Source organism: Chiloscyllium plagiosum, chromosome 33 (genome assembly GCF_004010195.1).
Source record: "Chiloscyllium plagiosum isolate BGI_BamShark_2017 chromosome 33, ASM401019v2, whole genome shotgun sequence".
NCBI classification, from domain to species: domain Eukaryota; kingdom Metazoa; phylum Chordata; class Chondrichthyes; order Orectolobiformes; family Hemiscylliidae; genus Chiloscyllium; species Chiloscyllium plagiosum.
In genome coordinates, this window is record NC_057742.1 from 16,043,878 (window position 1) to 16,115,966 (window position 72,089).

The 72,089-nt window shown below is 39.5% G+C and overlaps 1 protein-coding gene across 2 annotated transcripts; it reads left to right on the forward strand.

Annotated features, from left to right (window-relative positions):
- Nucleotides 1–6,817: 6,817 nt before the first annotated feature.
- On the forward strand, nucleotides 6,818–59,343 carry dhx8 (DEAH (Asp-Glu-Ala-His) box polypeptide 8). Of its 2 annotated transcripts, XM_043675030.1 has the most exons (24): nucleotides 6,818–7,043; nucleotides 9,922–10,007; nucleotides 11,224–11,299; nucleotides 11,930–12,015; nucleotides 14,690–14,793; nucleotides 19,875–20,216; nucleotides 21,347–21,364; nucleotides 21,531–21,675; nucleotides 24,899–25,102; nucleotides 25,546–25,633; nucleotides 26,668–26,765; nucleotides 27,875–28,022; nucleotides 28,697–28,878; nucleotides 30,934–31,128; nucleotides 32,389–32,574; nucleotides 33,138–33,348; nucleotides 34,084–34,265; nucleotides 36,709–36,849; nucleotides 39,255–39,410; nucleotides 41,566–41,703; nucleotides 42,596–42,724; nucleotides 43,317–43,513; nucleotides 49,058–49,237; nucleotides 58,011–59,343. In XM_043675030.1, the coding sequence occupies exons 1-24, from the start codon at nucleotides 6,935–6,937 to the stop codon at nucleotides 58,228–58,230; spliced, it is 3,621 nt and encodes a 1,206-aa protein (XP_043530965.1). In that variant the 5' UTR covers nucleotides 6,818–6,934; the 3' UTR covers nucleotides 58,231–59,343. The 2 variants fall into 2 exon arrangements, with proteins under 2 accessions (XP_043530965.1, XP_043530966.1); XM_043675031.1 differs by lacking the exon at nucleotides 21,347–21,364.
- Nucleotides 59,344–72,089: the final 12,746 nt, after the last annotated feature.

A 72,089-nucleotide genomic window follows, 5' to 3' on the forward strand; every position in this document is an offset into this window, starting at 1 on the left:
TCACGTCCAAATGTCACTGGCAAGAGTATTTTGTTCGGATAATCAAATGTTTGGATAATTGAATGCTGGATAACACAGTTTAAACAAGCATCGGGACTTTGTAATCTTGTCTGGATAATCAGAAATTCGGATAATTGAATGCTGGATAATAGAGGCTCCTCTGGATATGAATAAACAGAGTCGAAAAGTGTGGCATTGGAAAGGCACAACAGATCAGGCAGCATCTGAGGAGCAGGACAGTCGACACCTTGGGCATAACCCCTTCATCAGGTGTATGAATAGTTAGTATTGTCACAATGAGGGACAGCAATCCATGTTTACTATACGTTCAGGAGGCTTCCTTTCTTGGAGAGGAGCAAGCAAAGTGAGAATCCTGTGCCAGACAATCAGCAGACAAGAGTGTGCAAGCCGCTTTTAAATGCCTAGATGAAGACAGGTGGGAAGGAAGGATTTGTGACAGGGAAATCATTTATTACATACACGTGAGAGTTTCTTGAGGTTTTTTAACTAGTAGAATAGAGGAGTGGGATACATAGGATTTTGCAAATTTGGACTTTCAGAAAGCTTTTGATAAGGTGCCATAAAAGAGATTATGTGTGCAAAATCAAAGCAGATAACATTTGTGGTTATATATTGTATAGTCTGAGAACTGACTTGCAGTCAGGAAATAGAGAGCAGTTTTTGTTTCAGATCTCCAGCATCCGCAGTTCTTTGTTCTGTTGTATAAAAGTAGGAAAGCTTTGCAAAATATATGCAAGGCACTAGTCAGATCACAGCTGGCATTTGTGAACACTTTAGAGCCCTGTACCGATGGAAAGATATACTGACATTGGAGGCGGTCCAGAGAAGATTCCCAGGTATGGAGGGGATGTCTTATGAGGAGAGGTCAGGGAGATTGGGCTGATGCTTGTTTGAAGTTAGAAGAATAAGAGACAACCTTATTAAAACATAAAAGATTCTTAGGGGACTTGACAAGGTAGAAGAGGAAGTTGTTTCCCCTTGTGAGAGAGTCCAAGACCAGAGGGCATAATCTCAGAGTAAGAACTCACACATTTAAGATAAAGATGAGAAAACATATTTTCTCTGAGAGCTGAGGATTTGTGAAATTCATTACCACAGAGGGCTACTGAAACTGAATCATTAAGTATTTTAACCCATTTTCCTAATCAGAGATGTTGTTACATCACAAGATGCACCGCAAAGGGCCCATTCAGTATTTTTAAGACTGAAATAGACAGATTCCTAATTGTTGAGGAAAGTGGAGTTGAGAATTATCAAATCAGCCATGATCTCAATGAATAGCAAAGTGGGCAGAGTGGCCTACTTCTGTTTCTACATCGTTACAATCACAACTCCCCTCACAGCAAACACAAAACGTTTCCACTTTATAACAGAGCATTGAACCGCTCCCATTTATACTACTGTGACTGAGCTCACTCTCCTAACATGTGATTACAAAATCAGTTAAACCTGTGCAATACCTGATCTCACCTGCTCTCTCGCATTGCCTTGATTACCCTGCTGCCAAGTTTCTAAGACACTTTAAACCAGATCTTGTTCAAGATTAACCCTTAAGATTTAAAATTCTTACTTCCCTTCTCACCAATTCTCAGTCTTTACCCTCTGCACCAAAGCACCAGCGACTGTGCACTTAACCTCTCTTGTTTATACTACTGGGATTTAGGTCACTTTCCTAACAGGCAATTACAGGTAAACAGTAAGAATAGTTATTGCCACCACAGTCCTGTGTTGTAGAGAGACCTGAACTGTGTATCAGTGACACGTGACAACCCTAGAGGAGTTCCACTTGCAATGCCTTTGCTGCATTCTCCAGGATCAATGAGAGAAATACTGGTGTCTTTCTTAAATGCAATGCTACAAACATTCAGGCTAAACTCCTGCAAAGTCACTGTAGCTGGATGACTGAAGAGTGTTGCCTCGCTAATTCCTGCTTTCTCAACTCAAATGGCCAGTGTTCCAGAGGAGAAAACACCAGCAGGACATTCCGAAATGCATTGGCATTGATAGAGATAAGATTGCACCGATCATTCAAAGAATGGACTACTTGTCCATTTAGCTGCATCACACTTTGACTCCCACCACCTTAATGATGTGGTACAACAGTGGCACAGAAGGAAAGAAGATTCTAGTACATTGTGCAACTTCCTGTCTCATGTGTCTGAAGTCTGAGAGCTGAGAAATCGGGCTGTTCATTCTCAGAAGGCAGAAACTCATGATTTTATGTTGATATCTTCCTCAAATTGAGGGACAACTGACAATTAATCATACTATGTCTATCATTTTGTGGTACGGGTAATAAAACTTTGAACCAGCATTGCTTAACTACATAAATTCAGTTGCTACACTTTTGTTCATGCTCCAATGCTTCTGTGTGGAAAATCTGCTATTATTTTTAAAAGATGTCAATGCACCAACCTAACAATGTCTAGGGCTCAGCTGTTCTTTTAGTTTAATTACAATTATCTATTAATTTAATGCTTGGTTCTTTTTGGCTGGAGATTGGGTAGTGGCTGCTCACCAGCTGAGGTTCTCATCTTTGGGTTAGTTTAACTCAAAACCTTTGCAGTATCAAAGCAGCATCAACCCTGGACACTTGAGTATTAAAGTGATTACATTGAATGTGGGGGAGCTGTAATATGTCTGTCTCTGAATTTCTAACTGAAATTTACTCCTTTCTATTTTCTACACCCCTATTTGCTATTTTATCTTTCAGTTTTCAGATTGACAAACAGTCTCTGCCCTAAACTTTAACCTGTTGTTTCCTCTTAACTACTGAAAAGTGGCAACACTTCCAATTCTGGCTTGGATTTCCAGCCTTCATATTTTTGGTCGGGCTGTTGAAAGGATACATTCACAGACGCTTCAGAGAAAGGTTTGGATTTTTTTTTCAGTTGTATCAATCTGTGAATGGTTTATCCACTGAACTCATGCAAGAATCAATTGGAAGTTACACCTTATTCTTCAAAACATCAAGATTTGTTGAAAAAAGGATATTCATGAGTAGGAAGGCCTGTGGATCAAAGTACTGTAATGGGGAAAGCTACTCCAAAAGGATTTGTCAAGGTGAACAGTGAGGAAATGTTTTGGGCACAGTCCCAAATGAGGAGCCTTTAATATTAATTGGTCAATAATACATGCAATAAGGAATTTGGTAAGAATTTCTTAACGGAGAGTGGTTAGAATTGGGCACTCGATACCACAAGCAGCAATTGAGATGGATAGCAACGATGCATTTAAGGGGAAGGTGAAAAAGTGCTTGAGGGAAGAAAAAAACAGAGATTATATTAATAAGGTGAGATAAGGATGGCTTAGAAGGAACTTGTCTGGAGCATGGACACTATCAAAGATCAGTTGGGCCATTGGTATGTGTCTGAGCTGTAAATACTATTGGCAGGAGGTTGCGTCTGAGTCACGAATACTGCAATCTGAGCAAGAGTGCGCGACTCATGCATGGGTTTGACTCTGCTCTTGATCTTGAGAGCCTGTGAGTTGCTGTTTAGTTTCTTGACAATTCTGTAAATTAAAAAGCTGTTAATCATGTTAATACAAAGTTTAAAACAGCCCTGGGATATGCATGACAAAACCAGAATCTGCTGGAAATCCATGTCCGTGTCAGAATATGTTACTATCCCAACAGAAGATTCTCCAACAGCTGAAATTTGATACAGCCCAGAGGGGGAAAAAACCAGATGTACTGGACCAGAACAAAACCAGTCTACTGTAGTATTTGGAACTGATCCCAGGAGCGCAGGACTCCACACCTGTGCTCCAGGGAGCACACCAGGTTGGAGAAAGTGAGCACTGCAGATGCTGGAGATCAGAGTCAAAAGTGTGGTGCTAGAAAAGCACAGCAGGTCAGGCAGCATCCGAGGAGCAAGAGAATAGATGTTTCGAGCATAAGCCCTTCATCAGGAAGCACCAGGTTATAGCACCAGGTTCACTGGTTATAGTGCAGTTACAGGACGGAAAAAAAGATTGGTGCACCCTCATGGAACAAGGAATACAAACTTTGTTCCAGTGACAGTTCTCCATATATTTATGAATAATTAATATAATCACCATCTGTGCAACAAAATAGTATAATTGCAACAATCTGAGGAAGGTACACTGCTACTGGAAAGAAAAGAAAAACTTGCATTTACATTGCACTTTTCCTGGGCACTGTATGTCTGAAAACCCTTCAATGAAATACTTTTGTTGAATAGTAACAGTAGCCAAACTCCACCCCAGCAGACAGTTATTGGCTTTGGTTACACATCTCATCCAAAAGACAACATCTCTGACTGTGTAACACTCCCTCAGCACAATAGTAGAATGTCAGTTTTGATTTTTCTTTGGACACAAATCCTGGATTGGAGTTTGTACCTGGAGCCTTGTAATTCATAGTGAGAGAGGTACCTATTGACTTGACCATTAATAGTGTTTAAAGCGCCAATTAACTTGCACATCAATAATTCTGAAGAGGTTGTATTTGACTCAAAGTATCAAATATTTCTCACTCTAAAGGTGTATTTTGCGACGATTAATATGGCAAGGGAGTACATGACGCAAGGTAGGATGTGAGGAAATACAGAGGATTAGAGGTCTCTAGGCTTGCTTATCCAAAGATCCTTGAAGGTAACAGGATATCTGGATACAGTGATTAGGAAGTAAATCAAACAATTGGAATACATAGTTAAATGCAAGAACAGGATGGAGTTTTAAAGGTCATTAGTTAGGCCACAACTGGAGTACTGTATGTCGTACTGGTCGCTACACTATAGGAAGGATATGATAGCAGTAGAAGGAGCAAAGGAAATTCACCAGGATGTTCCTGGGCGAGGACATTTCATGGGGGCTGGAGTTGGTTTCCTTTGGGCAGAGAAGGCTATGCAGAGGGAACCTGACTGAGGTGTGCAAAATCAAGGAGCTCCTTGGATGCTGTCTGACTGGCTGTGCTTTTCCAGCACCACACTTTTCAACTCGCACAAAATCAATCATCATAGATAGGGGATATAGGCAAAACCTTTTTCACTAAGTAGAGGGATTAACAACTGGGAACATAGATTTAAGACAAAGGGCATGACATTTAGAGGGGGTTTAAGAAATAATTTTTTCACCCAGACGGGTGGATATCTAGAGATATCACAAACTCACTGTCTGAAAGGGTAGTAGAAGTGGAAATCATCACAATATTTAAGAAGTATTTTGAGTGATAGAGTCACCCAGATGTGCAGCACGGAAACAGACCCTTCGGTTCAACTCCTCCATGCCGACCAAATATCCTAAATTAGTCTTGTCTCATTTGCCAGCATTTGGATCTTATCCCTCTAAACCTTTCCTGTTCATGTACTCATCCAGATGCCTTTTAAATTGATTCATTGAGTCATAGAGATGTACAGCACGGAAACAGACCATTCGGTCCAACTTGTCCATGCCAACCAGATATCCCAACCCAATCTAGTCCCACCTGCCAGTACCCGTCCCATATCCCTCCAAACCCTTCCTATTCATATACCCATCCAAATATCTTGTAAATGTTGCAATTGTACCAGCCTCCAACACTTCCTCTGGCAGATCTTTCCATACACGTACCACCCTCTGCGTGAAAAAGTTGCCCCTTAGGTCTCTCATCCTAAACCAATGCCCTCTAGTTCTGAACTCCCCCACCTTATGGAAAAGACCTTGTCTACACAGGCACCACCCTCTGCCCCTTACATCCCTTTTAAATCTTTCCCCTCTCACCTTAAACCTATCCTGTCTGGATTTGGACTCTCTTACCCTGGGAATACACCCCTGACTATTCACCATATCCATGTCCCCAAGATTTAATAAACCTCTCTGAGGTCACCCTCAGCCTCCAATGCTCCAGGGAGAAAAGCCCCAGCCTATTCAGCCTCTTTCTATAGCTCAAACCCTTTTAAATGTTGCAATTGCACCAGTCTTCAACGCTTCCTCTGGCAGCTCATTCCATACACGCATCACCCTCTGCACGAAAAAGTTGCCTCTTAGATCCCTTTTAAATCTTCCCCCTCTCACCCTAAATCTATGCCCTTTAGTCTGGACTCCCTCACCCCATGGAAAAGACCTTGTCTATTTACTCTATCCATGCCCATCATTTTATAAACCTCTATAAGGTCACCCCTCAGCCCCTGATGCTCCAGGGAAAATAGCCCCAGCTTATTCATCCTGTCCCTATAACTCAAACCCTCCAACCCTGGCAACATCCTTGTAAATATTTTCTGAACCCTTTCAAGTTTCACAACATCCTTCCTATAGGAGGGAGACCAGAATTGCACACAGTACTCCAAAATACATATTGAAGGGCCTTAGCATAGAGGCTATGGGCCAATTGCTAGCAAGTGAGATTAGAACAGATTAGCTGTTTGATTATGGGTGAGGACATGATGAGCTGAATGGCCTCTTTTTCTGTGCTGTAAAACTCACTTTATGCTGCCAAACTTGCTGTTTCCAACATTTTTTAAAGTTCTCATTTCAGTCTCTCAAACCCACACTACTTTTTCTTTTGCTTTGCATTTCAACAGGTTCTGACTTGTCTATTTCAGATGTCTCTGCATTTGTGGTTTTGCACAGGATGTGTACGTTTTGGAAGCCCACTGTTGGCAGGGGCTCCTCGGCTTCAGAACTTGCTCTTGGGAATCATCTCGGGCTCTGGGTTGGAGCGGCCCCTGGTGGTCGGGCGGCGGAGGTTCCCTCTCGAGGGTGTGTGTGTGTGTGTGTGTGTCTCCGGAAATTGCCGAGGAAGGTTCGGGGAGACGCGCTGACATCGACAAAAGGGGGCGGGGTGTGTGGAAGGTCAAGCGGCGTGCGTAAAGATGGCGGCGGTGGTGGAGATGGTGGTGGAGTGATTGTTTTCTTGCAGTGTTGTTGAGAGGCTCTTCTCCTGATTATAACGATAGCTGGGTGTTGCGGGATGGCGGACGTGGCGTTAGACGAGCTCAGTAAGCTCGAGTATCTGTCCCTGGTGTCCAAGGTCTGCACTGAACTGGACAACCATCTGGGCATCAACGACAAGGATCTGGGTAAGAAGCCGGACCAGGCCCTGCCAGGCCACTGCCTCAATGCTGTTTGTTTCTAATCCATCCCATTGAAGTGTAAAATAAACATAGAGTCAGCACGGAGACAGACTCTTCCGTCTAACTCGTCCAGATATCACAAGCTGATGGAGGAGCAGCGCTCCGAAAGCTAGTCTACCCAAAATAAATCTGTTGGACTATAACCTGGTGTTGCGTGATTTTTAAGTTAATCCACTCCCATTTGCCAGCACTTGGCACATATTAGTGAGTGTTGAGAAGATTTGTAGCTCAGGTTGAGGTTCTGGATGTAGGTTTGCTCGCCGAGCTGGAAAGTTCATTTTCAAACGTCTGAAAGTGAACCTTCCAGCTTAGTGAGGAAACCTACATCCAGAACTTGGCACATATCCCTCTAAACCCTTTCTATTCATATATCCATCCAGATGCGTTTTAAATGTTGCAATTGTACTAGTCTCCACTTCCTCTGGCAGCTCATTCCATACACATACCACCCTCTGCGTGAAAAGGTTGCCCCTTAGGTCCTTTTAAATCTTTCCCCTCTCACCCTATGCCCTCTTGCTCTGGACTTCCCCATACCAGGGAAAAGACCTGTAACTATGCATTAAAGATCACAACTAACTCCAGTCCAACCCATGCTAAAACACAATAGGTTCTGGGTGAACCGTGTCCATGACTCCCTGCTGCCACTTTGTAACCACAACCATCTCGAAAGACAAGGTCAGCAGATACATCGAAACATCACCACCTGCACGTTCCTCACCTGTCTGCACACCATTGTGTCTGGGAACAGTGTTGTTGGGTCATTATTGTGGAACTCTCTCCCTAATAGCACCATGGGTGTTATTCTCCTTTCATGTCTTCCCCACCCTCAATGGATTACAGTGGTTAAAAATAGCAAATCTCCACCATCACCTCCTTGGTGTAGTTATGAATAGGCAAAAGCTGCTGACTTTGCCAGTGATGCTTATATACTTACATATTTAATATCTTAGGTAGTTGTTCTTTTGTCAGAATAATTTGTGTTCACTTATTCTCTCTTGATCAAAAGCCTGCCATTTCTCACTTTGCAGTTTTGGTTATGCAATTGGCACTTCAGTTCAGGACAAAATCAGGAAAGAGTACAATTAACTCAATTGATTCCTGAATAGCTTTTGAAGACAAGTTTTATTTAGAAGTAATGGGAAAGACTCTTGACGCTTTCTGTTACAACATCTTGTGGACCGAGCTGGAGGAAAATGTAGCAAAAGTCATGACACAGCATAGGAAGAAAACCATAAATTACCTGTGTTGCTATTGGGAGCACTGAATGCTGACTCATAAAGTGAAAGAAGTATATTGCTGTTTTGCCTCGAAAGTGTGTTTTGGATCACTGGTTGATGGAAATGATGGGTGGAGGGGTGAGAGAGTAAGTGTGAACATTAAATACTGTTTTTAGACATTACAGTGGTTCCCCCCATACCCGCAGAGGAAACGTTCCTGAACCCACTGCAGTAGCCCAAAATCGCAGATAGGAGCGAACCCATTCATTTAAATGGGAAATTTACCTTCCTGGCAGCCCCGTGGTCCCTGGTTCCGGAATGTTCCCTCTAATATGCTGGAGCAGCAGTAAACCATGGGTAACTGAAACCATGGAAAACCATTCTGTGGATATTTGGATCACCCTGTATTTTTGTATGTGTTCGAGGGCTACATTATTTGAATTATTTGTATTGATTTTTATAATTTATTATAAAAAAAAATTGGGCGTTTTGGAAATTTAGAAATTGGTAACAATCTTTAAACTATTTGGGTAGCATGAAGGTTGCATATATTTTGTAAAATGTTGTTTTATTTCATAACAACTGAACTCTGTCAATTTAATTTTTGGGGACTTCTGTTTGGGCTAGCATGTTGATGTTTGATGAATTAGTGTTATGCGTAATTTTGATCCAAGTGAATATCACTAGGTTGCATTTCTTAACCAGTTGTCTGTGAAAGTATACTTGCCTTTGAGCCAAAACATTATGGTTCAAGTTCCATTCGTGGACTTGAGCATGCAATTTTGATTGACATTCCAGGGTAGTGCCAAGCAAATGCTCCACTGCTGTAGGTGTCACCTTTGGGGTGAGGCATCAAACTAATGCCATGTCTATCCCCTCAGATTGATGTAAAAAATCTCATTGCACTATTTTGGAGAAGAAGGGAATTAACTCGGCTATCCTTGCTGACACTTAGCACTCAGACAGCATTGTTTAAAAACAGATTAACTGGGCATTGTATCATTTCTGGTTGTGTAAATTATACATGCCACATTTCCTACGTAACAGTAGTGATTACTTGTAAAGAAAGGTGCTTAATTGAATACAATGTGCTTTGGAACATCGGAAAGCCCTGAAACTTGCAAACCAAATGTATATTTTCCCTTTCATTCTGGCCAATATTTTGATTGCATCATTATGAAACAAAAATAAATTAGATTAGATTCCCTACAATATGGACACAGGCCATTTGACGCAACAAGTCCACCCTGACCCTCCAAAGAGTAACCCACCCAGACCTATTTCCCTCTGACTAATGTACCTAACACTATGGCCAGTTCACCTGACCCGCACATCTTTAGACTGGGAGGAAACTAGAGCACCCGTAGCAAACACGCAGACATGGGGAGATAGTCTGTCAACGGCTAGGTTCAAACCTGAGTCCCTGGCGCTGTGAGGCAGCAATACTAACCACTGAGCCACCATGCCACCCTTTATTTGATTTTCAATTATTCAGTTGGTGTTTTCTGACAAAAGAATGTCTTTGATTTTATGTGCAGGGCATTGTGCAAAATTAAAATGCTGCTTTCCTTCCAACCCATAATGTGCCATTGTTTTTCTATTTTCAGCTGAATTTATCATCAATCTGGCTGAAAAGAATATTACTTTTGAGACTTTCAAAGGAGCACTGGTGAAAAATGGAGCTGAGTTTACGGTAAGGTCCCATACAGGGAGATTCCAAAATATCCAATAACAGAATATTCAGTAAATACTCAGATCTGACAGCATCCATCGAGAGAAAAACATCGATCATGTTTCAAGTCTGTGTTCTTCCATCAGAATTACGCAGTATATTTTACCAAAGTGATCAGAGGTATTGCCTAAAACCTAAAATAAATTTCCAGTTGTAGAATTTGCTGGTTATCCTGTATCGACAATATCCTTCCCTAATTAAACTGCATAAACACAAAAGCAAATTGAAACAGAATACTTCTATAGAGTTGAATGGAGGATGACATTCTTAAATGATTGCACCTTAACAGTGCCATTTCTATTATTAGATGTCTTCACTGCTGTTGACTATGTTGTCCAAATTGTTCTTTGTTCATGTGTGTAATTTTTGCTCTACTTTTCCAAATGAGGGTTATCATGATAGAAGGTGGACTGAAGTGTTTCACTATTTTGCTCAGATTCCCACCATCTGATGTTGATGTGAGGGTAGATTTACAACATAGGCTGCTTTGCTGAATTTTATGTGCAATGGCGATATGTGATTTGGGACATAAACATGGAGGGCAGATTCCAAGATTTGCAATGCCTAAAATTTTCAGTTGGTGCTTGGCAAATCAGGGGAGTTTGTTGGCCTCTTGTCCAAATCCCTGATGTGTGTATTCATTGCATGAAGCTCTGCAGCAAGGCTGCTTAAGGACCATAGGCCTAGATGTTTGGCCATTCAGCATCCTTTTTTTTGGTGCACTAAGTCTCCAACCTGGTGGGCAGGCAGTGCATGCCAATTGCTCAGAAAATTGGCATACAGTTCTTGTGACTGAAATGAGTGTTACTTATTTTGCGTACGCAAACCAGCGGCTTAATGTCTACTTGAGAACTTTACTATGAGGATTTGCTGTGTTTACACATACTACTTGTCAATGTTTTTGTGAAAAACAAGTTGGTATTCAAATCAGAGTTGTTTAATCAATTTACTGGGTTAATTCCTTTTCACTCAAAATAAATTACACATGATCAGAAGTAGACCATAATGTTTCTCCCATCTCCACACTTCAGATACGCTTATAATAATGTCATGCAAATTGAGTTTACAGGAATAAATGTTGTAGGTTTGTTGCCATGTATGATTTCTTTGAGTACTTCATTTTACTTTGCTCTCTATACTTTTTGTCCTGCATTAATATGTGTTTTGCCACTCTTAGGACTCACTCATCAGCAATTTGTTACGTCTAATACAGACCATGCGACCTCCAGCCAAGCCATCGACATCTGGCAAAGGTTAGAAATATGTGATCTTCTATTCTATTCACGGAAGTGATTGAGGTTTCCTTGTATCATAGAATTTCAGGGCATGTCAAGTGATTCAGGCCATCCTAGCTGAACCATCCTGCTTACTGAAGCCTATGCACTGTTTTGTTTAAAAAAAACCCTTCCAAAATTTAGCACATTTGTTGAACAACAGATTAGTAATGAGGCCAGTCAGTCTCACCAGCTGGTTGCTGGTAATCCCTCTGTGTTGAACGTTTAAGTTTTTAGAATGTCCATAACACTTACACCAGTAAGCATTAAAAATGTCTACAGCATAACCCAGTTAGTGCCTTTTGGAATTTTTGGAGCTGTATTAACAGTTTTAAACATTTATCCATCCAGTGAGAGACCTGTACCACATCATACTGTGTTATACAACTTAAAATGTTTTGTAGAGCAACAACTGAAGCTTGGAAAGATGAAATCTGTAGCTGGGGTTAGGTGTTATAGTGGTTCAAATGGCTTTGGATGATCAGTGTTTGTTCACTGTTACATGAAAAAGCTGTCTGAAAGAGTTATCACGTTAGAGTTAGTTCCATCTTCATCTTATTTATGTACTGATGTGAAGCCTCATTACTTTCTCTTAATATTTTTCTTCAGTTGAAACAGTCAAACCAAAATCAGAAAGGGAGAAAATGAAGGAGCTGTTCCCTGCTCTCTGCCTGCCTGATACCCTGCCTACAAAGGTACGTTCTGTATTTACTCCACTTCTAGTTTACTTAATAAGAAATGTGATTGTTCTTGTGGCTAGCCTTTCTAATTCCAACTGTCCTTTGACTCTTGGTTGATGATAACTTTGTTCACTTCCATTCTTGCATTGATGGTAGAACAAAAAAATTGATGTGAACAAGTCATTACCTGAAAGCAAAAAGACAGATGAACTTTTCAGGTGTGGCCTTTTATCAGAACCGAGGTTTGATTTGGGATATTCGGTATTCTTACCTCTGCCCCTTATACGCTTCTGATCCTACTTCACAGAAGTCACATAATGTGGATGCCTATACATCTTTTAGTTCATTCATGGTTTGGGAGTGTCACTGGCTGAGCCAGCACTCTTTACCCATCCCTAGTTGCCCTTGAGACGGTGATATTAAGCTGCTGTCTTGAACTGTTGTGGTCCACTTACCGTTGGTAAGCTCACAATTCTGTCAGGTATTTTGACCCAGCAGCTCTGAAGGAACAGCAATATATTTCAGGGTCAGGATGGTGAGCAGTTTGACGAGGAACTTGCAGGTGCTTTTCCCATGTATCTGCAGCTCTTGTCTTACTAGATGGCAGTGGTCATGTTGTTTGGAAGGTGGTGTCTAAAGAGCTTCATTGAGTTTCTGCAGTGCATTATGTAGGTGGTACATACAGCTACTGAATGTTAGTGAAGCAGGGAGTGAATGTTTGTCAATCTGGTGCCAACCAAGCACGTTGCTTTGTCCTGGATGGTGTCAAACTTTTTGAGTACTGTTAGAGTGCACTCATCTGGGCAAGTGAGGAGTATTATATCGCACTTGATGGTGGACAGGCTTTGAGTAGTCAGGAGGCAAATTACTGGCTGGTGGATTCCTAGCCTTTGGTCTGCTCTTGTTGCCACAGTACTTACATGGCTAGTCCAGTTCAGCTTCTGGCCAATTGGAAGCTCCCGGACATTGAATGTTAAGGGGTGAAGATTAGATTTTCTCCTTTTGGAAATGATCATTGTCTGGCACTTGTGTGGCATGAATGTTATTTGACATTGACTTGACTAAACCTGAATATTGTCTAGGTATTACTATATTTGGACACAGATTCTTTAAGCTTCTGAGGAGTCACAAGTGGTACTGAAATTTGTGCAAAGATCAGCAGACATCATCACTTCTGCCTTTATGATAGAGGAGGGTCATTGCTAAAGTTGCTGAGTATGGATAGATTGAGGTTGCTACTTTAGGAAACTCCTGCAAAAGTTTTTTTGTAGCTGAGATGACTGATCTTGGATAATCTTCCTTTGTGCTAGGTATGACTCCAATGAGTGGAGAGTTTTCCTCCCATTTACTCCAGTTTTGCGCTGGCTCCTTGACTCCTCTCACAATTGGTCAAATACAGCCTTGATGTCAAGAGCAGTCACTCTTGCCTTGCGTCTTGATTTCAGCTCTTTTGACAATGTTTGAACTATGTAGTGTGATCAGGAGCTGAGTGGCCCTGACTGAACCCAAACTGAGCAACTCATTAGGAAGAATGTGCTGCTTGATAGCACTATTGATGAGACGTTCCATCATTTGTCTGATGATCTCATGAGAATAGACCAATGGGGTGGTAATTAGTTAAGTTGGATTTGACCTGCTGTTTGTGTACAGGATATGCCCAGGCAATGTTTTGCATTGTCAAATGGATGTCAGTGTTATAGCTATACCAGAACTGCTTGGCTGGGTGGTGGTTGTGGGAGCATTTCTGGGGCACAAGTCTTCAGTTGCTGGAATGTTGTCAGGGCTCAAAGACTTTACAGTATCAAGTTCCTCCAGCAGTTTCTTGATATTGTGTATAGTGAATCAAATTGTTTGAGCCAATCCTCTGTAATGTGTGGACTTCTGGTGGAGGCCAAAAGACTTCTCAACATCACCTTCCTACTTTGTCCACAAGTCTCATAATTCTTTCACAATCAAGAATCCATTGATCTGGGTTAGGAATATAATCGACAACTGACTATCCCTCAGCTTTCTGGGGTAGAAAATTCCAAAGATCTTCAAAACTTCAATTAAAGAAATTTTCTTTGGTCCAGTATCAAACAGGTGATTCCTTATCCTGTGCCTGTGTCCACTAATTCTAGCCTTCCCCATCAGCGGAAACAACCTCAGAACACATATTGTGTCAATCCCTTTAAGAATTTGATGTATTTCACTGAGAACACCTCTTCTCCTTCAAACATCTGGGGAATATATTTGGTTGAGCTATCAGATTAGGTGAATAGCTGTAGTAACCCATGATTCCCTTAGAGGTACTAAGGCCCTGAATGCCCACCCGAAATATCTCAAAGTCTTTGTTGCTTCTCCCTGTTTTCATTGCCAAATGAAATAAATTTCCATTATCTTAAGCTAGGTTTATTCAGTTTTACTGGAGAGACACTAGAGTTGTCTTGTTGGATGCAGAAAGCTGTTGAGTATCAAATGTAGCCTTCATGATAATCAGAGTTCTCTATCATTTAACCTGTGACAATGCACTAATAATGTACAGGCAGCGAACCATTCTCTCATCATTTTGAACAGACTTGATTTCATGTTGAAATCTCTCATTTTTCATGAAGTCGTTTGAGTTATTCTGTGGACATACCTCCGTATTGGCTGTTGCTACTTCTACTTGTTTTTATTCTGTTATCCCAACCTGGTGTTTGCTTTGCAGAGTCTGTTGGATGAAGATGATATGAAAGTAGCGGCAGATGCATTGAAGGAGCTTGAAGCCTTGATGCCATCAAAGACGGATCATAAAAAGAGCAGCAAACGCAGGTATTCAATTGGCAATTTCTTTCTAGAGTGTATCAGTAACGCTCCTTGAGGAGATGAGTGGGAAAAAGCCACCAACTGATCTGATAACAAGCCACATACAGATTATATGTGCTATCTCACTACCTATAATCAATAGATATTGTGTTGAAAGTGGTATGGTGTTTCGTTCCCTGTAGTATGTATTCCAATTAAATCATTCAGCAAGTTTTTGTGTTAAAAGTCATGTCAAGTTAAATCCTTAAGTTTAAAAGGAGGTTGTTTATTCTTGCAGGCTTACCCTGAATTAATGCTGTGTTATACACTCAGTGTCATGCATGCTGAAATATACAAAGATAAAACACAATAATAGAGCACTTATACAGATTATGGTTAATCCAGTCTCTGATTTACAGTTTGCATTTCTGAAGTGGCGGACTATGGAGTCTGGAATGGATTTAATGTTTGAAAGTTTGAGTGAGGGTCTTGTAAAGAGAATGGATGACAACAGGTTGTGAGATATTGTTGTAATCAAGCATCAGGAGATTGGTGAACTTTGAAACTGGATCAGTTTCAATATTTTGACTGCTTGATGACTTGCAGCTCACTCCTGAATGTGATTCTAGGCTGGCTGCTGAATTTTCTGGGTCCTGGGGTAATCACATGGCAACTGGGTATCACGTTTGAGGTCCAGTCAGTCTGGTTTGAATGGGATTACCATTGGGAAGGTGACAGTGATGTTTGAGTTTAAATCTTCCCATTTGTCCAGTATGAAACTGTTGACAGGCAGGCTGCAAACTACATGTAACTCCTGAAACAGTGAGATGTGAATTTCACAGATGGCTGTGAATAACTCTCGTTAATGTTGATATTTAGTTAAAGTGACTAGTTTGGGAGATAGAGGCCTCATGGTACTCTCACTGGGCGAGTGATCTAGAAGCACAGGCTAATGGTCTAAGGATGCTTTAAAATCCCACCTTGACAAATAATTGAATTTAATTTCAATGAATAAATCTGGAATATAAAGCTAGTTACATTAAATGACAATTATGTTGTAAAAGCTCATCTACATCACTAAATGCCCTTTACGTAAGGTAATCAGCCATTCTTGCCTTGACAGCCTTACAGAACTCCAGAGCAATGCGTTTGAGTCTTCTGCACTTTGTCATGGCTTAGCAAGCTGCTCAGCTTTAGGGCATGTGTGGATGAGCAACAAATGTTAGTGTTACCAATGGGCACATCTCATGAAAGAATATAGAAGGCATTTACCAGAGGTGTGACATGCAATCTAAATGCCAAATATTACATAATTGATGGGAGACAGTTTTTAAAGTATTGACTGAAAGTACATGTCACATTATGAACAGTGCTTGTACAGGCCAGAAAGTCCTAGGTTTGGGCCCTGGTTTATGGTGAGCTGCCTGATCTTATCTGGGCAGCACTGGGGCTTATACCATTGGTCTTTTTATCCTGAGTCAAAGAAGGGGCAGAATCACCAGGGGTTCCCACTTTGGATTCCTATCAGTGACTACAACTGAAAAGTCTTCACTAAGTGAAAGACAGACTGGCCCTCGATGTTAGAATAACAACAGAACTACACCTCAAACAGGTCAACTACGTAACATCTATAATGCTGGATGTCATCCAGTGAGAACAATGTGACAGTAGGTTTAATTTGTGACTCAGAGGGTTATAATTGTATTGAATTTTATATTTTCCTTTCAGCCTTAAGGTTGGATTTTGATTCCCAGTAGGGTCGGGAAAGCTGGCTGGAAAGGGTCCTGTTGTCCAAGTGGGTCTCGTCTGTCTGTAAATGCTTTTTCTCTGGCCAGAGACCCGGGTTCAATTCCCGCCTCAGGCAACTCTCTGTGTGGAGTTTGCACATTCTCCCCGTGTCTGCGTGGGTTTCCTCCGGGTGCTCCGGTTTCCTCCCACAATCCAAAAATGTGCAGGTCAGGTGAATTGGCCATGCTAAATTGCCCATAGTGTTAGGTGAAGGGGTAAATATAGGAGTATGGGTCTGGGTGGTATACGCTTCGGCAGGTCGGTGTGGACTTGTTGGGCCGAAGGGCCTGTTTCCACACTGTAAGTAATCTAATCTAATCTAATTCAGGAGGTACTTTTCTTGCCTTCATCTTCCTGACAAGATTCATCTGTGTTAATAAAGCAGTATTTTGTTGAGAGGGTTCTGAAATCTAAATATGAGAATAGTTTAAAGGATGTCACAAAACCTAGAATCACAGTCTGAGCCAATGTGAATTTTTGCTATGTAAATTAGGCAGGATAGAATTGGAGAGTATTTTTACAGTTAATGCAAAGTAGATCATTTAAAATTTTAAACATTCATTTAATGTCTAGTAGAATTGGAAAAATTGAGCTTTTTTAGGGTTATTATTTTAATTGGATCTTAAAGTTTTATAAATTGTTATTAAATTGTGCAGTTAATTTGACAAAGGATAATTGACTCAATTATTTGAAAAATCTGCTTAACTTACTAATAATTCATTCGTATAGTTATTTTGAAAACAGAAACGACCATGTAATGTTTTTGTTGTAATGTTAAAAAATGGTCGTCAATGGTTCTGACTTTGAGTTTAACTGGACTGTTAATGGACCAAGTCTAGTATTGAACGGATTGACATTACATATTTTAATGGAGGACTTTCTTTTAAAGTTGTTTGTCTTCTATTTTGAGGGGAGAGATTTTATAAGAGAAAAATGTTCTGTGAAGTTGAGATACCATGCACGTCACCCTCCAAAATGACCAGAAGAGGGCATATTTACGAGATCACTTAGATTTTCTGCTTGAAAAAGCTTAAGACAGATTCTGTATCTTTGAATTGACAATATGTGACCCTGAATTGTGTAACCAACTTTATCATGAGTTGTTCAAAATGTATTGGTTCAAAAGGATTGTTTTCCTGTCTTTTCATCTCCTATATCAAATTTATGAATATGTATAAAAGAATTTGGTTGCCATCTTGATCAATCTTTCCTCCTGTGGGAACAGAAGCCAACTGAGCTCCTTTCATCACTTTCATGGGGTGTATCACATGGGGGAGCAACAGATTTAATGATAATGTTTCCTCACAACAGGTAGTGTTTCATAATAAATGAATAAAGTTGGATGATGTTATAATATGGTAGTAATTTAAATGTTAACTAAAACTTATACTGCGTGTCTTTTGTAATAAGTTTTCACTAACTTTATTGTTGGTGTTTTGACTACTCCATTTCTCCCTTCTGCCCTTTGGAAGTAATAAAACCTTGCATATTAGTGCAAATTTATCCCGCCTGGAGCTTTTTACTAAATACAGAATGTGGTATCAAAGAAAGACTTAAATTTATATAATGAAAACTATGCCTCGAATAATCATTGAAAAGTGCTACATATGCAGTTAATTACTTTGAATGTAGTCACTGTTTCATTGGTGAACCCAGGAACCATTTTGTTTAATAATGTCTTAGTTATTAAACAGGTAGTGCCTCGTGAATACTAAATTAAAATGAAACTATCTCAAGCTGTTACAAAATGTACTTAATTAAAACCTATACCCTTAGCAGTTGTTCAGATGAAAGTCAATATCTTGAAACTTTTTTCCACTTTCCTGGATTTGAAATTGGTCACTGTGGTATATTTATGTAAATTATAAATAGGTTGCTGACTGTTGCCCATAAATGTCATTCTTCTGACCATGTATTCTGATCATTGAACTTTAATGTGAGTAAAATATTTTCACCTGAAGGACATTGACTTGTGCACCTGTTCTTTTCAAACTTTTCATCAGCTTCTTTGCCATAATCTGGAATTCCATATCTTTATACCTTTCCTAACCAAAATTCAACCAATTCTTTATGCAAGGCTGCCTCTGATCAATCTTTGCTTTAAAAAGAATGGCATCTAAACTCCTTACTTTCTGTGGGCTTCTTCAACATTAGCAGAATCCTGTGCTTGACAGAAAAATTATATTGGATTGAAATTCTTCACATTGAGAAAATTTTAAGGCATTTATCCTTTTGTTTCTCTTCTGCATTCTTCCAAAAAGTGAAGTTATTTAGCCAACCTTGCTTCATAACTCAGCTCTCTAAATTCAGAAATTATTATTAATATCTTATTCTTACTCTATGGTTTTGGACTATGCCTTTCTTGTAATTTGGACGCATCCTGATCTACTGAAACAAAAGTGGATTTTCAAATACTCAGCCAGATCAGCCACTTGAAGAGAGAAGCCGAATTAATGTTTCAGGTTAATGATCTTTCACCAGAGTACTCCAAGTCATCTCAGCAGGGTCAGATATTATTTTGACATATTTCCTTTCAATTGTGCTTCATCGTTAGTTCTACATCCTAACATTATATTTATTTATTTAATCACCTGTGAATACTGAATCAGTGGTGTTAATGACCAGTCTAGTAACCTACACAGATCTCTTTCCTTTTCTGTTGGTCTCATACCTGCTGTCATTTTAGTCTGTTATGCAGCACTATATCAGATATCTTTTGAAAGTCAATGGTGTGCCTTATCAATGCTCTGTCACATTGTAAAAATACTGCAGCAAATTAGCTATACAGCTGGTTCTGCTGTAATGCAGTAGTTCCATTCTCTTGCAAAGAGAATCTAAGAAAATCGTGTAATAGCAGCATTTAAACTAATGGAACCAGAATCACGTTATAACTAGTACATGCTTTAAAGGTTCGCGATTTAGAAACAATCTCTCCAATTTGTGAATCACGTTGCAGCAAATTTGCGTTAACAAAATGCGTGTTATAGCAGAATGACATATACTTGATTTGCCCTTAACTATTCCATGCAGGTTTTCCTTAATTAACCTGTGTTTGTCAAATTGACAATTAATTCTGTCCTGTATTGTCATTTCTAAAAGCCTTTTTTATCACTGAGATTAAACTAACTGATTTGTAGTTGCTGGGAGTGAACACAAATCAGCTGCAATCTTTCAGGATACTGAAATTGGAGAGTTCATATTTTTTTCAGATGTGTCTCCCCTGTATCTTTCGTGACAGTGAGGTGTCATCTTAACATTATGATGATTTATTTGATCCACGTCATTTATAAAAACAAATTGTTCATTTTTTTTCCCTAAAGCTCTAACGAAAAGGGGAAAAGGAAGAGAAGGAGTCGTAGTCGCAGCAGAGACAGAGACAGAGACCGAGACCGGGACCGGAAACGACATCGCAGGTCAAGGTCCAGATCGCACTCCAGAGATCGAAACAAAAGTAAATCCAGCAGACGATCCAGAAGCAGGAGCCTTAGCCCTAACAGGGACCACAAGGATCGAGTCAGAGCAAATGAGAAGAACTGTGAGAAGAGAAAAGATAGACACGTAGACAGGCCTCCACCAGAAGAACCATCTGTGGGCGAGATCTATAATGGCAAGGTCACCAGTATTATGCAGTTTGGATGCTTTGTACAGCTGGAAGGTTTAAGGTACAGTAAAGCACAAAGAAAAAAACTGCACAATGTAGGAAATAATGGGGCAATCTGAATAAATCCACAGGTTCAGAAATGCATTAATGAATAAACTTCAAAAAATAACATTGTGTTATCAAGCCAGTTCTCAGACTTGCTTTTCTCATTGCCTGCATTTGAGCAAATTTTCCAAATCCTAAGTGCTTTAGTTCCAAGTTTTTTGTACCTAACTTGTACAAGTCACTTGGTATCTGGTGGCATGATTTTCCTACCTCATGTAATGTACAATTGATATATCAAATATTCTGCTGGAGCTTTGGAGATATTGGCTGTGCTGAAAAAATTAAAAGCTTAATTTTGCATTTCAAAATCAAGATGCCCCTATCTGAAAGTCCACTTAGGTCATAAATAATTTTTTTTTAATAAGTGCAAAAACAGTTCAGGTTAAATGGGTGAAGGTAAAGAATTAGGGATGGTGAAGATCTGCAACAAAAGGCTGGAGAAACTCAGCAGGTCTGGCAGCATCTGTGAAGAGAGAAATCATGTTAGTACTTGTGACTAATATAATTTCTTCTAAAGAGTGTAAGAGAAACATTGCACTTGAAACGTTAACTCTATGTTTCTGTCTCCACAGAGCCTGCCAAACCTGCTGGGTTTTGCAAGCACTTTCAGTTGGGATTACGTAGATATGATAGAAAATTAATAAGATCATAGAAATAGTCTCTGTAAAGTCAACTTTGTTTCAGAAGTGTTTGATTACTCCAGTTCTAAATCAGCATGGTTTTAGAATGGATGTCATTACCTTGTGACTGGGCAATTTGCTTAGACGTTTGAGTGATGACAATATTTTAGTCATAGTTTGGGGGAGTGGTCTGCAGTAGACACTTGCCACAGGAAGCCAGAGGTACAGCCCAGATTTGTGAAAGTGCTGTACATCTTCCTTGTCCTTTATTAAAACAGAGATTGTAATCATTCCCAGGGAATGGTGTCTTGAAACTAGATTTTAGAATTTTACAGAATCTTTCAATAGAGCTGACATATATATAGTCTCTAAATATGAGTTAAGTCTTATGTAAATATTTAACTGCAAAGCAAAAACCTACTTATTGATTTTTTTATCTCTGTTGTGTTTTTCTTGGATGTTTCAGATATCAACCATTTCCCAGGTGTGTCTCCGAAATCGTTTAAACGTAACTGACTTAAAAAAGATTTAACATAGATTTTCCATTTCTATTTCAAAATGCTTCATTCATGCATAAATGGAATTGTGTGTGTGTATGTTTTCACAGTCCATTTACCAATGCTTTTTCTTTTCATGCCTCTCTTTTACAGAAAACGATGGGAGGGTTTGGTACACATCTCTGAGCTCAGGCGAGAGGGACGTGTAGCCAATGTTGCTGATGTTGTTAGCAAAGGTCAAAGAGTTAAGATCAAGGTGCTATCATTTACTGGATCCAAAACAAGCTTGAGCATGAAGGTATTATACATAGTGTGAACTTGTATTTAATTTTGGATTGCAGTTGATACTGGAATGAGCAAGTTTTCGTACGATTTGATTTGATTTATTATTGTCACATGTACTGAGATACAGTGAAAAGTATTGTTTTGCGTGCTAACCAGACAAATCGTACCTTGCATAAGTACATCAGGGTAATAGAACAGAATGCAGAATATACTGTTACGGTTACAGAGAAGGTGCAGAGAAAGATCAATTCTAATACAAGGTCTTTTCAAAAATCTGATAACTGCAGGGAAGAAGATGTTCTTTGAATCCGTTAGTATGTGTTTTCTTTTGTATCTTTTGCCCGTTGGGAGGGGCCTTTGATTATGGTGGCTGCTTTTCTGAGGCATCGGGAAGTGTACGCAGTCAACAGAAGGAAGGCTGGTTTTCATGATAGACTGAGCTATGTTCACAACCTTTTATAATTTTATTTGGTCTTGGGCAGAGCAGTTGCCATACCAAGCTGTGATGCATCCAGGTAAGATGCTTTCTATGGTGCATCTATAGAAATTGATAAGAGTCATTGTGGATGAGCTGAATTACCAGTTGAAGAGGGGGAGGAAGAGTCCTGGGTCTTAGAGTTTGGAGATGAGTTTGATTAGAATTATGATGTTGAAGATGGAATAAAAGTCAATAAGTAGCAGTCTAACATAGGTGTCCTTGTTATTCAGATGTTCCAGAGATGAGTGTAGGGCCAGAGAAATGGCATTTGCATTGGAAATATTGTGACAGTAGGCAAGTTGTAGTGCATCAAAGCAAACTGGGAGGCTGGAATTGAATTTATTGTCACGTGTACCGAGGCACAGTGAAAAGCTTTGTCTTGTGAGCAATACAGGCAGATCACAGAGTTAAGCAGCATAGATAGTAAATAATCGGTAAACAGTGGCGAAAACAAAAGCACAGTTACAGACAAATGTTAAGAGTTTGTATTCAGTATTCTAACAACAGTAGGGTAGAAACCATTGTGAAACTGGCTGGTGCATGTGTTCAGGCTTCTGTCCCTTCTCCCCGATGGTAGTGGTTGTAGAAAAATATTGCCAGGGTGGGATGGATCTTAAGGAAAGGCTGCCAGCATTCTTAGACAGTGGGCCTGGTAGATGGATTCTATAGATGGGAGGTTAGCCTTTGTGATTGTCCGGGCCGAGTTCACCACTCTCTGTAACTGTCTCCGATTTGAATGGTAAATTGCCATACGAGGTATTGATACATATAGACAGAGTGCTCTCGATGGTGCACCTATAAAAATTGGCAAGGGTATTCACCGTCATGCCAAATTTCCTCAGCTGCCTGAGGAAGAAGAGACGTCGTTGGACCTTTGTAACCAGTGTGTCCACATGACGAGTCCAAGAAAGCTTGTTGTGGATGACCACTCCCAGGAGCTTGACATTCTCCACTCGTTCCACCTCTGCTGTTAATGTGTAGGGGGGCATGAGGAACATCGCGCTGAAAGTCAATAATGGGTTCCTTGGTTTTGCTGGCATTGAGAGCTAGGTTGTTCTCAGTGCACTATTTTTCTAGGTCTTCCACCTCCCATCTGTGATCTGTTTCGTCGCCATCGGAGATTTGACTGACTATGGTGGTATCATCAGTGAACTTGTAAATGGCATTAGTCTGTTATTTGGTGATGCAGTCATGGGTGTAGACTGAGTACAGTAGAGAGCTGAGTATGCATCCCTGGGGGGCTCCAGTATTTAGTGTTAGTGAGGATGAAATATTGTCCCCAGTCTTCACTGATTGTGGCCCGTGGGTCAGGAAACTGACGATCCAGTTGCAGAGAGTGGGGCTTCATCCGCGATCACTAAGTTTAGTAATCAGTCTTGAGGGGATAATAGTGTTGAAGACTAAACTGTAGTCAATGAGTAGGATTCTAATGTAGGTGTTCTTGGTGTCAAGATATTCTAGGGAAGAGTGAAGGGTAAGTGACATAGCATCTGACGTGGATCTATTGGTCCGATAGGCAAATTGGAGTAGGTCAAGAGTAGTGGGGACGCTGGAGTTGATTAATGCCATGACCAGCCTTTCAAAGCACTTCGTGACCACCGAAGTTAGTGCTACTGGGTGGTAGTCATTGAGACATGATGCATGATCCTTCTTAGGCACAGGGATGATGTTAGCCCTCTTGAAACAGGCAGGGACAGTGGCCTTGCTGCACGAAGAAGTTGAAGATATTCAGGAAGACCTCTGCCAGTTGATCTGCACGTGCTCTGAGTGCACGACCTGGTATTCTGTCTGGTCCCATTGCTTTCCTTGTATTCACACAAATTAAAACTGATCTGACCTCTGATGCAGTGACTGTTGGGATAGGTCTGTCAGGACATGTCGGAAAAGGTGTTACCTCTCCGCCGAAAGTCTGCTCAAGATGAGCATAGAAGACGCTGAGACGATCAGGGAAGGATAAGTAATTGTCTACTATCTTGCACTGTCTCTGTTTAGAACCTGCGGTGTCATTCAGTCCTTGCCATAGTCGCCGGTTGTCTGTCTGGGTCTCTAGTTTGGATCGGTACTGGTCCTTGGCTGTCTTAATGGTCTGCGAAGGTCATACTTGTTGTGTGTTGTTACAAATTTATCAAGGTTCTTCATTTTGAAGGATGTCAGAGTCACTGGACATAGTCATTAAGGCACATTGCCTGATTTTTCTTTGGCACCTGGATGATAGTGGTAATCTTGAAACAAGTGGGAACCTCACATGAGGCTAGGTCGGACAGCCTTGACTTGATTCAGCTGGAGCTTAAGAGTGAGGGTGACTTGATTAAAGTGTGTAAGATCCTGACTAGTCTTGACAAGGTGGATGTAGAAAGGATGTTTAGTCTTCTGGGTAAGTCCAGAACTAGAGGGCAATGATTTAAAAATAGGGGTCACCCTTTCAAGACCAAGATTTTTTTTTCCCTGAGGGTTTTGTGACATTGGAACTCTGTTCCTTAAAACACAGTGGAGGCAGTGTCATTTTTCAGCTAGCCTAGGTAGATATCTGTTAGATGGGGATCAAAAGTTATGGGGTAGATGGGAATGTGGCTCCTTGTGCTCCTGGTTTGCATATTCCTATGCAGTTGTTAAAAGTGAAATTTAAACCTTGTGATCCAAATTGAGTAAATGTCTCAGACTGAAAGATGTAGTAAAGCTTTGTGTTCTAAGCTTGGAGTCAGTTACCGTGTGGTAAGCTCTGAATTAAAATGGTCCTCCTCTGATTCTTTCTCATTAGGATGTAGATCAAGACACTGGAGAGGATCTAAACCCAAACCGGCGCCGCAATGTTGGTGGGGAAACTAACGAGGAAACTACCATGAGGAATCCTGATAGACCAAGTAATCTGTCACTGGTGAACACCCCTGAGATTGAAGATGATGTGCTTGAACGCAAACGTCTCACAAAAATCTCTGATCCTGAGAAGTGGGAGATCAAACAGGTGCGGGGGCAGTTTATACAGAATAACAGATCAAAGTATAAACTGAAAATGTAGCACAGCACAAAACATGTCAGTTGCTGTTCCAGATTGAACTGTTTCAGAAGCGTTGTTCTGTCCTATCGCTGCTCGGTTGCTGACTGATTTGTATATTTTGTTTGTCTCCCATATCTCCAATGTTCTTTATTCTGTCTCTCAACTGTCAGTGTTAAGCATAATGTGAGCTGAAGATTTATTAATATAATTTTCCAAACCTAATACTTGGATGGTATTTCAAAGATTATGTTATAGTAACAAAAGTGAAATTCCTGTAGTAGTGATTTCTTTCTGCCACTAGGTGGCACTGATTCATTGCATGCATTAGGATTAATTAATTGGTTATATTTAAGAACATTTAAAAAGAAATCAGAATTACCTGTTTTATGTATGTATGATTAAAATTTCAGATGATTGCAGCAAATGTTATCTCAAAAGAGGAGTATCCTGACTTTGATGAAGAAACAGGCATCCTTCCGAAAGTTGATGATGAAGAAGGTATGGCCCATCTCTTGCCTTTTGTGTTTATAATAACACCTTTCATGAAAAAAAAATGCTGACATCTAAATCACGTTTGTGTATTTGCTTACTTTGTGCTAACGTATATACCGTTTCTCCACTGGTGGCTGCCTGACCTACTGTGCTTTTCCAGCACCACACTCTAGGCTGTATCTAAGGCTGCCAGCCCCTAAGCTCTGGAATTCTTGGCTGATCCTTTCTTTCTCTTTATCTCTCTTCTATAAAATGTTTCAAATAAACCTATTCCAATATTCAACCTGTCTGATATCTCCTGATGCTCCGTGTCAGATTTTGTTTGATAATTTTTCTGTGAATAGTCTTGGGATGTTTTAGCATCTTCAAGATAAATATCTGTTGCTTATGATAATTTTTCGTTAGTGTGAAAACTGCCATAAATGTTTTTTTGCTTTACTTTAAGTTCTTTGGAGAAAAAAATCATTTTTAAGTTGTTCAATGGTACTGTACACTTCAATATGCTTGAAGCTGTCTGTATTACATTAAAATATGCCAAAACAGATCCATTTGACTCATATAGAATAGTTTGTTGGGTTGTCATACGTCTCCATTGTACTGTGTAAAAGTAGATGATGAAACATATGAAAGGAGAAAGTGATTTACATGCTTGATTCCAATGTCAGTAAGATGTTACATTGACTTTGTAGGAAAAAAGCTGTGGTTTTTTTACTGTTTCATATATAAGTAGTTCTTACATAAGACCAACTCAGTCCCATGTTCCGGTCTTTTCACCATAGCTCGCATTTGTTTTCCTCTTCAGAAACTTACCAATTCCACTTTGAAAGCTGCAAATGAACCATCTTCTCTATCTGTGCTATCCAGAGACTAAGCACTTGTTGAATTAGAAAAAAACTTCTGGCTTTTTTTATATGTTGCACTATTGTGGATTGTTTCAGGACAGAGAATATATAAAGTTTAGCAGTTAAAAATCAAATGTGGAAAATTTGGCAATATTTTACATAGATTTATATTGATTGATTTTGTCAACTATCCTGCAGATGAAGACCTTGAAATTGAGCTAGTGGAAGAAGAGCCTCCGTTCCTCAGGGGACATACAAAGCAGAGCATGGACATGAGTCCTGTTAAAATAGTAAAGGTATGGGAAGCAGTTAATAAATCCAGAATGCCTGCTGCTTTGGCTTCTTTCTCTGCTGAATTTGTTAGTTATACTTTGTATTTGCATTCTACTTGAGGTGTGTTTGCTACTTTTAATGGGAATGTTAATTTACAAAATTAAAAATTAATCCACAGTTTATCTTCGTACATTACTCATTGTGATTATTTGCTAAAGGCAACATCTTGTTTGCTTGTCGTGAAATGTGTAATGGAACCTGAAAAATTGAGCTCCTTGGAATCTTGAAGACGTGCATTATATCAAAACCTTGAGTATTGCTGAAAAAAAAGCATCTTGTCAAACTTTTCAGCTTGCATTCATTAATTTGCAAGAATACCCCCAAAAAATCCACATTTTAACTGCATGAAAGGAGGCTGCTGATTGGTTGGCAAATAGATCGTGATTGGTAGAAATGTAGCGATGGAGATTGCACCCGTTAATGCTGATTGACAGTTAACTGCCAATTTTAAAGTTAAAGCAAGAAAGCAATAGTTAAATGTTAAACCAGGTAGATTGACTTTGATTGGTCTACCAAATGATTATTTTATAACAAAATTTAGTGAGATGGTCAGAGAGTGAGACCATTGTTGCTTCCTGAAACACAGATGCTGGCTTAGCTATTGATCTAATTATAACCTTTTAAAAGATTTTAAAGGGGGTGGCATGGTGGCTCAGTGGTTAGCATTACTGCCTCACAGCACTAGGGACCTGGTTTCAACTCCAGCTTCTGCGTGGAGTTTGCACATTCTCCCAGTGTCTGTGTAGGTTTCCTCTGGGTGCTCCGGTTTCCTCCCATAGTCCAAAGATGTGCAGGTTCGGTGAATTGACCATGCTAAATTGTCCATAGTGTTCAGGGATGTGTCAGTTAGGTGCATTAGTCAGGGTAAATGTAGACTAATAGGGTAGGGGACATGTTCTGGGTGGGTTACTTTTCAGAGGGTCACTATGGACTTGTTGGGCCGAAGGGCCTGTTTCCACATTGTATGGATTCTACGATTCTATAAAAAAAGTTTTGATACCTAATTATTTGGTACTGTGCTTTCAAAACATTCTCTCAAACTTTTAGTATATTGGTTTATGCTTGATTTTAGAATCCTGATGGCTCACTATCCCAGGCTGCCATGATGCAAAGCGCTTTGGCTAAAGAAAGGCGGGAGATGAAGCAAGCACAGCGGGAGGCAGAAATGGACTCGATCCCGATGGGACTGAATAAACACTGGGTTGATCCACTACCTGATGGTATGTTAATGGCATAAAGTATTTTCTTTGTGCTGAGGATGGAAAAGGAAAGGTATTGATTATAAATAGTTTGTTTCTGCTGATTGTGTTTTTCAGCAACTGGTAATGTAATATTTTAATGCCTTTCTGATTTAAAGTTGATAATTATATGAATTATTAAAAGTATTTTTTTCTTGCTTTCACTTTTTTTTTCTGTGAACGTCTTGCTTTTCAGTGCTTTTTCTGTTTTGGCAACCAGTCAACCTTAAACATGATCTGATGTGGCAGTGAGAGACACAGCAAAGCTCTAATGCTTGATCCTAATAATGTGTTTAAGATCTGATCATCCTTTACCGTTACCTAAAAACCATGCTTATCACATCAGTGACTTTATTTTCAAATAAGGTGATCAGTTTTCTCTAACTAATAGCAGTTTTGTGCAGTGGCCCAAGTAGGAACAAGCTGTGCTATTTACACATTAGACCACTAAAGCCCTCAAACTGAGGTGAGTTCCAGCTCATTAGTCTGAATTCTGTTCTTTTATGTAAACAGAATTGTCACAATTATCTTTTATCTCCCCTCCCCCCAACTTCAAATCAAGTATTACCGAGAGTAATACATGTTCATGTTTATTGCATCAATTGCAGAAAGCACCAAAAAGATGCAGTCCAAAACCATGTGGCTTTCTTTTCTAGTTGATGGCCGACAGATTGCAGCAAACATGAGGGGAATAGGAATGATGCCCCAAGACATACCTGAATGGAAGAAGCATGCGTTTGGTGGAAACAAGGCATCTTATGGTCGTAAAACCCAAATGTCTATTCTTGAGCAGAGAGAGAGCCTGCCCATCTATAGACTTAAAGAGCAGCTGGTACAGGTATGAGAAATTGCATTAAATTAATACATCAATGTACTAACCTTTTTGATAGTCTGAAGATTTATTTTTCCATTTCATTACATTTTGTAACGTTTATAATTGATTACAGGCATTACCTAGAAAATTCTCTATGTAAACCATTCCACAGCTGCTATAATAGCAGACTGTGATTATCATGTAATGTCATATCTCCTCTCTACCTTGCATCATGTTTAGCTTTGATTAACAGTGAGCAGTACTGTCTATTAAATCCATTAAAATATATATCACCTTTTGTTTAAAGGATAGTAATCTCTAGCAGAGTTGAAATGATATGACAGCTAGATATTGACAGTTGAAGGCAGAAATATCAGTATATTTGAGTTGGATCAATTTGATTTTGTCAACTTAGTCTATTTTAACAATTGCTCTGTCTGTGTTTTTCTCTTTCTATCTCACTCCTTGTTTTTGAAGTATTTAAATACAGTCTGGATGCGGTTGCTTGTTTGAGTGTACAGGCAACATCCTGTTGCTAATAATCTATGCATCCTGCTGTTTGGCAGAACTGAGAGTGTAAATATCATCTCCTGATCCTAGGGAGTGCTATGTGAATTATCTTGGTTATGAACTTGTAATTGGTATTATCTTGTTGCCTTATGTTAATTATAGATTCATACAGTATAGGAGAGGCCCTTCAACCCATTGAGTCTGCACTGACATAAAGCTACTTTAAATTATATCAGTACGTTGTAGGACCTGGCAGCCTAGAACATTGTATTCACTGTCTTGTAGCATTTGTGGAATATTGAGATCATGTAAATTATAATGATATAACTGATCAGATGAAAGTGACCTCAATAAGAGGGAAGACACTAGAATGAGCTTGTGAAGAAGGAGATCGTAGCCATTATATTTGATAGCTGTAATTGATAACTGACTATGCACAGATGAAAATTAATGAATTGAAGCATGATAATACATAAAGAGGGGCAAGCAGCCTCTGGTACATAGTATGTGTAGACACCCACAGTCTGCAAAAGTCTAGAGTGCTACTTCTGTCTATGTAACAGTATGGGCTTAAGGCACAGGATAAAGCAGCATTAATCTGATAGTGCTTTTTGATTTGAGCCACAGCAGATAATGTTACTAGGATAATGGCTTTTGACATATTTAGTACTTGATATTGAGAACAAGTTGGAAATGTGCAGTTTCGACACTAGTTAATATTCCTTTGTTCAAATATGGCACAGAGTATTGGGGCTTTGATCAGAAAGTATCTTATGAGGATATGGATCAAATTTATTGTGGAACCTGACGTTTTCATTAAGAAACACCTGCAAAACTTCTGTTCTGAAAATGTTTCAGTTGTGAAGTAGAACTCCTGAACTATTCAAATTCTTAGTGTTTTATAAACTTAATATCTTGGAATCTAAGTTTAAAAGATCTTGATTTTCTTACTGTTGCCAAAAGGGAAACTCGATTTAAATATTTGAAAGAAAAGGGCATCACTTAGACTGTTGAGTCACTTTTATCTTGAGATGTTTTAAGAATACTTCTACATCAAGATGTATCAATCAGTTACATATTTAGTATGACTTGGAGGTAGAGGGTGGTGATGATTATACTAGTTTCTGATACGATTTTAAAACTATTGGATTAAGTTCTTATGATAAAAACAGAAAGCACTGAAAGTACTTAGCAGGTCAGACAGAAATAAACATAGTGAACATTTCAGGCCAATGACCTTTCATTGGAACTGCTTCAATCCTTGCAACAGATACCATAGACTATTAGTGCTGTAGATAGTAACTTTCTCTTTGAAGTCAGTATTCTCATTTTAAGCATTGTCTATTTCAGATGTACTTATTCAGTAGTAAACCGGGGTTATATACCAAATAAATTGCCTACGGGCGTATTACGCAACCCAACTTCTTGCAGTGTTCCACTTTTTTTTAAGATTATATGTTTTGGCTCTACTGAATGATTTTCAAAAATGGTATCAAGTTGAACAAAAGCATCAAGTTCCTTCCATTTTGAAAATTATTTTTCAGTAATGAAATGATTTCCTGTCTTTAGGCTGTCCATGACAACCAAGTCCTGATTGTCATTGGGGAAACTGGTTCTGGTAAAACTACACAAATCACCCAATACTTGGCTGAAGCGGGGTATACAACCCGGGGAAAAATTGGGTGCACGCAACCAAGACGTGTAGCTGCAATGTCAGTTGCTAAGAGAGTGTCAGAAGAGTATGGATGCTGTTTGGGTCAAGAGGTAAGCTAGAATACTGCCTACCCTATTGTAATTTTACATAGTAGAAATGTTTTGATGATTGACTCATTGCTCTCATCTTGATGCTGTTTCAACAATGAGTTGCTGAAAATGAATGTAATTTAGTGGTGAAATATCATTCATGTACATTCTTTTTGTGTTAATGCTAGTGTGCACATTTTTGAGCCATTTTAAAAGTTTTCACATAGTACTGTTCATGCTGACAGATTTATTTTGCAAGGTTAAGTAACAGCACTTAATTTATATTTAAGATCTGTATAACACTATTTATTCAAGACTTAACAGATTTTTCTCAAAACATTAATAATAACCAATGTGTCATAACTTTCCAGTTTTTCCCTTTTGGGGAATAATGAGGAAGTGTGGAAGGATTAGTAAACTGATTATCGACATGTTGAACTATTCCATTGATAGCTCCTCCATGGCCTCACTGAGCCACAAAACTTTATCTTACCTCTAGAAGCTATGTGCAGTCTATCCAATCATGGACTTTATTGCTTTTTTCTTGAATAAAATTCAAATTCACTTTTGAAATCTTCTCTCAATAACTGGAGTGTGCTCTGGAAAACCCAGCCCATGATACCCAAATAAATTGTCTTTTTTCTCAATAGCTGGTCTCTCTAGGTTTGAACTTGGGGATGGCCTGGAAATTGGGGATGTCTCAGTTCATTAGCATTGTTAAGTCATTGGATGATACACTATAAATTAGACTGTTTCAGTATCTATAGCTTAAGGTTTGTATAAATCCATGGGAATGTAATAAATACAACAGCCCCTGCTGGTCGATGATGTGCATAGCTCACAAAGACTAAACTATTAAAAACCTCTCCTATGATAACATCCCAGAGTAATTATTATGTCCAGTGCCATTAATTTACAGTACTTTGTAAAGTTATAGCAAAATGAGGAAGTTCAGTTGACAATACAATATTACCTATTGTCATACATTTTCCCAAATAGTTCGCCATCTTCCCAACACAAAGCAATTTATAAAATTGTGACATTGTTGAGTTTGCGAACAGTGTGCTGCATTAACTGCATAGGTCAAGTTGCTGAAAGATTTTTTCCTTACAACCATTTACAATCCAATCATTTACTGTTTTGTTCTTCAATTTGTGTGTTTGAGTGTGGTGTGTTTTATTAACTTTAAACTCTGTGAAAGGGCTAATGGTGATAGCAGCAGGTTGGACACTAGAATTGTCAAAGAGCCATCTTTTTCACTCTTTTCATTGCATTTTGTAGGTTGGTTACACCATTCGATTTGAGGATTGCACCAGTCCAGAGACTGTGATAAAGTATATGACTGATGGTATGTTGCTCAGAGAGTGCCTCATAGATCCTGACCTGTCTCCGTATGCAATCATCATGTTGGATGAGGCCCATGAGAGGACTATCCACACTGATGTTCTGTTTGGACTTCTGAAAAAGGTAAGCTCTGAATTTTTTTCTCTGTTGCAGTGACACTAAAATGTTGAACATGGCATATTTAAAAAAACTCAAATTGAACCGTCTGCATGTTGAATCTATTTGCCAGCATATGGTATTTTACTCTGAATACGGGATACGAAGGACGGTATTTAGAGTATGACATATAGAACAATAACAAGCAGAAGTGACTTATTAACTAATCTAATCAAGCGATTCAGATGACATTTTAAATTCTGAGAATGAAGTTTGATTTTATGATCCTCCTCCCAGCCTTGATTAGATTTCAGCTTTGAATTCAGTCACTTGTCTATTTCTAGTGTAGAAGGATTTAATAGCTCAGCATATTCTCAATCCATCTTTGTATTACTAAAAAATACACATTGGGTCACTAACTTGTATTGTAAAAATAAATGTTTTGATGTTTTTTCATCGTTAGCAGAGTTGGCTCCTGTACCTGTATAATGTAATAAATTGTGCTATCTGTTAAATATATTTATTTAGTTTGTGTCATGTAGAAAGATTTTCACCATCCTAACTCATTCTGCTTACTTTTTTCTTTATAGACTGTTAAAAAACGTCCTGATATGAAATTGATTGTAACATCAGCCACACTGGATGCAGTTAAATTCTCTCAGTATTTTTATGAGGCACCTATCTTCACGATTCCTGGCCGAACATACCCAGTGGAAGTGCTTTATACGAAAGAACCTGAAACTGACTATCTGGATGCTAGTTTAATTACAGTGATGCAGATTCATTTAACAGAACCGCCAGGTATTTCTCATTGCAGTACTCAAATGACTGACTTATCATACTTTAGACTTCTCATTCCCATAAGAGAATTTTATTTCTTCTACAATAAGTGTTTCCGATCTGCCTTGTCATTAGTCTTCCGGTACTTTGAATAAAGGCTTCATGGTGCAAATACCTTGATTAAATTTACTTATTTGTAATCTCAAGGACAAAACTACTTGATATTTGCTCAGATTTAATGGTAAAATTAACAATGATGATATCAGGCACTCAGTTTTTATACAGAGCAGTTTAGACAGCAACTCACAGCAACGTCTGCAATAAAGCAGATAAATCAGGAATTTGCTGTCTGAGTTGCTCTTCTGGTACAAAAATGTCGCTGTGCCAGGATCTCACTGGGAGATGCGCCATTCAGAAACATAGAAGGGTAGGATATTGGTTTACTTGATGTATAAGTACTTATGAAGCACTCCAGACAAATGTAGGACTTCTTTTCAAGCATTAGAGAATTATTAACAGTGTGACTAGTCTTGATTATTATTTCCAAACAATATTCCCAACACTGAAAGTAATTTTTACATGTGTGAAATTTTGATTCCTCCCTTTTAATGTCTCACTTCTTTATATTTTTAATATTGGAACTTAATTCTTTTATCCTGTGGTTTGTAAACCATTTTTTTCTTCCAAGATTTAGACTTTCAGCACCTATAAAAATTTCAATGCGGTTTTAAAACTTAGATTTCTTTTTGATTTTAGGTGACATTCTGGTTTTCCTAACTGGTCAGGAAGAAATCGATACTGCGTGTGAGATTCTGTACGAACGAATGAAATCCATGGGCCCAGATGTGCCAGAATTGATTATTCTGCCTGTGTATTCTGCTTTGCCAAGTGAGATGCAAACCAGAATTTTTGATCCAGCCCCTCCTGGTAGCAGAAAGGTAAAACTGCAGGCTCACTACTTTACTGACAGGAAATCTTGTTTGATTTAATGTCTTTTGGTAGCATTACAAATCTATTTTAAACTAGAACTAAAACAAAGTGATCTGAATTTGTGGTGGTTCCTTCAGTAAAAATGTGCTAATTCATTGGCCACTATCTTGTTTTTAACACTTTGCATTCTCCTGTAAAGAAATCTTGTCTATGTGGAACCTCAGTAGGTCTCTTGCTTCAGTAGGTTTCTTGCTTGATATAACTAGTATTGATTACTCTTTTTTAAAAAAAATCCCTTCCTAATTTTATTGATAGCTGTATTTAAACAGACTACTGAGTATTTTTAATAATATAAGGCTCATGTAGCTATTTGTCAATAGAGTTCCTTTGATATTTATTAATGTATTTAAGATTGAGTATATAGTAAGCAGGGGTTACAATTTCACAGGTATTAATTGCCCTTCGTTATTTTGTTCAAAGGATCTGAGACTAGGAGGGTGTGGTGAGCTGTGGGTTGGATGGGGATTGAAATTCCCTTGCACGTGGAATTATGTTATGATATCTTGTACACTCACTGAGAAATTAGAACCTTGGTTTGCCATTTCATTTGTAAAATAATACCTTGAGTGCCGAACTATTTATGTCCTCCCAGTGTTCTCGTCAAAGCTTATCTCTCAAGCAGCACAACGTAAACAGAATATTTGATCAATCACCACTTTGTCGGGCATAAAATGACTGCCACAACTGCTTAAATTATTATATGGAGGAGCCGGTGTTGGACTGAGGTGGACAAAGTTAAAAATCACACAACACCAGGTTATAGTCCCTTCATCAGGAGCAGCACTCCAAAAGCTTGTACTTCCAATTAACCTTTTGGGGTATAACCTGGTGTTGTATGATTTTTAACTTTGCTTATATTAAAGCAGTGACATTAAGCATTTGAACTACTCTAAGGATAGCAAGAGAAATACAAATTAAAGTTTTTCTAAGTCATCGCTTTATTTACTGACTTCCTAACAAGCATACCATTCATTGTTGGTAAACGAGTACAGTACTGACCGTAACTTGTTACTGCATAAATTACAAAATAACTGAAAGCAATGCATCATAGGATTAAAAAGTGTTTGTGGAAAGGTTTGTTAGAACTATCACCGCATGGGAGATAAGTAAAAGCAAGCAATATCTCCAGTAAGGGTTGGGGAATAGAAAGGAGTGTAAATCAGAGTTCCTAACCACTAACCAGTAACTTTGACAAGAAATTTCAGCATGTGGGTATTTTTGGACATACAAGGTCAGGTACTGCCTACATGAGGGAACTAAGGATGTTCTGCACTATTGAAGTGTCAGCTTTGATAGGTGTTCAAGTCTTAGTTGTGGTGCTGGGATCCACAGCCTTCTGAGACAAGCGTGTTACCACTGAGCTGAGGTTGTCTTCTGCATCATTTATCCTCTCTTTCCTCACTCCCACCGCCCAATAGAGTTTTCTCTAATTATTAATGTATTGATTTGTTAGTTTTGTTTAACCAAAAGCAAGCAAATATCTTTCTGTTATGTCTGTTGTTTGAATGAGTCTAAACAGTGAGCATTGACAGACTAGATCCTTGCAGCCAGATCTTTCACGATCATCAGACTTTCCAGTAGTGGGTGAATAGTAATCAGACCAATTCCAGCTATTTCTATTTTTTTCACGTCCAATCCACGCATTCCTCCTATCATCATTTCAGATGACTAAAGCTAACTCTGCACGTATGAAATGGGTTTTCCTGGTCTACATTATTCAGGAGTGCAATTACTCAGCGAACGTTTATTCAGTTTGCTATCAAGCAGAATTACTAGAACTTTGGTCCATTTCTTCATCTCAAGACTTGGTCTCTGTCACGTGCTACTTGCTGGGGCACCTTTTTACCCCATCCCTTTACTCCACTATATGTGCCTGATATTGTCTACAACTGCTATTCCCTTAATTCCCTCCTCCTTACCACTTCCCTTTCTGCTTTCACAATTTTTCTTAAAATCCTCTTGTCAATAATACCATCAACAGCCACTACCCCCAGCTCCATCTCTGGCTAATTCTCCTCTGCTACCTTCTCAGTGTCTGCGTAGTTTACCTTTTGAGCGTGCAGTGCTGTGAGAGGCTTTCCTGCCATTTAGGAGCCTTCAAGAAATAGTGACAATAGGGGATTACAATGGGACAAAAAGTAGATTATTGTGTGGCTCTATCTATCTGGCTTTTTAAATGCATTTGTTCAAATTTTAAAATTTTTTTCTAACCAGCCAATGTATAGATGTTATTATGCACGTATGGAACAGGTGGGACTTGATTGGGACTGAGGCAGACCCCTCAGTCTAGGGATAGGGACACTACCATTGAGCCATAAGACAGCCCTAATGCATTCATTCAATGTGCTTGACTAAACTTTTTTCAACTGTAACTTTTTTTAAAATGTGTAGGTTGTAATTGCTACCAATATTGCTGAAACATCACTGACTATTGATGGCATCTACTATGTTGTGGATCCTGGGTTTGTTAAGCAGAAAGTCTATAACTCAAAGACGGGTATTGACCAGCTCGTGGTGACTCCAATTTCACAGGTAATTTTTAAAATGTTTCAAGGATATAGATAGAGTACCTCAAATCTGGCTGTCCAAAAACTGGATGCTTTTTGCATCAGTTTTGAGTACAATTTTAAACATACAATTCACCCGAATAATTTGGCTCGACCCTGCATTTTCACAGAATGGCTTCAGACTAGTTACTGGCCTTTGCGGCTTTGTGCGATGCTCTGTCCTCTGTGCCAGGTGTGCTTGAACTGAATGAACCAAAGATATCCAAAATCTAACACGATGTCCATCCAAAGGACTCTGAATTTGAGGTACTGTGCATGTAATTTATTGTATTCTATAAACAAAACCAGTATCATGCATTGGATTAGCTGGCATAGATTAGATGTCATTTAGCCCTCTCCATGGACTCTCCCACGAGGAGGTTGAACAGTTCATCCACTACACTAACACCTTCCACCCACCTTCCACCCCGACCTCAAATTCACCTGGACAGTCTCGGACTCCTCCCTCCCCTTCCTAGACATTTCTGTTTCTATCTCAGGCGACCGAATCAACACGGACATCTACTACAAACCTACCGACTCCCACAGCTACCTGGACTACACCTCCTCCCATCCTGCCCCCTGTAAAAACGCCATCCCATTCTCTCAATTCCTTCGTCTCCGCCGCATCTGCTCCCAGGAGGACTAGTTCAAAATACGTACAACACAGATGGCCTCCTTCTTCAAGGACCGCAATTTCCCCCCCGACGTGGTCGACGGTGCCCTCCACCGCATCTCCACTCCCGGCACCTTCCCTTGCGCCCGCAGGAGGTGCAACACTTGCGCCCATACCTCCCCCCTCACTTCTCTCCAAGGCCCCAAAGGAAACTTCCATATCCGCCACGGATTCCCCTGCACCTCCACCCACATCATCTACTGCATCCGCTGCAGCCGGTGTGGCCTCCTCTATATTGGGGAGACAGGCCGCCTACTTGCGGAGCGATTCAGAGAGCACCTCTGGGCCACCCGGACGAACCAACCCAACCACCCTGTAGCACAGCATTTCATCTCCCCCTCCCACTCCACCGAGGATATGTAGGTCATTGGACTCATCCACCGCCAAACCACAACAACGCGACGGTCGGAGGAGGAGCGTCTTATCTTCCGACTGGGAGCCCTCCAACCACAGGGGATGAACTTGGACTTCACCAGTTTCTTCATCCCCCCTCCCCCCACCTTGTCTCAGCCGAGTCCCTCCCGCCCGGCACCGCCTTCCTGTCCTGCAGTCTTCTTCTTGTCCTCTCCGCCTCCATCCTACTCCGACCTATCACCCTCACCTTGACCTCTTTCCACCTATCACATTTCCAACGCCCCTCCTCCAAGTCCCTCCTCCCTACCTTTTATCTTCTCCTGCTGAACACTCTCTGCTCATTCCTGAAGAAGGGCCTGTGCCCGAAACGTCGAATCTCCTGTTCCCTGGATGCTGCCTGACCTGCTGTGCTGTTCCAGCAATAAAGTTTCAACTCTGCCATCTGTGTATTGTAACCCAGATTTAAAAAGCCAGTGTTTATTCCACCAGTCTTATAGCTTTTTTATCTTTTTCCCAGTCTGTTCCCTTTTGTCCTCTCCTGTTAGTGATTCTTTGCTGTGATGTATTCTTCTTATATCAGTCGCTGTTTGGAATAAATCCCAAATAACAATTATTCTGTGTGAACATTGATTGAAGTTGTTTGATCACAGGGATATTTTAATTGAACTCCATTCTATCCTTGCTACACTTCATCTGGCATCACCATGGGATCACATTAGTGGCATTCCAAATCCCAGTTGGATGCTTTCTTAAAAGATACCAGAGGGATGAACTTTAGGCTGAATAACTTTTTCTTTCCATTAAATGTTCTTTTACATTTTGCTTTGTTATTCATGTTTGCATCAATCATAAGGCGAGTCAGAAGCATAGAATCCCTACAGTGCAGATCCTCCGTAGAGATTGCCACCCAGATTCTCCATAACCTCACATTTACCATAAATAACCCACCTAGCCTGCCTATCCCTGGACACTACAGGGCAATTTACCATGGCCGACCCACCTAACCTGTACATCTTTGGACTGTGGGAGGAAACTGGAGCACCCAGCAGAAACCCAGGCAGACACGGGGGGAATGTGTAAACTCCACACACATGGTCACCAAAGACTGGAATGTAACCCAGAACCCTGGTACTGTGAGGCAGCAGTGCTAACCACTGTGCCATCATCCCACCCTCTCAATTTTGATTTTAATAATTAATGCTCAAAACTGATAATCGTTCATGACTTGGGAAGGGTAGCGGGGAAAGGAGCAAAAATATCTTAAATTGTAATGCTTTCACCTTGTGCTAAGTATTGCCATCTTAATGTTTAATTTTAGATACTTCCTCTTTTAAAGTTTCAATTCTATCTTTTGCCCATAGGCTCAAGCTAAGCAGCGTGCTGGTCGTGCAGGAAGGACGGGACCTGGGAAATGTTATCGACTCTACACTGAACGTGCCTACAGGGACGAAATGTTGACCACAAATGTTCCTGAAATTCAAAGAACTAATCTTGCTAGTACAGTACTGTCACTCAAGGTAACTTAAATATTGATTGCAGTTACATCTTCACATTGTTAAATACTCTGAATGTAATGAGGTTCAAGTGTGGGGAGATGATACAAAATGGAAAGCTCAACTCCCTTAAAATACTGATTCCTGAGTGTTACAATATAAAATCATAGAAGTGTATATCACAGCATTAGCCCTCCTTAACTGTGCTGGCTTTCTGCCGCAGTAATCCCACTAACATAGTCATAATCCCACAATCTTTTTTTTTGTAAGGAATACTTTTCCACTTAAAGTAAAGATCTCTGTCCCAACTATTGTACCTGTAACCATTCTTACCAGGGTTTCATAACTCTGACTAAAATCTTGACAACCCTGTTCACTGACAACATTAAATTGACTACTCATTATTGCTGAGTCTTAACTCTTATTCCCAAAACGTTTTATAATTTTCAAAACCTCTACAAAGTGTCTTCACAGCTTTACCTACTCCAGTAAATGTTGTCTTAATGTCCCAAATCTGCAGTTTCTCAGTCCTGATATCTCTGTGTCAGTATATTTCATGCCTTTTTGGTCATGATATTCTGAAAATGTCGCACTGTGTTCTAACATTAGCATAACCATGCCCTTGCATCAATTGTGCTCTTTTATTTTATGCCACTGATTCTAAAATCCAAAATGCTGTTGGTTTCTTTTGTGGTTTTGGGCAGTTGTGACTTTAAAATATTCGTAATCAATAAAAATGATGTACAGTACTCCAGGGCAATGAAAATGACCAAAATGATCAGTTTAGTTTCACTTGTGCTTGAATTAAAAAAACACATATAAAACATAATCTCTGAGCGGGCACTGTCGCAAAGGTTATTGAATGCACCAGATAGCCACCTCTAAGACCAGTATATGTGCTGCTGTTATATGTTACTCCTCAGATTTGCTCATTTTACGCCTTTTGAAATTAACGATTTTGCTTAGCCGAATTTGAAGTGGGGTTTTTGAGTCATGCGTCATTTTAGAGTATTCTGTCAGGCAAAGGTTTCCCAAAAAGTGATTGAAACATCACTTCTGTAAAACCTTGTCTGGCCACACTGGCATTATTAATCTCTCTCTTCACTCAATATTGTCTTGTTGATTTGCCAAAAGCTAGGTGCTTCTGATATTTATCTATTCAAAATTGTAACACTTGCTAAATGAATGAAGTCCATTTAGCATTTAATCTTTGGGGTCTGAATGGTTAATTGCTGAATTCCAATTTACTATTAACTTGCTGTTTCCTTTTGTGTTGTTAGCCATCCTTTTGTGGCCATTTGAACAATTTGGTCATCTCTCCAAATTTCCACCCTAAAGCTCAGTTTGTGTGTCTTTCTTTGTTTCTCCTGTTCTGTAAAGTGCTTTTGGGTACTTCCTACATTTAAAGGTGTTGTCTGAATGCTGCTGTTGTTAGATAATTGATGTCCACTCTCAATATAGTTACAGCACAGGAGTGTTTATCATTCCAAGATTTTGTGGAGGAAAACTTTTCCCACAAAAGGTCTATGATGTCAAACATATACATGACAGATCTTGTAGATTTCTACATCAGATCTGGAGTTTTGTATGTTGAGAGCACAATTTAGGAATTTAGATGCAAGCATCTGCTTACCCTGCCTGATGTCCTATTCTGCATAGTGAACTGACCCAAACATTCTTGATTTTGTAGTGTCCACAACTGAATGCCAGGACTTTTCTTCCTGCATTCTCGGATCGTCTGAATTGTTTGCCAAATCATGGGATTATTTTATTATTATGGACAGAATGAAGATATAGCCCTCAGTCTACCTCTGCAGGAACCAAGATTGAACCCTGAGCCATTGGCATTAATCTGATTCTTGTACAAACCATCCAGCCAACTGATCCAACTGGCATCTGCATCAGGATTCTGAGTTTTAAAAATCTATCTTGTGATTTAATTTTTCTTTATGGAGTTAGCAGCATGTCACTTTGTAATGTACATACCACAGGTCAACAGTGGTACTGTAATATTGTGTGTGGTGGCATTCGTATTACTCTTTACAGTTCAGAAGCGAAGTGTGAAGGAGTCTGCTATTAGGACATGACATGACTAAAAGCAGGCATCATATTTTGGGTTATTTGCTTTAACAAACTGCAGACTAGCATTCATAATGCATGTACTTTTTCTTTGTCTCAGGCTATGGGGATCAATGACCTGCTTTCATTTGATTTTATGGATGCTCCTCCTATGGAAACCCTAATCACAGCCATGGAACAGTTGTACACGCTGGGAGCACTAGATGATGAAGGTTTGCTGACGAGACTTGGGCGCAGGGTAAGACAAACCTCGCAGATCTTTGGTTCACTAAACACTAAAATAATGTTTCACCTTCAAGTTTGACAATGTGATTGCACATTTATAACTACTGATTTATTAAATGAGTCGGGAGTCAGGCAAGATTGTTTTACTTCATAGATTGGTTATTTTGTCATAGAAACTTTACCAATTTACCAGATTAAGTGAATATTAATAGCTGAAGTTTATTCACTTCAATATCAGTACTCTTAAGTACTAAGCAGGAAGTAAATGGAGTCAGCCTCTTCACTTCTCATTTAGGTCCATTTATTACTCTATGCATAGGTCAGTCATGCAGCTATTAACCTTGCCATACTTGCTGATGTCGTTGTGATCATAAAACTGTCTTCCATAGAACAGGATGAGATGTGTCTGCATAATTTTGCAATGGCCAAATTGGCTGGCTGGACAAGGTGATTAGGCTTATTAAATTTTCTGTTGATTTAAGTTTTTCTATTGATTTTATTTTGATTGATTGACAGAGCTGAGTTCTGAGCTCATCCTGATCGGATACTTAAGTCTTTCAGGAAAAGGATCTATAACCTGCTGTATTTTGTCTATAACTCACTTTGTCACACGGGGTCTGAAACCTAGTTTTGGTCCGATGGACATGGATATGTACTACATCAGTCATTGCTGAGCTTGATCCAGTCTACTCCTAACTCAAAGTTGCTCGATTTGAATTGTATGTTAAGTTAATTAGATTGGTACTGTGTAAAGAATGATAATTGAGTGCTTTTCTTAAACAAAAATAAGTGACTGGAGACTGTACTATATCCTGTCTATCTTTCACATTGGCAAGTGATGCTGGAATTTGAATTCTGATTCTCTTTGATATTAAACTGTTAAATTTTTTACACATTTTTCTTAGATGGCAGAGTTTCCTCTGGAACCCATGCTTTGTAAAATGCTGATCATGTCTGTACATCTTGGATGCAGTGAAGAGATGTTAACAATTGTGTCCATGCTGTCTGTACAGAATGTTTTCTACCGACCAAAGGTGAGCACATTTAACTGGATTGATTATGGAAAGTGCTGAATTTATGACCTCCTGTGAATGACTAATGTGTCAATATTGTGAATGGATTTAGATCATGAACCTATTTCTATCAGTAACTTTTCTTTAAACTGTGTCATTTTCCAGTGGAAAAGTTTTAGAAATAAGTGACTTTATTGTAAGATACCTGGGTTTCTACAATGTGCTTGAGGAACCAAACATTCTTTTTTTTTTCAAAAATACAAGTCTTAAAGTAAATGGAAGAATTCTTGTTGATCCAGCAAAGCATGGACCTATACATTGAAAATGTGAAAGTTAAAATTACATGTTGGCAATGCATAAAGCTTCTGTCAGCATCTGTTTAGGGAAAGGACAGGTTAGCCATTGTAGATACCTCATCAAACAGTACTAATTAGAGATCTGAATTATTAATTTACCTTTTCTCTTTACAGATTTAACTGACCTCCGCATTTTAGTATTCTCAATATTTTCGCCAGATTTCCACCATTTTTATCTTTCTGTTTAAAGGCCCAGTTGGCTATTCAGTCTGCTTTCACTCATCAACTGTTCATATGTGCTATTAAATCAAAACTAGGATAAGCAAGCTCTTGCAGATCAGAAGAAAGCAAAGTTCCACCAAGCAGAAGGGGATCATCTCACCTTGCTTGCTGTCTACAATTCATGGAAAAACAATAAATTTTCCAACCCTTGGTGCTATGAAAACTTCATCCAAGCGCGTTCCCTTCGCAGAGCACAGGATATCCGTAAACAGATGCTGGGTATCATGGACAGGTAGAGGGAAATTCCTTGTCACACTTCTTAGCAAATGAAGTTAGATTCAATATTAAATATTTTCTTTATCAATTATTGGTCTCAACAAACAAACCTATAATGAATGCACTTGTATGTATAACAAAATCTTCTCACTACATGAGCAGATTAAATAGAATGTAGTTTTAATTGATAGCATCACCAGACATTTTTCACTTCTTTCCTTCTCTCCAGTCTCCATTGGATGTGCAGTATTTCTGACTAGGAGGATGAATAGAAAAATAATACCCCAGAGGTCAGGCATTCAGCTTTGTGTAGTGTTGTTATCAGCATTGAAAAATGCACAACAGCAATCTGAGACACATTTGTTTTAGGCTGTGCTTACCTTGAGTGGGTGGAATGGAGTGGCCTCAATGCAGAAGTGCAACTTTTTTACTATTTATTAGTGCTGAGGCATTCTGTGAACCAGTGTTCCCACCACTGCTAAGCATGTAGTGTGAGCGTAATATTCATAGAGTTAGTAGTGTTTCATTAGAAAAATAAGTCTAACCTGTTGGTGAAGGAGGCGGAAGAAAGTAATAAATACACAAATGAAGATGTTTGTTTATGCCCATTTCTTTATTCAGTGCACCAGTGATTAGATTTGTTGGCCATCATTCCATGTACACATCTTTCTTAAGTTTTTTGCCAAGTATATTTGTAACCCTACCAGAAACTGTCGTGATATTGAAGTTACTCTGTTCCATACTTAGAAGAATAAACACATTTGATTATAACCTTGCCCTCGTTATACAGTGAATATACAGTAGTAAATTCCAAATAGATTCTTGTCCGTATTTGCAGCAATTGTTTTCTTACGAACATCCTACCACACATCATTAACTTTATCAAGGAATAAGCTTCAGCAAAACTTTGGTGAAAATGGTGTTAGATGTATTTCAAATTTCATAGAATCCTACAGGTCTGTAGTATAGACACAATTTTATCCATTGCTTGAGTATTCTTTCCATTTCCTCTATAATCTTTATTTCCAAATGATTACATTTTCTTAAACTTGGTCAAATGCTGGAGAGTAATATCTTGAATTAATGTGATAGGCATTTCTGAGAAATACCTTGTGGTTGATGATGTCAGTACAGTTTCTTAGATTGTGATCTTGTGGTGCCATGTTTTACGTACGTGTTGTTTTTAGTTTGGGGAAACTGAAATGGACACCTTGTTAAAATACTGGTACACTATTTGGTTGCAATTGTGCCATTTTTGATCTAAACTATGTGCACATGCATTTCTTTAGACATTGTACTCAACAAGAGTTTAAATACATCAGCAGCTTGGATGTTTGGGCCATTCTATCTCTGTCGTTGATTGGGAAGGACCTTCTGTCAGGAGAGCAGGACAGCATTCCATTTCCTGATGTGCTCCTAACCTATAAAGAAAGGACTTATGTTTATTACACAGCAGCGCTTTTCACAACCTCTGGCCTCTCCCTCCTTAGCTTGTATCAGGTACATTATGATATTGTATATTCAGCTCCTATCTGCAAGGTAGATTCCTGCAGGGGATGTGGGAATCTGTTCACCATAAGTGTTAGAGACCTGCAAATGTTTTTTGCACCCAACTTTGATCTCACCCATGTAAAGGAAATATATTGGATTGTATAGTTTCATTATTTGCATTTAGAATTAGAGTCCTACAGCATGGAAACAGGCCCTTTGGCCCAAACTGGCACATGCTGGCCAAAATGTCCATCCATGCTAACCCCATTTTGCTGCCGTTGGCCCATGTCCTTCTAATCCTTTCCTATCCATTTATTTGTCCAAATGCCTTTTAAATGTTGTTAATGTGCCCGCCTCAACCACTTCATTCTGGCAGCTCATTCTGTATGCGTACCACCTTCTGTATAAAAAAAGTTGCCCCTCGGAAAAAGACTGAGTGCATTCACCTTAACCATGCTGCTCATGATCTTTTACACCTCCTATAAAGTGCCCCCTCAGTCTCCTACGCTCTAAGGAAAAAAGTCCTAGCTTGTCCAACCTCCCTATAACTCAGACCATTGAGTCCAGGCAACATCCTTGTAAATTTATTCTGCACTCTTTCCAATTAATAACAACCATCCTATAACAAGGTGACCACAACTGAACACAATGCTCCAAGTGCAGCCTCATCAACATCCTCTATAACTGCAAAGTAAGTTCCCAACTCTCAATGCCCTGACAGATGAAGGCCAGTGTGTCAAAAGCCTCCTTCTCAGCCCTGTCTACCTGTGACTCCACTTTCAGAGAACTGTGAACCTGAACCCCAAGATCCCTCTGTTCCACTACACTCCTTAAGGCCCTACCATTCACCATAAAACTCCTTGAGAGAAAGTGAGGGCTGCAGATGCTGGAGATCAGAGGTGAAAATGTGTTGCTGGAAAAGTGCAGCAGGTCAGGCAGCATCCAAGCAACAGGAGAATCGACGTTTCGGGGTCCTGAAGAAGGGCTTATGTCCGAAACGTCGATTCTCCTGCTCCTTGGATGCTGCCTGACCTGCTGCGCTTTTCCAGCAACACATTTTCAACCATAAAACTCCTACCTTGATTTGACTTTCCAAAATGCAAGACCTCGCAGTTATCTATATTAAACTCCATCTGCCATTTCTTGGCCCACTTCCCCAGCTGATCAAGGTCCTGCTGCAATTTCTGATAACCTTCCTCACTGTCCACAATGCCGCCTATTTTAGTGTCGTCAACAAACTTACTAATCATGCCTTGCATATTCCCATCCTAATCATTGATATACATACAAACAGTAATGGGCCCAGCACTGGCTCCTGAGAAACTCCACTAGTCACAGGCCTCCAGTCCAACAAACATCCTTCCACTATTACCCTCTGCTTCCTATCAACAAGCCAATTTTATGTTCAATTTGCTAACTCACCCTGGAATCCATACGATCTAACCTTCCAATGCAGCTGACCATGTGGAACTTTATCAAAGGCCTTACTGAAATTCATATGGACTACGTCAACTGCCCTGCCCTCATCAGCCTTCCTGGTCACTTCATCAAAGAACTCTAACAAATTTGTTAGGTATGATCTCCCAATCACAAAGCCGCTGATTGCTCCTAATCAAACACTGTCTTTCCAAATGCATGTATATCTTATCCCTCAGAATCTTCTTAAGTAACTTACCCACCACAGATTTAGGCTTACTGGTCTGTAGTTCCCAGGCTTTCCTTTGCGGCCCTTCTTGAATAATGGCACAACATTCGCTACCCTGCAGTCTTCCGGGACCTTACCCATAGCTAACAATGATGCAATTATATCAGCCAGAGCCCCCAAAATTTCTCCTCGAGCCACTTGCAATGTGCTTGTATATATCTGGTCATGACCAGGAGATTTATCCACCTTCATGCATTCGAATACATCCAACTCACCTCTACTGTGATGCGGACTGCCCCCCAGATATCACCACTAACTTCCCCAAGTTCCCAGGTCACCTTGTCTTTCTCCACAGTAAACAGTGGAGAAATATTCATTGAGAACTTCGCCCATCTCCTGTGGTTCTACTCATTCATTTCCACTTTGGTCCTTGAGAGGCTCTATTCTCTCTCTCGTTATTCTTTTTCCTTTAATATACCTAACGTACCTCTTTGGATTTGCCCTAACCTACTCAGCCAAGGCTATTTTGTGCCCCTTTTTCATCCTTCTGATTTCCATCATGGCATCCTTAGTGTGGAAACAGACCATTTGGCCCAACAAGTCCATGCCAACCCTCCAAAGAGTATCCCACCCAGACCCATTCTCCTACCCTATTACTTTACATTTCCCCTGACTAATGCACCTAACCTACACATCCGTGAACACTATGGGCAATCTAGCATGGCCAATTCACCTAACCTGCTCATCTTTAGATTGTGGGAGGAAACTGGAGCACCTGGAGAAACCCCCACAACTACGGGGAGAATGTGCAAACACCATACAGTTGCCAGAGGCTGGAAGCGAACCTGGGTCCCTGGCGCTGTGAGGCAGCAGTGCTGGCCACTGTGCCACCCCTTCTTCAGTAAACTCCAGTATTTCCTTTATACCTCCAAGGATTCCCTTGATCCCAGCTGCCTGTCGCTGAGCCACGTCTCCTCTATTTTCTGGTTAAAGCCTTAATAACTGTTTGTCATCCCGGGTTCTATATTCCTGACAACCTTACCCTTCAGCCTCACAGGAACATATAGACCTTGAGCTCTAGCTATCTCATTTTTAAAGGCCTCCCACTTGCCAGAGGTCCCTTTGCCTGCAAACAAACTACTGCAATCAATCTTTGCAAGCTTCTGTCTAATTCCATCAAAATTCTCCTTGCCCCAATTTAGAACTTGAACCAGTTTTATCCCTCTCCATAACTACTTTAACATTAATAGAACAATGGTCACTGGTCCCAAAGTCCTGTCCCTGCCTTAGGAGAAAGTGAGGACTGCAGAGTCAAAAAGCATGGTGCTGGAAAAGCACAGCAGGTCAGGCAGCATCTGAGGGGCAGGAGAATTGATGTTTCAGGCATAAGCCCTTCATTATGTGACAGGTCGTTGTGGAGGATGAATGGATAAGTGGGAAGGAAGATCAAGAAGGTGGTGCTAATTTGGAGGGTTAGATCTGGGATCAGGTGGAGGCAGAGGAGGTTTGGAAACTAGTAGAGTCGATGCTGATGCCGTGTGGTTGAAGGGTCCTATGGCAGAAGGTGAGGCGTTCTTCCTCCAGTTGTCGGTGGTTTGGATTTGGCGATGGAGGAGGCCCACAGCTTGCATGTCCTTGGGGTGTGTGAGGGGGAGTTGAAGTGGTCGGCTACAGGGCAGTGGGGTTGTTTAGTGTGCATGTGTCCCAGAGATATTCCTGAGCACTGAGTTGGCGTCCTGTCTGACCTATCACAATTGACCACTTCAATTCCCCCAAGGACATACAAGTCCTGGGCTGCCACCACCACTAAATCAAAGCCACCTGACAACTGGAGGAAAGACGCTTCAGCTTCTGCCTTGGGACCCTTCAACCACACGGCATCAACGTCGACTTCACTACTTTCCAAGTCTCCCCTCCCCCCCACCTCCACCCTCTCTTTGCTGAGTCAAAAGCTTCCAGGTCCAAAGTTTAAGCACAAAAATCTCTCACAGTCTAACATTCCAGCGCAGTATTGAGGGAGTGCTGCACTGTGTTCTGTTGTCTTGGTGACTTATTAAGTTGTCTGTCTGCTTGCCTACCTGTATGTACTATTTTGAAGAGCAGAAGAGAGAGTTCCTGGTGTCTGGGCCCATATTTATTGTCCAATCATCATCTCAGAAAAAACAGATTATCTGGTTATTAATTGCTCTTTGTGGGTGTTTACCAAGTACAAATTGGCGCCTGTTTCCCCTATATGATAATAGTGGCAACACTTCAAAAGTAGTTCATTGATTGTCAAGTGTTTTGGGACAGTGGTAAGATGCGATATAAATGAAAGTCTTTTTTTAAAAATGGCAAGTAGATTTAAAAAATTTGGATCGTTTTAAGTAAATACACATGCCTTTGAATTAATGCCTTCGCATAATTTTTACTGTTTTCTTACAGACATAAGCTGGATGTTGTTTCATGTGGAAAAGCCACCGTGCGAGTTCAGAAAGCAATCTGCAGTGGCTTCTTCCGCAATGCAGCGAAGAAGGACCCACAAGAAGGATACCGTACACTGATTGACCAGCAGGTGGTATACATTCACCCCTCCAGTGCTCTCTTCAACAGACAGCCTGAATGGTATGTAATTTTAATGAGGTAATCAGGGTGCCAAAACTAACCACCATGCGCAAAGTCTCTGCAAACTGGTGGATCTAGCTCACTTTGTACTGCTGAGATCTGTTTACCTGCAAACAATGACAAAATACTGCTGATTAAGTTTCCGATAAATATCAATGTTCTTCAAATTTTAAACAAAGCCCAACTCGTCTGACTATTATTTTGCGTGAAGGAAGAGCAATCACACAAGATTTGGGCATGTTCTTGACCATTCACGTATATTCTTGTGTATCTGCATACTGATCTGTTAACCGATGTATGGTCTATCTGTTTTAAATTATGCCATGTTCTCTGTGTCAATAGCTACTCGTATTAGAGCTCTCTTCTGGTTGTAGGTTTGCTCGCTGAGCTGGAAGTTTTGTTTTCAGGTGCTTCTTCATCATGCTAGGTAACATAATCAATGAGCCTTCGGTGAAGCATTGGTGTTCTGTCCCGCTTTCTGTTTATGTGAGTGGTCTGTTAAGGTGGGTGATATGATTTCAGGTTCTTTTTCTCAGAGGTTGGTAAATGTGGTCTAAATTGATGTGCGTATTGATAGAGTTTCGATATTAAATGCCAGGAATTCCCATGCGTGTCTCTGTTTAGCCTGTCCCTGAATCGATGTGTTATCCCAGCAAAACAGATGTCACTTACAAAATATCCTGCAAGGATAGGCAGTCAGACAGGCAGGAAACTAGTCACCAGGATACACGAACACTAAGTAGCCACCAAAAGCCATTAGTATCCTTACATACCAAAAGACTATCATTAGTATCCTTACATACAGACAAAGAATGACACCACTTCGACTGGCACAATACATCCATCCTCGGACAAGCTAAACAAAGGCACGTGCTAGAATTCCTAGAGGCCTGGCATTCAATATCAGAACTCCATCAATAAACACATCGATTTACACCTCATTTACCAACCTCTGAGAAAAAGAACCGGAAATGATATCACCCACCTTAACAGACCAAGACGCACAAACAGAAAGTGGGACAGAACACCAGTGCTTCACCAGAGGCTAACTGATGTTAACTGGCATGGTGACGAAATGTCTGAAAACAAACCTTCCAACTCCGCAAGCAAACTTACAACCTGAACCTCAAATTGAGGTACAAAGTTTCTCAAACATCGCAGAGCTCTCTTCTGTTTTGGAAGTGAATTCTTCTAATTTGTGCCTTTTTTAAAATGTCTTCAATTAATTTCTCTCATTTCTACTTGGATTTTGAGATATTTAAAATTGTCAGCAATTTGTATTATTTATCCTGTCAGTCCATAATTTTAGGTCTCCAGACTCTCCCTAATCTTCTCAGTTTCATTTCAGAGTTGTTAATTCATTGTGTTTCCTGTTGCATGTCTATTAAACTCATTTGACAGCATTGTTGTCCTTCCAATGATGCATGATCCAAGCCGTACTCTATATTCCAAGTATAAAATAACAATGTCATTGACAAATTCAAAACTGGTTGCGTATTTTTATATACTATTATCCCAATAAACACCACTTAATGTTCTTCCTCATCTGTCACATCATCTCACTCCATTCTGTTTTTTGTTCTTCTGCATTCTTCTTCACCATTTGCTGGATGTTTTTTTTCTTACTACCATCAACAAACTTTGGTATCCTTTTGCTATTGTTTGTCTGAATCATGCACTTTATTAGATTCACTTTGCCTCTAATGCTGAAATGAAATATTTAAACATTACTGCCATTCCTTCAATGTCTCTCATAAGATGGTTTCCCTGTCTCCATGTGCTCCCACCCCAACCTTGCCAATCTTTGTATTCCTCGGGTACTTGTAAAATCTTATAGCTTTTTTCCACTTTATGCTTATCTACTGTCAAATTCACTTTCATCTGCCTATATCTCTCTTTTCTTTCTGGCTATTTTCACTTTTTCTATTATTTTCTGCTGTTTTTACAACTTGAATCATCTTAAATGTTACTTGTCACAATCTCTCTTCACTCACAAATATCCTGGGTATTTTTTCATCCAGGGTAGAAAGTATTTCATTACTTACCTCGGGTTAAATATTTCCCTCTGTATGATCTGCCATATTTTTAAAACAAACCATTAATTCAGGCTAGGTCTTTCCCAAATCATTCACTTATCCTCTGTGTTGAGTGACAAGCTGAACCTTTCTATTTAGTTAATGGCACCAGTGAGATGCCATTATCTGCTATCATGTTATTGCTGAAATATTCTGCAAATATTCCAGAAAGCACATTTCCGAAGCGGGACATTGAGGTAATTTCTCTTGCAGTGTATCTTTTCTCGCAGCTTAAATTCTGATTTTTTTTTTGTCTGTAGTGATTTTTTTTTTCAAAGTGACAGTAAAATTTTACTCCAGTGTTTGTAGTACATGTAAACAGTTTACGTGATGCTTGTGTATTTGTGGTATTTATAAGTATGACCATGTTTTCTTGATGGCTTACTGAATGAAAGCATTGTGTGTGATACTACACTATATAGACCAGTAAGGTCTTGGAGTTGAGTACTAGCTGGTTATGATGGATAGGGCAAAACTGGGTTCTATACCTAACGGCTTCAAGGAAAAGAGTACTGACCATTGACCCAGCCTGTGCTTTCACTACCTCCCGTCCCCAGCTCTCCCCAACAAAAATGCTTGATTTTCAAATGTCAATGATCAACATCTGGTTTGGCTGTTTGTCATTCATTTTAAATAATGACTGCAAGCTCTCTCACGAAATGTTTAAGGCAAAACATTGGGATGTTTTAATAAAAGAGGCACTGTACTTCAGTTTGATTTATATGTTTTGTAGAAGATACAACATTTGGAATAACTAAAGAAGGCTGGAGAGCTAACAACATGTTGATGTTAGTGGATGGTGACATGAGCCACTTAATGCTTCCGTTAACATCGTTGTGCTGAGAGTTGGCTGTATATATCGGCAGTAATTTATAAGCTTGTTTCTTTTACTAGTTGGGAAAATGAGGCATATCCAGGATATTAAAAAAAAGTAATAAATCTGCTCAATTCTGAGTTTTGTATCATCAAGCAGTGTTTTATTGCAAAATTAGTTGAGACTGACCAATCTGTATATTATTGAACTGCAGAAAGTCAGTGTTAACTTATTAACCAGGACTAATTTTAAAACTTGATCCCAAATGTGAAAGGTTATGCTTTAATCCTTGTATACTATGCTCCTCCTCATTTTGGTTCAGAATGAACATTTGCCTTGAATGGATGTGAGAGAAGATCAGCACTAAGACAACTGATGCAAAAGTGTAAAAGCATGTTACTGTGAATCAAATACAGGCTTTGACTCCGGAATGACTCTCCTTCAGAGGATAGTTCTTCAGTTCTGAAGAAGTCGTACTGAACTCAATGTTAATTCTGCTTCTCTGTCCATAGATTCGGCCAGACCTGCTGAGCTTCTCCAGTATTCCCTGTGTTTGTTTCAGATTTTCTGCATCCAGAGTATTATACTTTGATTAAAAGGAGATATTGATGTTTCTGTAGGAGTCAGTGCAACACCATCAGTAAAGTTGATGAAACGAGTATATCTTATTATTTGAAAGTCTTTGTAAGCAGTAGTTTTCAATTTTAGGATTAGTCTTTTATGAGATTTAAAAAAGAATAAAGTGCTAAGAACTGACAAGCGGGAATCCCTCTGTTTCAGTGGGTGAAAGTGATAGAAACTCCATAATGAATTACTTCAGTATATGAATTGTCTTCTGATTGGCTTGTGGATGCTGTCAGCCCATATTACACAGTGAATTGTGGTACGGTAAGCCCTTTGGGCTAAGTGAGTCACTTCCCCCGTTTATTTAATTGATTTTCTACATTTGGCAGCCTGAATTGACATTCTGTCTGCATGGCATGAATAGCCTTTTGCAGATGTCAGTTTGCAAGTCTTTGTTTCATTTGAAGAAATAAGTAAATTTCTTCTTGTGCTTTAAAACCCATCCATTTCTTTTTTTATGCCCTACAATTTCTGCAAGCTACCTAAAGTGTTGTACTTTATTTTTTCCCTTTCTGTGTGTGTGTGTGTGTGTGTGTGTATATATATACACTGTATTTATGCACACATTGTTTTATATAAGAAGTCTACTTAGTTGCTCATTTTCTAAAATTTTTTTGCTCCCTCTTCATGTGTTTTAATTGAGCATCACAAAGCTTCTTTGGGAATTTCATACTTTTTATCTTGTTTCTCTCCTTTGGGGTTAAGCCTTGCTAATTCCGGGTTTTGTTTCAAGTGGGCGGCTCCAGACTTTACGCTAGTTTGTTCTTGTCAAGCTCACTGCTGCTGGGCTTATTCTGGTGCCTGGACTGGAGTTGGGAAACGACAGCGATCATTTAATCTGTTGAGGTGGATTTTTTTCTGGTGTTTCCTCCTACAGAGCTGCATTCAAGCTAATATAACACACTGCTCGCAGTTTTCCTATTTGGCGAAATCTTCAAATTATATTGCTTGTAATTTTTTTAAAAAATGTGTGGTAAATGAAATAGAGTTGTTGTCAGCATGTATGTCACCCTTGAAAAATCTCTTCAAAAATTGGGGAGCAGCATTTATAATCAGTATAATAGTGAACCACCATTTGGATGTGGGTGGTCGCCATCTTGGGTGAATGAGCCTGTCTTAATCTCCAGTACACGGTCATAACAGGGCCCAATCTACCACTTGATTCCCAGGCACCCCATTCTAAATATTGGTTAGTAAAGAATCTGTGAAATGAAAGATTTCTTTCCCCCCATATTATTGATACCAAGGCTGCACACTCCATCAAGTACAATCAAGGAGCCCAAGCAAAACTGGAGTCAGTGAGAATGGAGGGAGTGGCAGAGGGGAGGGAGCATGAGTCTCAATTGTTTGATTTCGTGGAAAGGAGGATGATTGTGGTTGTTGGAGGTCATTCATCTCAGTTGCAGGACATTTCTTCAGGATTTCTTTTGGGTAGGGTCTGAGACCCCATCATTTTCAGCTGCTTCATCAATGACCTTGCATCCATCATGAGATGAGACGTTCACTGTACAAAGTTTCAGCATCATTCAGGATTTGTCAGCTACTGAAGCAATCCATGTTTATGCACAACAAAATCCAGTTTCTGGCTGATAAATGGCAAATGAAATAGCACTTTTGCTATGCCCAACTTGAAAATGAGAGAGTTTAGTCATCTCCCATTTATATTCAATGGCCTTATCATAGCTGAATCCCTTGCTGTACAGTACTCTGTACCTGTCCGAATGTTTTTTTAATGACAAATTTGTGCTTGCCTCCACCATTATCTCTGGCAGCCTGTTCCAGACACCCAATACCCTCTGTGTGAAAAAGTTGCCCCTCTGGACCTTTCTGTGTCTCTTCCCTCTTGCCTTAAGCCTATGCCCTCTAGTTTTATACTCCCCTTTCATGGCAAAAAGCTGAGTGTGACAGCTGTTGACAAGATGGGTTCTCTCTTTAGTGTTACGACATGGGGTAAACCCCTCTGCTAATGTAAACCCAAGACACAGAGAAGCTCACCTCACACTGTAATCTGTTACATTTTGAGAGGCAAAGAACTATCCCAGAGGTCACTATTTAAATAAAAATTAACAATTCTATTTTTTAAGTCCAACAGAGAATACTAAAAAAATCCAACAACTATTTACGCCTTTCTCTTAAGCCTATCTTTTACCTTCCACTCTACAATACTGGTCTGATAAATTCCCTTTTAAATTTATAGCAAAATCAATTTCAAACCCAGGTATAGTCTTCGGATGTCGAACTTTCTCTGTAGTTTTCCCCTCGGTTGACTTTGGTGTTCTGCTGCACAAATTTCTTGCAGACAGGTATCTTTCAGAGAGCTGTTCTGCTAGCAGTCTGTTGGTGATTTGGCAGTTCTCCCCCTAACCGTTCAAAATGTCTGGTTTTATACACAAAACATCAGATCATTTTTGGTTTGATGTCATCAAGACACTAAATTCAAATTCAATTGGATTTTGGTATCTTGGTATGTAATGTAAACTGTTTGGCCAAATTCAAATTTGTTGTGTACTATGGCAACTCAGTCTCACTATTGGTTTCACAGTCAAATGTTGCATTTTAACCTTGTTGAGGAAACTGTGCTTTCAGACAGTCCTTGCTAGCTTCCTCTCTCTCTTAAAGGTACAGTACATCTACACCTTCATAACATTAGCTTCAGCAGTGTCCTGGATCAGGCATTGTCCGATAATAGACCTCAGTGCACTGGCAAACCATTTCAAGGAGTGTATTATGCAGGTAGTGATTCATATCACATCCTCACCCCATTAACTATGTTCAATTAAAGTCATAGAGATATACAGCTCTGAGAAAGACCCTGTAATGAAATACTCTCTCTGATAGTCTGCTCATAAGCCATTTAGGTCAAAGCAGCCCACTTGGCACCGTGTCCATCACCTTCAATATTCATTCACTTCACAATTTGTGTTGAGTTAGGTGCCACCTTTGGCTCAATTGGTACCACTCTTGTCTCTGAGTCAGAAAGTTGTGGTTTGAGCACCAAAATCCAAAAGCTTGTATTCCTTTGCAGTATAGAGAGAGCACTCCACTGCCTCACAAATCTTGAGTTCTTTGAGGATGTTACGAGACAAGTTGATGAGGGTCGAGCGGTGGATGTTGTGTATATGGACTTCAGTTAGGCATTTGATCAGGTTCCCCATGGTAGGCTCATTCAGAAGGTCAGGAAGAATGGGATATAGGGAAATTTAGCTGTCTGGATACAGAATTGACTGGTCGACAGAAGACAGCGGGTGGTAGTGGAAGGAAAATATTCTGGCTGGAAGTCAGTGGTGAATGGTGTTCCACAGGGCTCTGTTCTTGGACCTCTACTCTTTGTAATTTTTATTAATGACTTGGATGAGGAGATTGAAGAATGGGTCAGCAAGTTTGCAGAAGACAAAGGTTGGAGGTGTCGTTGACAGTATAGAGGGCTGTTGTAGGCTGCACTGGGACATTGATAGGATGCAGAGATGGGCTGAGAGGTGGCAGATGGAGTTCAACCTGGATAAATGCGAAGTGATGCATTTTTGAAGGTCAAACTTGAAAGTTGAGTACAGGATTAAAGACAGGATTCTTGGCAGTGTGGAGGAACAGAGGGATCTTGATGTGCAGATTCCTTAAAATGGCCACCCAAGTGGACAAGATTGTTAAAAAAGCATATGGTGTTTGGGCTTTCATTAACAGGGGGATTGAGTTTAAGAGCGGTGAGATCTTGTTGCAGCTCTATAAAACTTTGGTTAGACCGCACTTGGAATACTGTGCCCAGTTCTGGTCGCCCTATTATAGGAAAGATGTGGATGCTTTGGAGAGGGTTCAGAGGAGGTTTACCAGGATGCTGCCTGGAATGGAGGGCTTCTCTTACGAAGAGAGGTTGACTGAGCTCGGACTTTTTCATTGGAAAAAAGAAGGAAGAGAGGGGACCTAATTGAGGTGTACAAGATAATGAGAGGCATAGATAGAGTTGATAGCCAGAAACTTTTTCCCAGGGCAGAAATTGTTAACACTAGGGGTCATAGTTTTAAGCTGTTTGGTGGAAAGTATAAAGGGGATGTCAGAGGCGGGTTCTTTACGCAGAGAGTTGTGAGAGCATGGAATGCGTTGCCGGCAGCAGTTGTGGAAGCGAGGTCATTGGGGATATTTAAGAGACTGCTGGACATGCATATGGTCACAGAAATTTGAGAGTTCGTACATTAGGTTTACCGCACATGAGGATCAATGGTCGGCACAACATCGTGGCTGAAGGGCCTATTCTGTGCTGTACTGTTTTATGTTCCATGTTCTCCCCGATGGTAGAGGTTGTAGAAAAACATTGCCAGGGTGAGATGGATCTTTAAGAATGCTGGTGGCTTTTCCTTGACAGCAGGCCTGGTAGTTTGATTCTGTACATGAGAGATTGGTCTTTGTAATTGTCTGGGCTGACTTCACCACTCTCTGTAACCGTCTCCGATCTTGAATGGTAGAGTTGCCATACTAGATAGTGATACATCCAGACACAATGCTTTCAATGGCGCACCTATAAAAATTGGCAAGAGTATTCACCGTCATGCCAAATTTCTTCAGCTTAGGCTGATATTTATTCCTCGATCAACATTAGAAAACAAAAACCAATCTGCTTATTACTATTTGTGGGACCTTGCTGTGAGCAAATTGGTTACTATGTTTTCTACATTAAAACAGTGATAATGCTTCAAAAGGAATGTGTTGTTTGTAAAGTATTTGAGATATCCAATGGTCATGAAAAGCTCTATATAAATGTAGATTTTTTTGAATTGTTATAAGATTTTTTAAGACTCTTTTCATATAGATGACTTGCAGCCAACACAGAAGAAGCATTCAACCCATCAGTACATGTTGATTCAAACTAATGTTCTGAAGATAAAAGGACAATGTTGATATTTCTTCTCAGTTCTTCCCCTTTTTTTTTATCCCCTCAATTCACTGCTATATGCATTTTTAATAACCAGTCAGGTTTTCTTTTAAAACAATTTGTTTTAATGGGGATCATCTGTATGGCTATATTTATATTTGTGATTTTGAAGCATGTGTGATAAAACTCAAATGAGAAACTACAGTTCACAGTTCTGAACAAGTCATACCAGATTTGAATAATGTACTCTGTTTTTGTCTACTCAGATGCTGCTGGACTTGCTGAGTTTCTCCAGCATTCTGTGTTGGTTTCAGATTTCCAGCATCTGCAGTCTTTTTAATTATAATTCACGAAACAAACTTGCTTGACGAGCGTTTAAAATATTTGTGTTTCTTTCAGGGTTGTATATCATGAACTTGTCTTGACTACTAAAGAATACATGCGAGAAGTGACCACCATTGACCCACGCTGGCTAGTAGAGTTTGCACCTGCCTTCTTCAAAGTGTCCGACCCAACTAAACTCAGCAAGCAAAAGAAACAGCAGAGGCTGGAGCCCCTGTACAACCGCTATGAAGAGCCCAACGCCTGGAGAATCTCGCGTGCGTTCAGACGACGTTAAATTGCTGACTGTCAGAATTATTTGGTGAAGAAAGTGGAATTGGAAGCAAGACAAAATTCTAAAGGGATTAAAGACTGAAAAGCAGAGCTGTACATTCAAAGCACCTCCAGTATTTAAGATGACTTATTTTTTGTGTTGCTCCGTATGATGTATTCTTAGCATTTAAAAGTTTCCTACGTAAGGAAATACTTTGTGTATTCTTCCATAACGTCGTTGCACAAATCTATTCTGTACAAACTTGGTTAGGAGCTGCTGTTTTATCTGTCTGTAGTATATACTAACATGCAATTTCAGTTGAATCCAAAAAAAACCCTTTTCTATTGCATCAGATCGAATGTGGCAGAAAGTCCTTACTTTAAAAAGGCTGCATTCTTTTTTTAATTTTCTTTCTGAACCACAACTAATGCTTTGAAATAGGCACAAAGTGTAATTGAGAATGTGTTTGAACATTCTGAAATATTAAGCAATCGAAACCTCTGGAGTCAAGAAATGCACAACAGCAACATAAATCTGGAAACCTGCATTTCAAAGGGCGAAACCAGATTCATTTTGTAGTGGGATATTTCTATCCTTCCCTTGACATGCTGAAAGATTTGTTCGAAGTAATCTTCTTCAATCCCTTTACCTTCTAGATACATTTGACTCAGAACATTTGAACATCTTTTTAATACATCAGTTTTTTAATGACTGTTGAGAGGTGTAATTATTGTTGGAAAATGGATTAAACATTGAAGTGTAAAACATGCCTCTTGGCCATTACCTTTTATACGAGTTTAATAATTCTTTTAGTAAATTATAAGATATGAACAGTAACACTGCTAATGCAGATTTTTTTATGGTTAATTTCAAAGGAATTGGCAGATGCTGTTCTTTAAAAAGCTATCAATTTTTCTGTACAGTATTTAGTTCTAACTGGTGGTTTCAAAGGCAGGTGTTACAGCAGCTGGAAATGAGCAACCGAGGGAATTTTCTCAATTGGAAGACTTGAATCAGTTTCATCTGTGTTTGAAATATATTTATATTAGGATTTAATGTACATACTGTAAAAAAAAGTTTTTGTTTAAATATGTAGCCTCTCAAGGATCTAAATAAATCTGGGCTGTATATTTTGTATGTAACGTGCACCTATGTTTTTATTCCTCTCCTTTAGCACAACCCAGCAATTCCTTTCATGAACAATTTACGATGTATTAATTTCCTCCATGGGTTCACAAGTTGCCAGGAGCCACACAACTAGTTTGTTATTGGTGTCTGTGCCAATATATGATTACCGCCAGGAAATGCTCCTACACATCAACACTTCAAGAAAGGGAGTCAGTGGAAAGAGTCACAGAATAAATGTTTTAATTTTGTTTTACTCTTCATTTTCCCAATTTCCCGATTCCAAAATGTATGGCCTCAAGTGGTGTAGTTAGGAATTCCGCGTGGAATGTGTGACCTTTTCCATATGCTTCATGACTATTCAGAGATCTAAACTGTTCTTTTAAATAATGACAACTTCAATATTCTCATCCAGGATTTTTGGGACTTTTTACAAAGCTCCAACTTCAGATAATTGCTTTTTGGGGAAATAATTCTTGTTGAGGAAAATCATTCTATTTTCCAGAAGTTGACCTTAAGTTATGAGGTGATCTTGCTCTGATGGTCTATTTGTCTATATGTTGCAACCTCTCTTTCAAAGGTGACATAGGTTCCTGATCCATGACCTAAATTAGCCACCAAGATAGGAGTATCTTGAATTCCAATCAGTGCTGGAATCTCATCTTGATTCTATAGTTGTTGGGCATCTTGTTACGATGTGGAGACAGCCTTTCTACCTCTGTATTCACAACACAGTAAAATTTAAGACTTTCAAAGACGCTCAAAATTGACCCCAATGATTCCTGACCAGACTGCTGAATAACATAGAACATAACAGCACAATCCAGCCCTTAATGTTGCACTGACCTGTGGAACCAATCCATTTTCATCCATATGTTTATCCAATGACCAATTAAGTGCCCTTAAAGTTGGCGAGTCTACTAGTGTTGCAGGCAGTGCATTCCATGTCCATGAGTAAAGAAACTACCTCTGACATATGTCCTACATCTATCACCCCTCAATTTAAAGCTATGTCCCCTTGTGCTAGCCATCACCATCTGAGGAAAAAGGCTCTCACTATCCACCCTATCTAACCCTCTTATTATCTTCTATGTTTCAATTAAGTCACCTCTCAACGTTCTTCTCTCTAATGAAAACAGCCTCAAGTCCCTCAGCCTTTACTCATAAGACCTTCCCTTCACACCAGGCAAAATCCTGGTAAATCTCCTCTGAACCCTTTCCAAAGTTTCCACATCCTTCCTATAATGCGGTGACCAGAATTGTGCGCAACACTCCAAAGTCAGGCCACACCAGAATTTTATAGAGTAACAGCATGATTTCTTGGTTGATTTTCTGAAGGTGTCGATCAAGGTCACATTTACAGATTTCTCAGATAAAGGCAGTAATGCTTCTAACTTAGTCTTCTCTAAACGTCTAAGAGCTGCCCATGGGAGGTTAGGCAGGGAACTTTCAAATCTTCATAGGTTATTTTTCCCTAACAAATGCTGCCCAAAACCTGGTACAAGCTCTGACCACTCCCACAGAGACTGCCTCCTCCACAGGGCCCAAGTTACAGTTCAACATCTGCTTGAGCACACAATCTTTTCCAGAATTGTTGGAGCTGATTCTGAGATACTGGCATTAAAACTAATATCTGCTATCTGTTCAAACATAATGTTTTTCCCTAGTGATGATGTGTCTGCAGAGTGTTCTCATCAAATACCAATCTGCAATTAACTTCCAAGCCTGGTCTCATGAATGAACAAGAGCTTGTTTGGTCTGTTTCCCTTTCACCACAAGCTGTTGCAGACAGTCCAAAAGCCCTCTTTTGCTCACAATTCAAAGTTCACAGCTTCAAACCAAATTTTGATCATAAAATAAAAGTAATGGGAAATCAGCAAGGGTTCTAAAAACATGTAGTCACCAAATAGCTATAGTCACTAATTGGACAGTAAGATATAAAGTCTTGAACAAGAAATAGACATTTGGCTGTTCAAATTCATGCCATTAAGGGCTTCTGGAACACTGGGAGTTAGGTGGTGGATCAAAACTTTTATCACAAGAGGGTGTTTTAGGAAAGCTCTTAAAAAATGGATCGGAGGAGGATTTTGGGGAGGAAATGTTAGATGGCAGAAAACACTGACAACAGTGAAGGATTGTGGAAAAGTACAGAAATAAACTTTGACAGGAGATGGATTAGGCTTGGAAAATTTTGCAGTGAGGCCCTGAAAGGAATTAAGTGGGAAGATGTGAATTTTAAAATGGGGGACTTTCAAGAATAGGGAACGGGATCATCTATCCAGGTCACTACCATTCAATCTTCAGTTATTTAATTTAGGATAATTAAGGCAATATAACAAAGCACTTTCAGCACAGAAGCAGATTATTCAGCCTAATCAATTAATGGTAGTATTTATGCTTCACAAGGGCCTCATCTCACCCTCCCTCTTTTAAGCCAATCAACATGTCCTTGCATTCCTTTCTCCCTTATGTGTTTTTCTAGCGACATAGGTGTAGATAATTTAGTCCATTAAACCTGTGTTACCATTCAATGAGATTGTGACTGATTTGCAATCCAAACTCCGTTTATCTGCCTTTGTCCCATAATCCCTTATTATGTTCAGTTAACAAAAATCAATTGCAGATTTTAAAATGAACAATTAATCTGGCATTAATTGCCATTTGTGGAAGAGTGTTCCAAATTTCTAGTACCCATTGTGTGCAGAAGATTTTCCTGATTTGACTCTTGAAAGGTCTAACTCTGACAGTTAGGTCTTGCCTCTGTGTCCCAGACTCCTTAAGCTTCCCCTAACTACATCAATGCTAGTCTTATTAACAGTTCCATATGGTGCTGAATTTCATGTTTTAATCATTCTCTGGGTAAAGACTTTTCTCCTGAATACTTTATTGAAAAAACTAGTGACTCTGATATTTATAATCCCTTGTTCTGGTGAAAAACGGAGTGGGAGCAGTTTCCTTTCTTCAACTTTATCAGGTCCTTTTATAAATTACAATGACAATTATATGTCTGCCAACATGTTCTCTGTTGGTAGCACACTTGGCTTTGGGTTCAGGTTCCATTCGAAGACATGTACGCAAAATTGAGATGACGTTGTAATGTAATATGTTGGGGATACAGCACTGTCAGGGGTGGCAACCTTTGAATACAATGTTAAATGGAGGCCACTTACAGCATGGAATGGAAGTAAAGGATTACATTGCACAAATTTGAAGAATACAAGGGACTAATTTTCTGATCATTGTCATGGTGCCCCTTGTGGGAGTTTAATATCCACAGATCGGCTGCTATGTTTCTACATTGCAACATTGACTACCCGTGAATAGCTATTTCATTGGTCCTAATGTACTTTGCACTGTCCTGAAGTCTTGAAAGGCACTATGCAAATGCAAGTCTATTTTTCCAACAGACCATTCATGTTCTTCTTCCTAATGTCACCTGAAAGTAATTTCTAAATATCACGGGAGGCTGGAAAGCAATTTTTAATGAAATGATTGATCCTGATGAAATTTCTTAAAAGAGAAAAGAACTACAAGTCCAAACTTGATTTCAGAAAACACAAGAGCACTACCTTAGACAGGCTAAAGCACAGTCACTCCATCAACATTTTGTTGTCCTGTAATGATGAAGTAATTTGGCTTAGATCCATCGCCATCAAATGAATATTATAAACTGCAATAGTAAGCTTTTACTTCAGGATATGAAGTAATGGTTTAAAGAACGCTTGGTTTCTTTGATACTGATTGGTTCGTCTGCATCACACCATATATTTATTTGAGAAATTATGAAGTTTATGAGCTAAAATGTTTCATAAGATCCAAAAGCTGTGATCGTACTTGAATTGTCGAAGGACGTAGAGTAGAAATGTGGGATTCCTCTCATAAAGGCCCATTATGGTTGCCTTAATGCCTTTAATAAAACCTTGTACCTTGTAAAAATAATTTCTGCTTCAATGTCAGGAGCTCGTCCCTGGGTGCCACCATTTAATTGGGTTTTCCTGCCTTAACGTGTTACGATTAGCAGAGAAAGTTGAGACTCTGTCTCATTTTGCTGTGTTAGGCAGAAAAGCTTCGTGCTCACTTCCTTATAATAACAGCTATGTTATGACCAAAACAAATGGAGCACCCTGTGACACATTCCTGATGTTAAAAGGAAACATTTTCTACAAGTAAATATTTAATGAAAGGCACCAAAACTATGAATATGTAGGAAAGTGCCTGATTTCCTACATTTTCCCTAACTCTTTTAAGGGCTAATTGTTTGAATATGTACCATTATTGTTGGCAAAGTCAAGCCAAGTTTACTTATAATTAATCCAAACTATAAAATTAATTGAATAAGATGGCTTTCTAGCACAGTTCCTTTACCACATTTTCTGAAATCATAATATTTGGCAGATCATGTGCTTGTGGGTGGTTAGCTTTTGGCCATTGTAGCTGTTTACCCAATGTGTACACACTTTGGTCGCTAAATATAGGATTTTCTCTTTATTTAGCCTTGTTTTGGACACTCCACCCAAATTAATTTGGTTACACATCTTTAACTCTTTACTACTGAAGATGGAGACCTTATCCATTCCTAAAGTTTTACTTTTCAAATTGAGCTACAGTAATTGAAATTTTGACCAAAAATAAACTTTGGTGCTTAATACAATTATTTAGAAATCTAAACTTCTTGGTTTGAAAAAAAAGTTTGTTGAGTACAAAGAGGTCCAGCTATGAATGACTTAAATCATTTCTAAGTCGACATTTTAGTTGCCTTCTGACATATAAGCTGTATTTTAAACTGGTTTTAACTCAAATTGTATACATACATTAATTGAAATTAACGTATAATCTCATGTAGAGTTCAGATAAAATCATAAAATAATTCAATCACACAATTTAGGTGCTGTCATGAAATTACACAATAGTTATTGTATTGGACAATTTACACAATTGAATTGAACATGAACGAGAAGGTGATTTTTCTCCATTCTGATTTTAAAGCTTAATTGATCACTGAAAATATGCACTTCACAGTATTGTGACTGTGCAGAAGGAGGCCATTTGGCCCATTGTGTATGCACCAGAGATCGGAATGAACGGTTCACCTTGTGCAATCTCCTGCCTTCTCCCCATAACTTTGCATATTGTTCCTTTACAAATCCCCATCTAATAGTTATTTGAATGCTATGACAGGACCTTCCTCCATCAGTGTATTCTAGACCCCAAACACTCATGAAGTAACACGTGTAACACTTATACATCTCTATTAATTACTTTAAATCTCTCCCCTATCACCCTTGAGCTATTATGTGGGAACATGTTCTCTTACTCTGTCCATGATTTTGATCAGATCCCTTCTCAGCTTTCTCTTCTCCAAAGAAGTCTACAATTTATCTCCACAACTGAAGTTCCCTAATCTTGGAGTTTTGTAGATCTCTTCTGCACTCTCTCCAATGTCTTCACATCCTTCTTAAACTGTGGGTCCAGAACTAGATGCAATATTCTAGCTGATACCAAATGGGTATCTTTTACGGCGAGGTATTAAAAATGTGTTTGTGGCACTGTCATTGCCAAATCGTTGGAAGCAAACTCATTATTTATTTTTATTTTTCACACTTCTCCATGTGGCATTGATGATGTGGTTTCTTAGCTCAAGCACCCTTCCAGCCTGTCGAACAAGTGATCTTTTTAGCCCATGCATGATGGCAGTCCATTTCATTTTTGTGAAATCACAGATGAGCTCTTGTTTATAAATATTTTTTTCCTGAAGGAATTATGGAAATCGAAGCACAAACACATTCTCTCCCCTCTCAACGGCCACAGATGATGAGACTGCTTGTAGAACCACATTCACATGGAGATTAACCAACTTAGCAGCTACTTCTGACTTTGTGTATTTGTACGACCTGCTGCTATCTGACGTTGTCTTTACTCAGTAAGACATTGATGTTGCTAATAGGGATTTTTCTTTTGCATTAGATCTTATACATTTCCTGAGAACCCACAGTTTGACTGGTAATATTTTGCCTCCCAGAATTTGAGAGAGGAATTTCAATTCCAGGTGGCTAAATTCTTTGAGATGAACTCTGAACATTTGTAGATTGGAGGATTTCCAAGATGCAATCTGTGCATCCACAAACATTGAGGTCTTACTCTTCTCTGAGGATTGGGAAGTTTTTTTTTATCCTTTAGAAAATAGGCAGAAACTGGAAATTCAATTTTTAAAGGTTTACTTACATGTTAAAGTTATGAATATTTTGATAACACACATTTCCAAGCTAATTTATGAACATACAAATTAGTAAGCGACTCTGTCTCTTGAGCCTGCTCTGCCATTCAATAAGATCATGACTGATTAGATTAGCCCAGAATCACACATAACCTTGATAACCTTTCACCTTACCAAGAATCTAGGTACCTCTGCCTTAAAAATATTCAAAGAGAGTGGGCCTAGTTTAGTTTAGGTATATGCTCGGCATGAACTGATTGGACCGAAAGATCTATTTCCATGCTGCATGACTCTGCTTCTAATACTTTTTGAGGAAGAGAGTTCCAAAGACATGTTTACCTGCGACAATAGCACATGGCCTTTACCTGGTTCTCTTTGTTGATGGTTAGAACAAGAATTGTTCACACAAAATAGTTTTTTTTTAAATGTTTTATCCAAAATTTGCCCTGATGCTCCTAAACCATCTCTTCTAGTACTTATAGATCCTGGAAACCCTCTTCAAAATATTGCTAGGCCTAGAGGTCCCATTCCCAGTGCTGCCACATCACATCAAATGCTGACAGAAGCTTATTCATGTAACACAGTGCTATTCGACACAACTTTCTTATTCTTCTAAAAGCCCACACTTACATTGAGCAATTTTTCATGAGTTCTTCCTTGTAGCTGCTGAATAGGCTGGGGCTGTTTTCCCTGGAGCGTCAAAGGCTGAGGGGTGACTAAATAGAGGTTTATAAAATCATGAGGGGCATGGATAGGATAGATAGACAAAGTCTTTTCCCTGGTGTGGGGGAGTCTAGAACTAGAGGGTGTAAGCTTAGGTGAGAGGGGAAAATATAAAAGGGACCTAAGGGGCAACTTTTTTCTCACAGAGGGTAGTGCATGTATGACATGAGCTGCCAGAGGAACTGGTGGAGGCTGGTACAATTGCAACATTTAAAAGGCATCTGGATGGGTATATGAATAGGAAGGATTTAGAGGGATATGGGCCAACTGCTAGTAAATGGGACTAGATTAGGTTGGGATATCTGGCGGCATGGACAAGTTGGACCGAAGGTCTGTTTTCATCCTGTACATCTCTATGTCCTCCTCAAATGATTTGATTGAGATTGGTTCTGTTGGCCTGAGAATCATAGAATCCCTACAGTGTGGAAACAAGCCATTCGGTCCAACAAGTCCACACCGACCCTCCGAAGAGTAACCCACTCAGACCCATCCCCGTACCCTATTACTCTCCATTTACTCCTGACTAATGTGTTAAACCTACACATCCCTGAACACTATGGGCAATCTAGCATGGCCAATTCACCTAACCTGAACATCTTTGGATTGTGGGAAGGAGCCAGAGCACCCGGAGGAAACCCATGCAGACATAGGGAGAATGTGCAAACTCCACACAGAATCGTCTGAGGGGGGAATCAAACTCAGGTCCCTGTCGCTGTGAGGCAGCAGTACTAACCACTGAGCCACCTTGCTGCCCACGGTAATGACAGAGTTAATTGTTTACCCCAGGCAAGCTGCAGCATGACTCAAAAAAACAGAAATGCCAGTATCAAGCTGAGGGCAGAAGATTCTAACAATATTTCTCACTGGCTCTTATTGAGATGGTGAATAGAAACCCATAAAACTACAATTTCAGTGTGAAAGATCGTGCAAACTGATAAAATCACAGCAAAATTAAACATTATGTGGGTAGTTGATGCTGTGATTCAGGTTTAAGGAATCTCCAGGTGCACAAGTTTGAACCCAGCATTGCTGTACTGAACAAAACCATCCTGTCCCTCTGCTCTGAACAATATCTCTCAGCAAGAAAGGCATGATATTTAAGGATTATTATTCCATCTCATCCAGCTTTTTCACATAAAGAGTTAGATGAATTTATTGAAAGGAACGAAAGATAAAAGGCAACTTTTTGATTAAAATGTCTCATTTTGCAGACTAGGATGAAATGCACTGCTTTCCCCATAGTGCACAAATAGTTAAATACTCCTGGAGATTGCAACTTTCAACAGAACATTACCAAGAATACTACACAAAGTCATTTTGATGGCTTATCAGATGATTTATGACTAAGTTGTGATTCAATTGACATTTTCCTTGCGGCTTCGGGTCAGGGGCATGTATGGTTCAGATGTAAACATATTCCTTGTTTGCATATGTTATTTTCATTAGGGTAAGGAGATTTCCCTCATATACCCTTTAACCCCTCTCCCTCAAACAGTGACAACTTCAATAAGAAATTCAGGGGAAACCTCTTTATCCAGAGAGTTGGTAGAATGCAGAACTTTCTATTTGCTGTGGAAGACTTGAGGCAAATAGCACTGATGGATTTAAGTATTTACCAATCATTGGCGTCTTGTGGTTGGTGTAGTTCATTGCCACCAATCTCACATCTATGTTAGTCTAATATTCAGTGGTGGAGGATAGACCAGAAAGGAGTCTTAACATGGGTGGCACGGCGGCTCAGCAGTTAGCACTGCTGCCTCACAGCACCAGGGTCCCAGGTTTGATTCCAGCCTGGGGTGACTGTCTGTGTATAGTTTGCACATTCTCCCCGTGTCTGCGTGGGTTTCCTCCGGGTGCTCCAGTTTCCTCCCACATTCCATGTGCAGACCAGGTGAATTGGTCATGCTAAATTGCCCATAGTGTTAGGTGCATTAATCAGAGGGAAGTGGGTCTGGGTGGGTTACTCTTTGGAGGGTTGGTGTGGACTTGTTGGGCCGAAGGGCATGTTTCCGCACTGAAGAGAATCTGTTAAGAAGAAGTACCTGTCTCAGATAACAAGGCATGACAATTGGTACAATTAGCAATCAATAGTTAGACATGATTTCAACAGTTAACAGTCAGGTATATCATATCTATCTCCATCGCAACCTTGTGCACAATCAAACATTTCTCTACACAAACACAGTGTGACATCATAAGATTAGGTGGAGGTAATACTAAGATGGCATTAACTCTGTCAGAACCATTACCTTATACTGTATAAGCGAGATATGTGCATGATGGAGAAAGGATTTGAAGGTTTGCTGATAGGGTTAAATGAAATTGATTGGAAAGAAGCTTGAGGGTAGTTTAAACACAAGTTACTATTACTGTATAAAGGACCAGTTACTGTTGTGGTTGGGTTGAGTTCTAGATGATGTTTATGGGGTCTTACTGTAAAGTGAGAATATACAGCAATATGAATCTTTATGAAAGTATAAATTTGTTTACACTAAGCTAACTATGTACATTGCACTCTGCACACGGTCTAAATCTTCTCATCATCATGTCTATCATCATGTGGTCATGACATCATAAATGACGTAGATTCCTATTTTTTTTCATGAGTTAACCCTTTATGCGATTAGGTCAAGTTACCTTTTTGAATAATTATCTTATACAAGTTTACAGTGGGCCATGTGATGATCGGTCAGTTATAATAATCCTTTTAAAATTTGTAATTTCCCAAATATGGAGAATGTAAACAAAATTTTAGAACCATATCATAATAAAAATGGTATTTCATGGAACATATGTGCTGTAATGGCAATATGTAAGTAATGACTCAGCTTACCTGGATAAATGTCTAGCCATGTCGCTTGTCACTTCAGAGATGTAAGATCACCGATAATGCAAAGCCTGAATTAACTGCAATGATAGGAATGAACGCTAATGACAGAGGCAAAATATTATTTTTCACAGAAATGGCTGGGGACTAAGGTGTGTGTTATAGATTAAAGCTGCAAAGCTTTATTTTGAGAAAACTGTAGCTGATGTGTTGCTTCAAGTGCTCCTCTGTACAGTGCCTGTTAATATATTTTTCCCGTGCTGTTAATAAACAATGATAGCTCTGTCCATCTGAATGGGGTCAGAGGTTGACTCCTTGAGGAGAATGTTTAACAATGACTTACTGTGGTCAACACATATGGTCACAAACTTTTACAGGATTTGGAAAACATTGGTTAGTGGACTGTTCCAAGCTCTGCTCGAGTAAAATTGCTTATGCCCTGGCCAAAATACACATATTGATTAGGAATCATATGCACTTAGATATTTGTATTTACACTTTAAATCAATGTATCATTCAATTCTCACCAATAGAGGCCATATGTGAGCCAAATAAATAAAACCACCTCAAATTGCCAAAAGTCAAGTAATCTTGCAATTTACCACTCTTCCTACATCTTGCACGGACCACCTTTTCTTTGTACAATGTTTATCTTTCAGAACTGTAAGTGCATATTTTGGGCAGTTATCTATTTTTTTTCTCTGCCGGTCTTTTTTTTTCATCCTTTGAAGGGATTAAGAAATAGACCCACTTTGTATCATCCTCTGTTTGGAAACCATTCCCTCCCTTTGTGATTTTGCAATGTTTCCTTTGGAAGAATTCACTCTGGGTGTGTCCAAAGCCATTTTCCTCTGGTGCTCTGATAATTCAATGGGCAATTACACCACATGGTATATTGTGAAGAGGAAGGCGCCAGTTTGGATCTTCAGTCTGTGTGGGTATATCTGATCTGCAGCCAAAGTGGACACATGTTATCACTATAATTAGCCAACAATCCTCCTCCTGATCACCAGCCAACAAGAATCTTTGGGAGAGGAGTGTGAAAATAGCGAAAATAAAACACTATAATCAACTTGATGGACACTGCTTTTCGAGACGTTTGTGTGGAATCTACAGCACAGAAACAGGCTATTTGACCCAATGCCTATCTCACTGACTTAAAGGAGCCCATTCCCAACATAGCTCCACATTTCTATATTCATTCTCACTCACATTGACTTCAAGGCTTGCATTATTGCTTGAAGTCAATACTTTTTGTGGCAGCAAACATATCCCACTTTGTATAAAGTAATTCCTAAATTATTTGCATGACCTATTGGTGGCTAACATATTTATTTGTCTCTTTGTTCTGAGCTCACCAGTAAGTGGAAACAATTTCTTCACATCAGCTTTGAACCTCTTCATAATACTAAGGCCTTTATCAAATCTTGTCCTCAGCTTTGCTGTTTTAAAATACGTAATGTATAACAATTTGCTGATTATTATTCAATGGATACATTTCTTTATCATTACTTTGTTTATTCAGATTGAAACCAGTGTGAAATGGTTCATACACCTCTCTGTGCTCCAAGCTCAGCAACAAAACTAACAATGATGACAAAGGATGGTGTTATCAGAGTACATTCTTCTCTAACAGTGCTACAGTCCAGTTGGGGATGTTTTAGACTATAATTTGAAATGTTTTACTGAGATGTAGTGATGGCATGAAGGTCATTTGCCTGGATGAGTGCAGTTGCACCAATATTCAAGAAGCTCACCATATCAAAGCAGTCTGTCTCCACCATACACATACAGTGGCAGTAGAGTGTACCATCTACAAATGCACTTAGGAACTCTCGAGGCTTCCTCAACAGTCTTAGAAACCCCCAATCTCTACCTAGAAGAACCATGATAACAGGCACATCAGAACACTACAATTGTAAGTCTCCGTCCAAGTCGCATACTATTCTGCTGTATTTCTGTTCCTCAGCATGACAGGGTTAAAACCCTGGAACTCTTTGTCTGACAACATAAATGGAACATCTTCCCCCACAATCATTAATGTGGCTTACCACAACATTCTTAAGGGAATCTAGGGATTAGCAATGACTGCTGGCCTTACCCTTAATGCCGACCCAGTGAATTAATACATTAAAATAAAAACTCATTGAAAAAGCGCTGGGGGAAAGAGCAGAAGAAATCCAACACAGCAACATTTTTTTTGATTGAGATGTCAGGTACAAATGGTGTCATGGCCTTCTCTTGATTTGATGCAATTCTATACGTACTGTAGAATTGAATTGAATGAACACCTTAATCAGTCAGTTTAATCTCTGTTATTGTTGAGGACAGATTCTCTGGAGTACTTACTGCATAAGTAACTACACATTGGGATAGTGTGCTTAGATATGTGTGGTTAGATATGTGTGCTTTTGACACTATGTCACCGTGGTAAGATATAGATCATTGATTTTTAAATTCATTGTCTGATTTTAATAGTTGGGACCACCATGGAATAATAGGGTTTTAAAACTGAAAAATTAACACTGACTTAAAATGGCCAGAGGAAGCAACTGATGACACAGGTTCAAGATTAGAGTGGTGCTGGAAAAGCACAGCAGGTCAGGCAGCATCCGAGGAGCAGGAAAATCGGGCAAAATGAGGCTGGGATCCTCGGGGGTGGAGAGATAAATGGGAGGGGGTGTGGGGTTGGGGAGAAGGTAGCTGAGAGTGCAATAGGTGGATGGAGATGGGGTGATGACACAGGTTACCCAAGCTTTGTGAAACCAGTGAGGAATAATCTAAATACTCTGAACATGGTATTTGCATTCTTATCAAAAGATGCCGAAACTAGTCAGACTAGGAGTGAGGAAACCCTCAAATCTTATTTTGATTTAAACCTGTGTGATATGTTTTGCACATTGAAGATGAAAGACGTCATCTATAATTGTCGAGCATGAAAAAACGGAATTCAGATAGTGGAATGTACAAACCAACTTGTATTTCAGGGGACTG

Coding starts and splice junctions, on each gene's coding strand:
- dhx8 (XM_043675030.1), top strand. CDS start 6,935: ATGGCGGACGTGGCGTTAGACGAGCTCAGTAAGCTCGAGTATCTGTCC. Junction 7,044..9,921: donor CATCAACGACAAGGATCTGG/GTAAGAAGCCGG, acceptor TTCTATTTTCAG/CTGAATTTATCATCAATCTG. Junction 31,129..32,388: donor GATGCTGTTTGGGTCAAGAG/GTAAGCTAGAAT, acceptor TGCATTTTGTAG/GTTGGTTACACCATTCGATT.